Genomic DNA, 72089 nt, shown 5'->3' with positions numbered 1-72089 from the left:
TTACTTTACTTGATTATAATTAATGCGGTAAGTATTTGTAGAGGAAGACAATACACTTTAAAAGTTTAGATCCATTAAATCCGAAGGACATACATGCGGATTTCGATTAACTCCGACCATAAATACATGTTACCTTAGACATTGAAGGGTCTCTACGAATGCATTTACTATTACTTTAAATGTGTGCGTGCCCATATATATAGAATTTTTAAATTTGGGTATTGAGATATTCTCCATGACATAAAAAAAATTTCTATTTCAATTTACCAATTTGGATATTGAAAATGTTATAATGGTCAGAGTTTCACAAATTTCACTTTTACGATTTTTATGATACACAAAAGCACCAATTTGGTAAAAAAAAATCTCAACAAATGAAATATTATAAAGAGAGTGTTCTTATGGTTTCAAGGAGTCCCCGAGTTTCACTAACAATATTGATTTGAGTAAGGGAGATAAGTGCATTGTAATGCTTTGAAATGAGAGAAGGTATATTCATTCGTTAGTTTTGAGTGTGTAAGTACACTAAGTATGACATATCTTTTGAGTCTGTTTGTCACACTAAATATGGCATATGCATACTTTTAAATATGTTGAACTCACAAAATAATGTAATCTATTGTAGATGTGAGATTTAAACCATGAAAAATCCCACAAAAGCAAGTTAATGGCAATACTCATGTATATTTAACATGATCAGACAGATAGTGTAATGACTCTTAATTATCTAGAAAAGTCTAGAACATCCTAGCTTTAGTTGTGGAAAATCTGACAAATAATCGTTATAACAAACATGAATGTAGGAAGTGAACATATTTCACTTGGTTGGGGTTCAGGTGTATAATTTCACCCTTTCTTTATGGACACAAATTTAGGCATATAATATTTACTGTAAGTACTTCCTCTACAATTATTTCAGTTTTAAAAGATGAAGCAAGTATGTGTGCATGTTAATCTGACGAACTTCAGTGCTGCTAAGTCTGGTTGGTTCAAGAAATACTGTTACATCATTGCTGCTATTTACTAACTATCAAACTTAGCACGCATAGTGTGTGAAGAAAGCCTAACCTAGTTGATGCCAAGACCAGCCATAGTGACATGTTGGCCAATGCCATTGAACGGCTGTATCGCCACGCTGCCATGCTGCTCCCATACACACAAATGAGTGCAGCTGATCATGACGACTGCATGTCCATATACGTCAACTCCCATCTTGCTTCTTCAGAAGCCGGAAGTTCGCTATGAAGTAGCTACTACGTACTGAAATTCCAAGTTCTTTCTCTAACATATAAATATCTGTGTGCCCTTTCTTTCCACGAAAGTAAAAAAAAATAGATCACACGGATATCCCTGGTACTTACTTACCTCAAACAGAAATAGGGGATTACAAAAACATATGCCGACCTACAGCTGGAGTATGTTCAGATCATCTTCATTGCCTTCTAGCAATATACTGAAGTATACGGGCAAAGAACATATGCCAACTTGCAAATTATGATAATCGTCTTCAAGAAATATTCAGCATCTGGCACACCCATAATCATGATGCCAACGTCAGACCTATTTTGCTCTCGATGCTGCACCTGCTCTTTCGATGGAAAAGGATGCAACTGGAGCACACCTGGTGAATTACCAAGAGGAGCTTGAAAAGTAGATAGCTACTCGCCACCAAGTCTAACACTATATCCTAACAGGTTTGTTCCATCTGCGTATGGCTACATGAACCTCTCTCTAGTCTCTCCAGTCGAACGACTGAGGTAGGCCGCTGCCAGACTGCTTACTCGTGCACATAATGTACATCTCTTCTCTTATCCTCCTTGCAAGACCTGGCGATGTACATTACACCAAGAACTGGCAGCCGATCTTCATCCGCGTGGTCACCGTTACATGAATATGAGCGTTGCTTTTATTTTTCATCTCAGCATCAGTTTTGGAGGATTGAAGCGCTGGTGGACCCATCGCTACGGGCTCGCTGGTGAGTCTGGTGGCTGATCTTCATGAGTAAGTGCACCAGTGTGCGCCTCGAGCATCCGACCCAGACGCCGTAAACCTCCGCGACCTCGGCGCGTGATCTAACCTTTTCAAAAAAGAAATCACCAAACTTGAGCCTGAATAAATATTGGATCAATCGATTTACTCTATGGAAACCACGTCCAAATAGAAGCACCGCCTGAACTGGTATATACATTAAAAGAAAAAATAATCCCCCTAGCTACCAACAGATCTAACATCACTAATGAAGGGAGACTGGAGGTAGGGAGCTTACGTTATCGTATATTCGTATTTGCCGCTTACAGCGCTCCCATCCGCTGTGCTAGAATCGTGACAATAACGCAACATGCGAGTATAGCTCGCAGACTGCAATATGGATGATATTCTCCATAGCAATGGCCATTGTTAGCCTGAGCAAGCAGACCATGTGAGCGCGCGGAACGTGAAAACGATATGATCCAGAAATAGTACAGATTTGAAATATGCATGTACACGTACCTTTGCACGCGTTCATTAGCGGCAACACAATTCGGCAAAATTTTCTTGGCCAGTCTGGTGACTGAGCTTCGAGATCCGACTTGACCGCCGTCAGCCTCAATCTCCTAAACGCGTGAGTTGATCGATCTGCGTATCCTAGAATTTTCAAACTGGTCCAACTAAATTAGATTAGCTAGCAACCAACAGGAAGAAGTGTCCATGTCCCCAACCGAAGCCATCAAAAGCGACACGTACCTAGCGTTGAGTTATCTCTATGATGCAAGACTTTGCTCTGAGCTAGATCCTCTACGGAGAAGTTCAAGAACCTGCAGGTGTGAAGCCTAGCGTGAGGACACCATGTGGACGCAGGAGCCGATCAGATTATCCTAGAGCACCGGCTGGCCGGCATTGTGGCGGCGCGAGGGCCATGCTATCATCGGCTGATCTTAATAGATTTGTACCAAAATTAGAAGTAGACCTAATTTAATGACACGGGGAAGAGATGAAACGTTATTGCATAATAATGGCAGTGGTGGGTAATTTTTACTGTAATCAAATCTAATGGCTGTAAATTCCTAGTGTACAAAATAAACCGTCGGATGTTTCTGATTATTGTGGGATTTTCTAAGTATTTCTCTATTTTCTGGTGAGCCCTTAATTTACTTTTAATATATAATAGATATGTAATGAATGCAGCAATCAAAACAATGGTAATGACATGAGTAAACAAATGAATCATAAAGCAAAGACTTTTCATGAATAGTACTTTCAAGACAAGCATCAATAAGTCTTGCATAAGAGTTAACTCAATAAGCAATAAATCAAAGTAAAGGTATTGAAGCAACACAAAGGAAGATTAAGTTTCAGCGGTTGCTTTCAACTTATAACATGTGTATCTCATGGATATTGTCAATGTAAATTAATATAACAAGTGCAATATGCAAGTATGTAGGAATCAATGCACAGTTCACACAAGTGTTTGCTTCTTGATGTGGGGAGAGATATGTGAACTGACTCAACATAAAAGGTAAAAGAATGGCCCTTCGCAGAGGGAAGCATTGATTGCTATATTTGTGCTAGAGCTTTGGTTTTGAAAACAAGAAACAATTTTGTCAACGGTAGTAATAAAGCATATGTATCATGTAAATTATATCTTACAAGTTGCAAGCCTCATGCATAGTATACTAATAGTGCCCGCACCTTGTCCTAATTAGCTTGGATTACCGGGATTGTCATCACAATACACATGTTTTAACCAAGTGTCACAAAGGGGTACCTCTATGCCGCCTCGTACAAAGGTCTAAGGAGAAAGCTCGCATTTGGATTTCTCGCTTTTGATTATTCTCAACTTAGACATCCATACCGGGACAACATAGACAACAGATAATGGACTCCTCTTTAATGCATAAGCATTTAGCAACAATTAATTTTCTCATATGAGATTGAGGATATATGTCCAAAACTGAAACTTCCACCATGATTCATGGCTTTAGTTAGCGGCCCAATGTTCTTCTCTAACATTATGCATGCTCTAACCATTAAATGAGTGGTAAATCTCCCTTACTTCAGATAAGACGGACATGCATAGCAACTCACATGATATTCAACAAAGAGTAGTTGATGGCGTCCCCAGGAACATGGTTATCGCACAACAAACAACTTAATAAGAGATAAAGTGTATAAGTACATATTCAATACCACAATAGTTTTTAAGCTATTTGTCCCATGAGCTATATATTGCAAAGGCAAAGAATGGAAATTTTAAAGGTAGCACTCAAGCAATTTACTTTGGAATGGCGGAGAAATACCATGTAGTAGGTAGGTATGGTGGACACAAATGGCATAGTGGTTGGCTCAAGGATTTTGGATGCATGAGAAGTATTCCCTCTCGATACAAGGTTTATGCTAGCAAGGTTATTTGAAACAAACACAAGGATGAACCGGTGCAGCAAAACTCACATAAAAGACATATTGTAAACATTATAAGACTCTACACCGTCTTCCTTGTTGTTCAAACTCAATACTAGAAATTATCTAGACTTTAGAGAGACCAATTATGCAAACCAAATTTTAGCAAGCTCTATGTATTTCTTCATTAATAGGTGCAAAGTATAAGATGCAAGAGCTTAAACATGAGCACAAAAATTGCGAAGTATCAAATTATTCAAGACATTTTAAAATTACTGCATGTAGCATTTCCCGATTCCAACCATATAACAATTTAACGAAGAAGATTCAACCTTCGCCATGAATACTATGAGTAAAGCCTAAGGACATATTTTTCCATATGCAACAGCGGAGCGTGTCTCTCTCCCACACAATGAATGCTAGGATCCATTTTATTCAAACAAAAACAAAAACAAAAACAAAAACAAAAACAAACCGATGCTCCAAGCAAAGCACATAAGATGTGATGGAATAAAAATATAGTTTCAGGGGAGGAACCTGATAATGTTGTCGATGAAGAAGGGGATGCCTTGGGCATCCCCAAGCTTAGACGCTTGAGTCTTCTTAAAATATGCAGGGGTGAACCACCGGGGCATCCCCAAGCTTAGATCTTTCACTCTCCTTGATCATATTGTATCATCTCCCTCTCTTGATCCTTGAAAACTTCCTCCACACCAAACTCAAAACAACTCATTAGAGGGTTAGTGCACAATTAAATTTACATGTTCAGAGGTGACATAATCATTTTTAACACTTCTGGACATTGCACAAAGCTACTGAAAGTCAATGGAATAGAAAAATCCATCAAGCATAGCAAAACAGGCAATGCGAAATAAAAAGGCAGAATCTGTCAAAACAGAACAGTTCGTAAAGACGAATTTTATTGAGGCACCAGACTTGCTCAGATGAAAATTCTCAAATTGAATTAAAGTTGCGTACATATCTGAGGATCATGCACGTAAATTGGCATAATTTTCTGAGTTTCCTACAGAGAATTAGGCCCAGATTCGTGACAGCAAAGAAATCTGTTTCTGCGCAGTAATCCAAATCTAGTATGAACCTTACTATCAACGACTTTACTTGGCACAACTAGGCACAAAACTAAGATAAGGAGAGGTTGCTACAGTAGTCACAACTTCTAAGACACAAATATAAAATAGAGGTACTGTAGCAAAATAAACACATGGGTTATCTCCCAAGAAGTTCTTTCTTTATAGCCATTAAGATGGGCTCAGCAGTTTTAATGATGCACTCGCAAGAAATAGTATTTGAAGAAAAAGAGAGCATCAAGAGGCAAATTCAAAACACATTTAATCCTAACATACTTCCTATTCATAGGAATCTTGTAAATAAACAAATTCATGAAGCATAATGCAACAAGCATAGAAAGAGAAAACAAGTGCAGCTTCAAGATTTTCAGCAAAAAGAGAGGTGTTTTAGTAACATGAAAATTTCTACAACCATATTTTCCTCTCTCATAATAATATCCAGTAGCATCATGAGCAAACTCAACAATATAACTATCAAATGAAACATTCTTATCATGAGTCTCATGCATAAAATTATTACTCTCCACATAAGCATAGTCAATTTTATTAGTTGTAGTGGGAGAAAATTCAACAAAGTAGCTATCATTATTACTCTCATCATCAAATATAGGAGGCATATTGTAATCATCATTAAATTTACTCTCCATAGTAGGCGGCACCAAAATACCACTATCATTATAATCATCATAAATAGGAGGCAAAGTATTATCAAAGAAAATTTCTCCTCAATGCTTGGGGGACTAAAAAGATCATGCTCATCAAAACCAGCTTCCCCAAGCTTAGAACTTTCTATATCATTAGCAACAATGGTATTCAAAGTGTTCATACTAATATGTTCCATGGGTTTTTTAATTTTCGCATCAAACCATCCATGTCTTAAATCAGGAAATAGAATAAGAAGCTCATTGTTGTCCATTATGCCAAACTAGTGTAAACAAGAAACAAAAAGATGCAATTGCAGGATCTAAAGGAAATAGCTTCGAACACTCACACAATGGCGCCAGAAAAGTACTTTACCTGGGACCGGAGTATGAGTGCCTTTTACCTTTCCTCCCCGGCAATGGCGCCAGAAAAGTGCTTGATGTCAACGGGTGCTTCTATTCTTGTAGACAGTGTTGGGCCTCCAAGAGCAGAGGTTTGTAGAACAGCAGCAAGTTTCCCTTAAGTGGATCACCCAAGGTTTATCGAACTCAGGGAGGAAGAGGTCAAAGATATCCTTCTCATGCAACCCTGCAACCACAAAGCAAGAAGTCTCTTGTGTCCCCAACACACCTAATAGGTGCACTAGTTCGGCGAAGAGATAGTGAAATACAGGTGGTATGAATAAATGCGAGCAGTAGCAATGGCACCAGGAAAAGTGCTTTGCTGTCCGGAACTGGTGTGTGGTTGATGGTGGTAATATTGCAGGAAGTATAGATGCGAGTAAAACGAGTAAACAAACAGCGATAGCGATATTTAGGAACAAGGCCTAGGGATCATACTTTCACTAGTGCACACTCTCAACATTGATCACATAACAGAATAAATAGATAGATGCTAGACTCTACACCCTCTTGTTGGATGATGAACACCACTAACCGTGTAGGATTACACGAACCCTCAATGCCGGAGTTAACAAGCTCCACAATATTCAATGTTCATATTTAAATAACCTTAGAGTGCATAACGAGATCAACATAACCAAACCAAGTACTAACATAGCATGCACACTTGTCTCCTTCACACTACGAAAGGAGGAATAGATCACATCAATACTATCATAGCAATAGTTAACTTCATAATCTACAAGAGATCACAATCATAGCCTACGCCAAGTACTACACGATGCACACACTCGTCACCATTACACCGTGCGGGAGGAATAAACTACTTTAATAACATCACTAGAGTAGCACACAGATATATTGTGATACAAAACACATTGCAATCATAAAGAGATATATATAAGCACTTCACTATGCCATTCATAACGGTGAATAAGTATTCTGTGAAATATAGCCTAAGAGACCCACACGGTGCACACACTCGTCACCTTTACACACGTGGGACAAGGAGTCTCCGGAGATCACATAAGTAAAACCCACTTGACTAGCATAATGACACCTAGATTACAAGCATCATCATATGAATCTCAATCATGTAAGACAGCTCATGAGATTATTGTATTGAAGCACATAGGAGAGAGATTAACAACATAGCTACGCAGGTACAGCCCCGAGCCTCGATGGAGAACTACTCCCTCCTCATGGGAGACAACAGCCGTTGATGAAGATGGCGGTGGTGTCGATGGAGGAGCCTTACGGGGCACTTCCCCGTCCCGGCGGCGTGCCGAGACGGAGACTCCTGTCCCCGGATCTTGGCTTCACGATGGCGGCGGCTGCGGAAGGTTTTTCTCTCGGTTTCGTCGAACGTAATAGGGTTTTCGCGACGGAGACCTTAAGTAGGCGGAAGGGCAGCCTCGGAGGGTCCCGGTGGGACCACACACTAGGCCGGCGCGGCCGGGGCTTGGGCCGCGCCGCCCTACCGTGTCCCCACCTCGTGGCCCCACTTCGTTTCCCCTTCGAACTTCCGGAAGCTTCGTGGAAAAATAGGACCCTGGGCGTTGATTTCGTCCAATTCCGAGAATATTTCCTTACTAGGATTTCTGAAACCAAAAACAGCAGAAAACAACAACTGGCACTTCGGCATCTCGTTAATAGGTTAGTGCCGGAAAATGTATAAATATGACATAAAGTATGCATAAAACATGTAGATATCATCAATAATGTGGCATGGAACATAAGAAATTATCGATACGTCGGCGACGTATCAATAGTACTCGTGGTCAGGGTTCGTGCTCGTTGGTGCTCTCATGGTCTGCATGTGCTCCAGTATCAAACCCCCTGAAACGGATTTTACGGTAATGCCAATAACGCTCCTTGATATGTGTGTGGTCCACGATCGCGCTATGGCTATTACAATCAGATGTGTCGATGTGTGACAACATTTTGAATAGTCTAGCTATTGATGGCATGTGGGATTCAGTCCTCCACTCAATGCATGCGGTTGTTGTGCGCCGGTTTCACAATGCCTTTATCAAGTGCAATGTCATCCCCCATCTCCTTTTCTCTTCTTCCTCCTTGACGTAAATATCTCTATATATCCTTTCTTCGTAACCTCTCTATAAGAAAATTGCACAAACCACCAACTATTTATGTCGCCGTTGCACAAACTACTCACTTTATATTTGTTTTGCACATAGCCCTAACTGTTCGCCGTTGCACGTGTCATCGGTTAGTTATGATTTTTGAAAAGCTAAAAAAAATCACAAAGGTTTAGCCGATAACAAAAGGTGAAGAAAATTTTCAAACGCATGTCAAAATTGTTTCAAACATTCACATGCTAGTTAGTTTGTATTGTTTCAATTACTAAAAAAAATTAAAATTTTATTTTTATTTGAAAATTTCACCAAATTTTTGAAAAATCCCATACAAAGTGACAAAAGTATCAAACTGTTGAACCAAATTTTCCCAGATCATTTAGTGTTCAACTCTGATAACATGCTGATTGGCAATGATCCCGGCCACCAGATCTATCGTTAATTATTTTAATCTCAGATTTTGACGTATGCACAACCTGTTACACAAATAGTTGATGGTATGTGCGAAAGACGTGTAAATTAAGTAGTTTATGCAACAACGACACATCAGTTTGTGGTTTTTGCAATTTCTCTCGCTCTATGCTAGTACTCTCTTTGTAACTTCTATGTATCCTCTCTATGCATCCTGTCCAGCAAAAATGACTTCAAAGTTCAAAGGAACCACAACATTATTTTCCTGCCAATTTCCTTTCCAAAGATATCAGACCAAATTAAGAAGTGGGACATATGGGCATATGGTTGCATAAACGCCTGCTCCACGTGGTCCTGTGGTCCATGCATTTTCATTGCACCGACACGGTTCTTCCTACCATGGCATCAAGAAACCAGTACCCTTTCCATCCATGGCATAAGTATATATTTTTCTCCAAGCAAAGGAAAAGCTGTAGAATGCTGGGAGCAAACGGAGGGCCGGCAATCTCTCCCCCTAAAACCTGTGTGGTGCTTTGCCCTTCCACCATTTGACCAAATCCTGTCCACTCCATGCAGCCAAAAACCAGGGGGAGAGAGGGGCAAAACAAGAGCACCAGCCAGCAGCGTGTCGTGGGAGATAAATAAAGGAATAGGGTGAAAAAGAGAGCCTTTTGGTTTTACCCTGCTTCTACTGCAAACAACCATCATCATCATCATGGGCACGCAAAGCTGCGGCCTGGATCAATGATAGATCAGGCAACAGCCTGAAAGGCGACCAAAATTGCAGGGTGGCGAGCGGGGACATGATTTACGTTGGTGAATGGTGAAGGTAAAATCCCAGTTCTTGTGATATCCATCGATTTTGTGGTGTTCATCTTTTTCAATTTTGAAATTCTAGCTATGGTTTATCTGTTGCTGCTGTTTGTTGCCATCGTTGCATTCCGTTGCCATGGCAGTCTTACCCTGCACGCTGAATAAGCGATTAATTGTGATTTATTCCTTGTGTTTCCAAATTGGATTGGCATCAGGAAATAAAAATCTTCCAATTCCTCATGTGGTTCAGGATTTGGACAGAACCAAAGTAACACTAATGTTTTTGTCTAGAAATAGAGTGGGCATGAAAAGGAGAAGAAAGTGCGACAAGATTTGCTAAAGGAGCCACTTGGGCATTTCTATCTGGTAGGTCCAATTTTTCCTCTCAGAAAGATCAACTCTCACACATGACCTGAGACAGGGAGGGGAGCATTATCTTAGCACAAATAGCCAATAGGGAGCCTGATTGGTTGCGCGGAAGCATTATCATAACTCGAAAACAGGACCTGATTGGTTCTTGTTTCCCAAGACCTGTAACAGAAACGCATGAATCCAGATTAGATTCTCCAAATGTCCTAGAACCAATAAGAGCATCTCCACCGGCGCCCATAGCGGTCCCGATAGATTTTTGGGGGCAGCATCGAAAATGGGCTCGCACCGGCGCGCCTAAATAGTGTTGGCGCTTTTTCGAGCCCAATAGAAGTGCCGGCAACCCCGTGCCGGCCCTTTCGTGAAGGGTGTGAATCGGGCGCGCCGGCGGCTTGCGGCACGAAAAATGACGCCAGGGCGCCTCGCGGGAGATTTCCCGCCACGACGCCGGGCTAGAAACTCTCCCGCCACGATGCCGCGCGGGAACTCTCTCGCCACGACGCCACACGGAAGGTTTCCCGCCTCGCCGCCGGTCTATATTATCCCTCCTCCCCCGCCTCATTGGTGCAAAAATCTAAACCCTAAAAAATACCACAATGTTCGATGCGTGGGAGGAGGCGGCGCTAGAGGTGGCCATAGAAGTTGTGGAGGAGGTCCCGCAGCTTGCAAAGTAAGAGGCGTGGGAGGAGGCGGCGCTAGCAGCGACCGTAGATGCATACGAGCGGCCGCCGCTGGAGGCGGGGCGACGTCACCAGGAGGCGGAGCGGCAGCGTCGATGGGAGGTACGCCAGCACCAGGGGTGGGAGCAGCTTGCGCTGCGGCTGTTGATGTGGGAGGAGCAGCAGCATGAAGTCTACGAGCGGCGACGTTTGGCGGAGATGTAGCTGCGGCTACGGAGGCAGGAGGTGGAGCACCGTCGGCGACGGGAGGAGCGGGAGCAGCAGCTTCGTCAGGAGGCGGCGGCCGCAGATAGAGCCGTCTACTTGACGTTCATGGCGGAGAGAGCAGCGGGAGATCGATGACGGAGGAGCAGCAGAGAGAGCAGCGGGCAATCGTCCACCCCCACAGAGTCGGGTGGCCAGTAGGTAGTAGGCTAGAGATGAAGCAGGTTTCACATGTCATTCGGGATCGAGAAGTAAATAATATTTTACTCGGATTGGCCCCGAAACATTATTCATTCCTCGATCCTAAATAACATAAAAATAAAACTACAAGAAACAATTTAATTTGTCAAAAAAAACTCCTATCGAGCCTTTTGGTTTTACCCTGCAAACAACCATCATCATCATCATGGGCAGGCAAAGCTGCTGCCCAGATCAATGGTAGATCAGGCAACAGACTGAAAGGACAGCGCAGAATTGCTAGGTGGCCAGGGGGGGACATGTTTTACGTTGGTGAATGGTGAAGGTAAAATCCCAGTTCTTGTGATATCCAACAATTTCCTGGTGTTCATCTTTTTCAATCTTGAAATTTTAGCTATGGTTCATCTGTTGCTGCTGTTTGTTGGCATCGTTGCATTCTGTTGCCATGGCAGTTCCTGCACGCTGATTTTTTTTTCGAAATAAGCGATAAATTATGATTTATTCCTTGTGTTTTCACATTGGATTGGCATCAGGAAAATATAATTTCCAATTCCACATGTGGTTCAAGATTTGGACAAAACCAAAGTAACACTAACGTTTTTGTCTAGAAATAGAGTGGGCATGAAAAGGAGAAGAAAGTGCGACAGGATTTGCTCTTGGGCATTTCTATCTGGTAGGTCCAATTTTCCCTCTCAGAAAGATCAACTCTCACACATGACCTGAGACCGGGGCGGGAGCATTATCTTAGCACGAATGAATAGATTGGGGGTGAGGAAAACGTTTCGTCCTGCCCGCTCCCGCGAGCGGCAGGGCGGAACCCTAATCTCCGCCTCGTCCCCACCCCTCCCTCCGCCTCCTCCCTCCCTCGCCGCCGCCGGAGGGCGTCTCCGGGCAAAGCCCCGGGCGCCGGCGGCGGCGGGGCCCCTCTCCCCTCGGGCCGGCGTGGCGGCGCGGGCCGGCGCGGTCGGCAGGGGCGGCGTCTCTCGCGCCTGGAGGCGTCGGCGCCCGCCGGTGCGAGGTCCGCGTGGTTCCGGCGGGATGGCGGCGCGGCTGGCTCTCGGCTGGCGCGTCCCGGACGCCGGCGCGGCCGTGGCCGGGGTGGCGGCGGCGGGCCTAGATCCGGGCCGGCGGGCCTAGGTCGCGGGCCGGGCGTGGTCTCGGCTCGGGCTAGGGTGTCCCGAAGGGCCCGTCCAGGGGCAGCTGGGTGTTGCCCTGTGCCCCCGACGGCAGAGGAGGATGCGGGTCGAGGCCGTCGCTGGGGTTTTGGCCGGGTTGGCAGTGCTCATGCTTCCTCTGTTTTTCGATCTTGGTAGGGACCAAGATGCCATTTCTGGTTTGCTCCGGCCGGAGAATGGCGGGGTTTGGTGGTTGGGAGGGGGTGCTCCAATGGTGCGGTGGCGGTCGCCGTCACCGCCTTCCCGTTTCCCTCCGGCCACCCTTGACCACCGGGGGACGGTGTGTCTCGGTTTTGTGCTCGCAGTGTCCGGTGTGGCACCACCGGACGCCTTGTCCTACGGGGACGCTTGCGAGCTCGATGGGATGTTTGCGAATGCAATGCAAGGCGTTTGCCATTGCCGGCGACGACGACGTCCTTGGACGCCGTTAACCTTCTTGGAGGCGTGGCCATGACACTCATCTTGTCGCCGGTTGCCTCGCCCTCGGGTTTTGTCTGCTACCCTAGTTACTAGCGATCCTCCGAGCTCCTCCTCGAAGCCCCTTTCGTTGAGGCCATGCGTCATGCAGTACCCGGCTTCATATAGACGGTGTGTCTCCCCTTTGCCCGGCCATTCCCGAGCCTAGGGTGGCTGTCTGTGGGTGCGTCGTGGCAGGAGGCACCCCGGTGTTCCTCAGCAGCTGGTGGTTTGTCGTGATGGCATGCGCTGAGACTTAGGAGTTCTCTTGGGGTGGGTGCCGAAGCTCCGCGAAAGAACCGCACGGCCTGGTCCAGTGCCGACAACGATGACGCTCGCGAGCGCCATTTTCCTTCCCGGAGGCGCTCGTCATGAAGTTTCCCCCTTTGAGCTCTCGGAGGTTCGCCGGCTTCACTAGCGTAGTTAGCCGCCTCTCGGGGTGTTGGTGGTCCTCTCGTTCGAAATGCTGCTCGGTGTGCTAGTCCCGCATGGTTTCGGATCCGCGGAGTGGCGTCTCGGGGAGCCGCCGGTGTTTTGTCGAAGTCTTGGGCGTTCTCGGCGAACCCGTAGTTTAGGGCCTAGCCCCGGTCCGCCTGTTCCTTTGTTGTAGGCTTTAGCTCTTCACCACCCGGGCTTGTATCTCTAGTCGGTGTCCCCAGTTTTTTCTTTTTTCTTCTTTTTCTTTGCTGCGTGCTACCTTGTATTCCTGGCCGGTTGATGGCTTTGTTAATTCAAAGCTGGGCTCGTCGAGCCTTCTGTTTAAAATCTTAGCACGAATAGCCAATAGGGGACTCCTGGGTACGAACCGCTTTGCCCCTGCTCTCTCTCCCATCTCCCAGACGGCGGGCAGCCATATCCCATCTCCACCGGCGTGAGATCTGGGCCCCTCTTCTTCCGCTTGCCGCTCCGGCGGCAGGAGGGGGAGGGGACCTCGTTCCTCCTCCGTTTTGTAGTTAGGGCTTATCTGTTGTGGTGCGTCGTTGGGGTGGTGGGAGCGGCGTCTGGGCAAATAAATCTGCCTCAACTCCACTCCCACACCGGCGGCGACCTTCACGGCGGTGTCTCGGTGTTGTTGGCAAAGTGTACTTGTCGATCTTTTAGGTCGGCAGCTTGGTCTTCTCGCCGTTCTTCAGATCTGGCGAGATCTGTTTCTCGACGTGTCACTGTCGTTGTCCACGACGACGCTGGGGGTCGGGGCGAGGTGGTTCTTCTGGAGCGAAGATGTTGGTCCGGAGGTGGTGGATATGTCGTTCTTCTCCGACTTCGTCGATGGGAGGCGGCGTATCTTGGTCCAAGACAGCACGGGGACGTCCCCCGGTCGACGTGCCACAACGACATGTGCCTCGCTGCTTGCAGCAGGCCTGTTCATCGACTCACAAAGCCTCGTTGGCGATGGTGCTTTTTTGGATCTTGCAATGGTGGAGGCTCGGCGTCTCTTCTTGCGTTCGTTTTGGCGGTGGAATTAGACGGCGGCGGCTGGCTATGGTGGTTGCAGAAAACTCTAAGGATCGTTTTGTATTTCTCGATCTTTTAGGATTTTATCTGCAAATTCAAGATAATCATTTTATCCCGATTTGTCTTTTAGTTTTCATATATATTATTTCATGTAACTTGATTTTCGATTAATAAAATATGTGGTTGCTCTCAAAAAAAATTGCCAATAGGGAGGCCTGAGTGGTTGCGCGGAAGCATTAGGATAGCACGAAAACAGGACCTGATTGGTTCTTGTTTCCCAAGACCTGTAACAGAAACGCATATATCCAGATTAGATTCTCCAAATGTCCAAGATCGTTCAGAAACCAATAATAAACCAGCAATTTTCCAAGTCCACCGCGACACCTGAAGTGGCACGCCAAGATATGTGCAAGCGGCCTAACCGCAAGGACCAAAAAAGAATCCATTGATTCCACAGACCAAAATCCGCTGGGGCTCCATAGCCATTTGCCCAGTGCCATTAACGTGAGCAAGGACAAGGCAGAAATTATTTTCTTATTCCAGTGTCGGCATGATCTTTCTGCACTGTGGGAGTGGTGGTGGCCTCCATTCCACACCTCTTTATTTATGGGAGAGGGTGGTGGGGTAGCAGCAGCAGGGGGGGCTGCTTCTGACATGTGAGCGTGTTCGGCATCACGCCACTTCACTCCCTCCCATCTGCTCGAGTGCTCACCGCCTTCCCCCCCTCGCCATTGTTGCAGAGCTCGCATAAATAGCCCTTGGAGCTTCGACCGGAGACGGAGAGGGTGGTGGTCGCTGCTCCTTCTTCTTCTCGGCTCGGTGCGCTCCTCCTGAGGTGGCTTCTTTACAGGTCTGCTGCTACTAGCTTTGCTTTGCTTCTTGCTCTATGCTGTTTCTTGGAGTGGTGTCGGTGAGTGGATCCGTAGGTCTGGTAGCTCTGCTTTGCCATTTTGTGAGTAAGAATTTTGGATTTCTCCTGTCTGGTGCTTTGTTGTCCCTTATCATGTAGTAGCTCCCGCTGAGCCCTTCCGCGTCGAATCTTTACTGCGTACTTACCGTCTTTCCCCTCCATCCAGTTCTCTCTTCTCGCCATTAGCAAGAAGCGCACATCTGTGCCACTGTATAGGTTTCTCCCCTTCTGTGTGTGTAGCTTAATTGTAGTGATAATTTGTCCTCATCACCTGAGGTTCTTGTCGGCAAACTTTTCTTCCTACTGCTCTGTTGGATGCTATATGTGCGTTCTTATGTGAGGCGTGGGATCTGAACTACTGCACCGACAATTGGTCGGGTGTAAGCTTTGTGGTTTGTTTAGGATTCAGACTAAAGAAATCCGACCTGTTACCTTCCTTTTCGTGGAAAGATTTAACATGATCTAGTACTATTTTGACAGATTCACATACAACAATTTATAGTCAATATGCTATTATAGTAGAACATGCTGAATTTCAAATGCTCATAGCTCATGATTATTTTTTGCTGTTGATAGCAAAATTAATGTGTTTACTGGGCAACTCCAATTTCTCCATGTAACAATTTTGAAGCTTCCCACATGATTTCAACTTCCATTTTCAGCCGTAACCCAGTAACAGCTGCATATATTGCCTAAATTCGTCAATTTTATTCATCTAGTCTTTAATTCTGGGAACCCTTTGTAAATAGTTGAGCTGAATTTAGTTAAACCCATGTACCAACATCTCACCCACTGGTTCTTCAAACTTGCAGGAGCCATGGCTAAAGATTACCCCGCATCACCTAAGGCCCAGCACCTGCAAGAATCCAAGAAGCAGCGTCTCACCTATATTCTCGTGGTGAGCGGCCTCTGCGTTGCCTTCTACGTCCTCGGCGCATGGCAGAACACCACCATGCCAAAGCCCATGGGCGATTCAGCAATCAGCCGAGTTGATTGCGACCCCGTGGCGCAGAAAGATGGCTCGGTGCCATCTTTTGGGTCTGCGTCTGAAAATGCGCTCGATTTTGATGCGCACCACCAACTGAATCTCAGTGACACGGAGGCTGTGGTGCAGCAGTTCCCGGTGTGCTCACTCAATTTCAGTGAGTACACGCCGTGTGAGGACCGTCCACGAGGTCGGAGGTTTGATAGGAATATGCTGATATACCGAGAGAGGCACTGCCCAGAAAAGGATGAGCAGATCCGGTGCCTCATTCCAGCTCCACCAAAGTACAAGAACCCCTTCAAGTGGCCGCAGAGCAGGGACTTTGCTTGGTTTGACAATATCCCTCACAAGGAGCTCAGCATTGAGAAGGCTGTGCAGAACTGGATCCAAGTGGAGGGAAACAAGTTTCGGTTCCCAGGTGGTGGCACTATGTTTCCACATGGTGCTGATGCGTACATTGATGACATTGCTAAGTTCATCCCGTTGTCGGATGGGAAGATCAGGACGGCAATTGACACAGGCTGCGGGGTAAGGAAAGAATGACCTTCTGGCCTCAGGTTTCTTTATGTCGTTATGTTTGCTCATGACCTTGTATTGTTGAAGGTTGCTAGCTGGGGGGCTTACTTGCTGAAGAGGAATATAATTGCAATGTCATTTGCACCAAGGGACACGCACGAAGCTCAAGTACAATTCGCACTGGAGCGCGGTGTCCCTGCCATCCTTGGTGTGATGGGGACACAACGATTACCTTACCCGTCTAGGGCATTTGATATGGCTCATTGTTCGCGTTGTCTGATTCCATGGGGAGGACATGGTGAGCACTTCATGCATCTGAAATTTATCCAATATGTAGCTTATACTCAGCTTTTCAAGCTGTTCTTACGTAAAAGTGAACTGCCTAATTAACTGGTGTTATAAATTAATTTGTTAGATGGACTGTACCTAGCTGAAGTCGATAGAGTTCTAAGGCCAGGGGGCTACTGGATTCTCTCTGGCCCTCCAATCAACTGGAAGACGCACCACAATGGGTGGCAGAGGACCGAGGAAAACCTGAAGCAAGAGCAAGATAAGATTGAGGATGTTGCGAGGAGCCTTTGCTGGAATAAGGTGGCTGAGAAGGAGGATCTCTCCATCTGGCAGAAGCCTAAGAACCACCTAGAGTGTGCCAACATCAAAAAGAAGTTCAAGATACCCCATATCTGCAAGAGTGACAATCCTGATGCTGCCTGGTACTAAATTGTTGCAAGGATAGAATAGCCTGATACATATCTGTGTGCCTTTCTCTGAACTGTTATCTGCCTGTTCTGTATAGGTACAAGAAGATGGAATCCTGTCTTACTCCATTGCCTGAAGTAAGTAACCAGGGTTCAATCGCTGGTGGAGATGTTGAGAAATGGCCAGAGAGAGCCTTCACAGTCCCCCCAAGGGTTAAGAGGGGTACAATTCCAGGGATAGATGGAAAGAAGTTTGAGGAGGACAAGAAGTTGTGGGAGAAGAGGTTGGCGTACTATAAACGGACCACACCCATAGCAGAGGGGAGGTACAGAAATGTGATGGACATGAATGCGAACTTGGGTGGTTTTGCTGCTTCCTTAATCAAGTACCCTGTGTGGGTGATGAACGTTGTTCCAGTTAATTCAGATAAAGACACCCTTGGAGCAATTTATGAGCGGGGATTTATCGGGACGTACCAAGACTGGTGCGAAGCTTTCTCAACGTATCCGAGAACCTACGACCTTTTGCACGCTGACAATTTGTTTAGCATCTACCAGGACAGGTAAGAAACTTCTATGTTTCTGTATTTTTGAAGTTAGTGATTCTTTTATCATTTTTATTTACTTACATTTTGTTCTATTGTTCCATCATGGTTGGCTCTTCAAATTGTTTTAGTTCTTTTGCCTAGTTTGTTACTGATTATGAGATGATATTTTAGTCTGTATAATTTTCCAGATGAAACCCAGATAGAGTGAACTCAAAATAAGTTATGCGACAGACTTAAGCAGAACCATGTTCACGGTATATTAATTGATAGACTTGAAAAAGGGGAACAGGAGCACAGCCTAGTAATAAATGAAAGTAAATGGAGATCATTACTTTGCCCTTGAGGACTGTATGACCACGACAGTATAGTTTGCTGTTAATACTGTCTGCAAGTCTGTAATGTAAGATCATGGTTTGAATGCTTGACATATACTACTATATGCAATTTTGAAAGCACATTGTGATGCATTCAACCAATGCACAATCTTGCTGACACCTGGTCCTGCCTTATCGCATTAGTTCCTATGTCAGAACTGTGGACGCATTGGGTGGAGAACTGTGACTGTAACAAACACAATACTATACAGACTTTGAACAACACGCATTTCCTGAACTTTGCAGGTGTGATATAACCGACATCCTCCTGGAGATGGATAGGATACTGAGGCCGGAGGGCACCGCGATCATCCGTGACACGGTCGACGTCCTGACCAAGGTCCAGGCCATCAGCAAGCGGATGCGGTGGGAGAGCCGCATCCTGGATCATGAGGACGGGCCCTTCAACCCGGAGAAGGTCCTGGTGGCGGTCAAGACATACTGGACGGCCGACCCATCAGAGCACAGCTAGCTCTCTGAAACGGCTTCTGGGGTTACCAGCCCTGATGATGGTGTCAGAGGTTCGCCATCTCAGTGTAGTAGTATGTGACCGGTTGGTCACTCGTTTCTTTCACTTTTTTGCCCAATTCTTTGTAGTTCCGATGGAAATTGAAAAAATTAAAGGAGCTGGTTGCAGGCAGGGAAGAAGTGCAGATCTTATAGGTATCTAGGTCTTATGTGGGCAGTTTCATACATCGAGCAGAGCATAGATGTTTTAGCTTGTAATATATGATGGCATCGAGCAGACATTGTTACTATATATTAAGCTTAACTGGAATAGGTATTTACTGGGTTTGCGTATGTAGCGCTTACGGTTGTCGACTCAGTTCATGCAAGGAACTATTTCGTGTTTCTTGTTGCAGAATCCGCGTATCTTTCATTTCCATCCTATTGTATTATGTATTTTTTTTGAAATATGTAGCTGTTGTCATTTGCACATTCAGTGTTTTTTTTTTCTTAGTATAAGATTCTCATCAGGGTTTTGTGTGGTTTTTTTTAGGGGAGGTTTTGTGTGGTTAAAATTTCGGAACCTGGAACCAGAACATGAGAGAATGATGGCCCATTGCTCAGCCCATTGACAAAATGTTCAGTACCATTCATAGGATTTTGCCCATACAGCAAATGAATAGCCGTTTAGCGAACTGTGCCTTTTAGAAAATTTAAAAGAAAGGCAAACTATAAGGATCTAATTTGAGCAATTTATTCTTCCAACATCATCCTGAACCATCAGATTTTACAGCATAGTGTGGATGACAACTCCCATATTTTGGTGCCACGTGGCAGATTGCTAGGGCCCACCACCGATTCTCTCTGGGTTGCGCTGCCATGCCCTAGCGCCTACGCTTTTTATCCGCTCCTTTCCATAGTGTGCCCTCTACCTATTACAATTGACTAGATTTTGATGTGCGCCTTGGCGCACGATCCCGTGTGATTCGTGTATAGGTAGAAAAGTGGTTATACTTTTATTAGGACTTACAAAATGTAGTGAATCGAAGGAAATTCCAAATGCAGGTGATGGAGGAAATACTCAACGTGATTGTTCTCATTTTCAGCCCAAGATCATAGATAAGGCACAACCATCTATACCATACATTAATTCATCATCAAGCAGACACAACCATTTATAACATACATTAATTCATCATCGAGCACACTTCCCAAATATTTGAGGAATCAGCCAGATTCTAAAAAGTACATTCTTAACGGGTACATTGAACGGAAGAACATGATCGACAATAACTATTGTGACATGATAGGGAAGGTGGGCGACATCGGTCCTCGGTGTAGTGGAAGTGGCCAATGCAATGATAGTAGCTAAATTAGCACCGGCTTTATCGCTCGGCTACAGGTGCCATCCAACCTAGGTGCTTGTCGGTCTCGAATAGACATCGAAAACATGTATATGATAAATTAGCATATATCACCAATTGAATAATAATTTAAATAAAATTACAGTTTAGATAGACATCCAACACCTAAATTATCATAGCTAAGTTGGAGAATTAGAAAATATGGCAGTGTTAACATATGTAGTGCAATGAATAATTATACTTTACTTCATATAACTACATCTCCGTATAAAATAAAATGTCTATAAAATAACTAAAGTGGTAATTTGAATAACCTTTAGAGGCTCTAAATGATGAACATACCGAAATGTGCTGAACATGAGAACCCACTCTTGGGACATGTTGGAAGGAGATCAAACAACATCTATAGTAGAGATATTCAGAAAATTAATGATGAGGAGAAATTTCTAATATAGTGGTATGCAAAATCTTCAAACCATGTTTATAATAAAAAAAATCTACAAAAATTGGCAAATGAACTACAACCAAAAAGAAATCATTAAGCACCTAGAGAGAAATGGGCACAAAGAACCACTAAAAAGGAAAGTAGGTTGTTTAATCAGTAAGGGATGACTACTCAAACAGGAAAGAAGAAACAAAGATATTGTATTCATCTGCACTTCCCTAGTTTTGTTCTTAAGATAATGAAAGAATAAAGAGAACAACTTCTTTAGACGAGCTATGAATGTCCTCCAGTATAAAGCAACACTGGTGAGGAAACAAAGTGAGTGGAAAGAATGGAAATTTTGTGATACTCTCCATCTTACCCATTCATCCCACCCAAGACCTGGAAGAAATAGCAGCTAGAAAATTTTAAAAAATGAAATGTGAGTTAGGAATCTTAAGATAGTGTCTTATTAGCATTACGGCATGAAAAGCAATCTAAACTGATAATACCTTGACATCCACAACACGAGTAATGCAATTAACTGGACCTTGAAGACTTCATCACTATCCTCTTCCGGATGCTCGCCAAATCTGAAAACAACCCCAGGTTATTTGGATTCCTCGAAAACCACCGCCTAACATCTACAAAATAGAAATCCGTTGCACCAATTAGTTGATCCATGGACTGCATCCAATATAACAATTAGTGCCAATAAATAGGACTAAATAGCATGGTCTAGCATAGAAATATTAATCTCAAAGCAAACGAAGGAGATAATATTAAACATGTACTCGATAATCTAAACGGTTACCAACCGCGAAGAACTTCTCAGTGTATGCATATGACAAGGATAGAGAATTAAAACAAACAAAAGAAGGGCATTATACACCAGAAAAGGTTGGGAAAATAGTGCCCTAAACTAATACACCGAAAAAGCCTGAAACCATGTATGTATAGTCCCTTCAGGCGTGCATCCTAAGTCATATCAGGTTTTAGTAATATATATCACAAGACAAGGGTGTAACTTAATTCCCTACATCATATATATCTCTTCTCATAAGCAGAGTTAGACAAAGGGGTAATCATCGATCTGTTGGCAACATCAAACAAATATGTGTTATAGAACAGGGATGGAGAATGTTCATGGAGTCACGGGCTGCCATGAACAAAAGGAGGAGGAGCTCATACTGGACATGGATCTGCTAGTCGCCGCATATCAGGGAGCAGCCACGCCAACACCTTACCACGCGAGCCGAGGTACTTCCCATCTTGAAACATGTACAAGCAAGTGAAGGAAATATATAAAGAAGAAAGGTAAAATAATCCAGTGAATTATAACATACAAAATAATAGTAATAGTATATTTTTCTTAGTAGCAAATCGTATATTTTCACCCTTCGGTAGATCTTACAAATGGAGAATTATAGCATACAAAATAATAGGATTCTTCCTTTGTAAGATCTACCGATATGGGGACAGGTGGTGAAGTTGACCGTATGAAAGGAAAATTAGAAAATTCAAAACAAATCACGCCTAAAACAGCCCAGCTCCTAAGTATTTTCACTCCTCTCCTTTTTTACTTCCGTGTAGTTGCTAATGGGTTTTCTGGTTCACCGCCACTAATAGGGGAAGGCACGTGAAATGTTGAGTACTTAAACTAAAAATCCATCAAAGACAAAGCATCCAAAGGCCATCCATTCAGATAATGAGCAACATATTTTTTTAGTAATGTTTAATCAAAAAAGGGTTCATTGTCAAATATTTAGAAAAAGACAAAGAAAAAAAGAGGAAGTACTGACCTTAGTTTTTCTGAAATTGCTGAAACTTCCAGAGCTCATTCGTTGTATGTAGCTGAAGAAATTTATAAAAATGAAAAAGTTATCCACCATCCAACAATGGATTTGCAGATGAACATATTAGAAAAGGTGAAACCTAGTCCAAACTGAGAATGTTAAGTTTGCTTTCAAAGAAGTTTTTTATTCAGTCTATATGCTTATCACAATGTTAAGGAACACTCTCACTGTATGAATGTTCTAGCCCCTTCCTCAAATCGAGTTATTACCAGCATGCTCTGCAGGCTCAACTACATCCCAAGGAAACATTTCATAGGACCGAAGCATGTACTGCAAAAGAGAAATCATAGGTGAGAAGAGAAAATTCAAGGAAGGAGATAAAATAAAGCTTATTCTTGCAGACGTCCATCTTATTTATAGTTGTGTTTAACAAAACGAAACAGTAGAGGCAAATGTCTGTTCAGTAATACGAGCATCACAAGCTCAATAATGGGCCGATGTAAAGTAAATACCAAATTGACATGGATGTCCCAATATCACAATTCTGCAGTACACACACTGAGTTAGTGCTCAATGAAATGACATGGTATTTTCTACTTTGTGATTATTTCGTTTGGTGCTCATACCTGAAAATGCATCACATGATTTAGAGAAAAATCTTTTCACGCGAAAGATTTAGAGAAAGATCTACATGATGATGAAAACTGGTTTGCTAAAAGATGCTTAAGATGCAGAAGGTGGAAGAGAACTGTAGAAAATTAATAGTGGGTAAATACAAAGGACGTGAAAAATACTACTTACAGGTCAAATATTAGATACTTTATAACATATATTGGAGCAGAAACAAAGAACAACAGATTTTCCATTGAAATAGAAGGATATTATGCCATTGGCATACAACATGCGGTTTGCAGTATCAATTTTCAGGTATGCGCACTCCCACCTAATATGCCATATTAAAACAACAAAATGGAAGTTGAAAAACTGATCTTATTGTATATTCCGAAGTGCAAAAAAAGAAGGAAATTTTAGAAAGAACCAGCCAACCATCATATTTGTTAGATCCGGCTATGCCAGCAACAGTAGAGTGGTTAAGCAGACATGAAAAAACAAAAATAAACTAATGTAAATAGGATTTTCTCTAGACATATATAGGTAACAAAGTACCAATGCCAGCTCACTAATGATAACATATCATGTAAATAAGAAATATTTAGCAAATAATGCCTTTGTAAGGTATAATGAGACATTTGTTAAATGAACGGTACAGATTCCTTGGAAGAAAAGAAAGAAAAGATCAACCGGTCTAAGGTGGAACCAAACCCTTCACTGTTTCCTGATCGCCACTAACCAACAATTAACCATGTAAATAAATATGGGTTGTTTCTAGAGGATGCTAGGTACATGAAGCAGGACCATGGCATTATTGTTCTGCTAAAGACAAAATAATTGGTAACATTGCGCATGTTTTGTTGAAGAAATAAGTGCACACTGCACACTGAGACTCCTGGTTACTTGTGTCTCACCAGTGGTTTACGCTCTGCAAAATTGCTACTTATGGCATAACCCTATCAGGAAAAGGATGCTACTATGTATACAAGCAAACATTGGAAACCCAATCAGCCGGTACTGATCTTTCTACCATTCAAAACATCATGTCAGATTAGAATCACTCCTCTCATATATTTACACATGAGAAGGAATAGGGGGTAACTTTTCCAGATTAAGCATACTGCATTAGACAGAGTCAATAACTGAAAACCTCATACGTGTTATGTGTTGCTCAAAGTATATGACCTGAAGACATGGATTAACTGATAAGAAACTTTTAGCATTACTCAAACAAAGATAAAATGGGAACAATAGGAGCCATCTTACTTGACCCCTCTTAACTACATCAGGCTTCTTCAGCCATTTCATTGCATATATGTTGCCAGAAATCTTCTCCCAGCACACTCGAACCTGTTATACCAATGCAAGTAGTAATTTCTATAAATCACAACACCTTTTCCCTTAAAAACTTCATTTCAGATCCTTAATTTCTGGGTGAAGTTGGAAAAATATCTACCTCAATAGGTAATAAAGCTACATCGTGATTACAGCAGGGTATGGCACATATAATTTCTACTTATAATACTGCATGATCAATTGCCTATGAAGTTTTTTTTTTTGACAATCAATACCACATATATTCATAATAATAAATAGTACATGGTAGAGATACACGAGCTGTCTCCAGCGATTACAAAATAAAGTCTAAAAGATACTAGCAAATCTTCGAGGTCTTCAAACTCTTTCTTCTTCCAAGACATAATCTTGTACTTTTCTGAAGGCAGCCAAAGATAGATAACAAACCATAGACCTGTAAATACCAACGAAGGTTCTCCCATAATTTTAATTTGAGCCGCAATGCCAAGGCTGCGTGCACGCGCGCAACCATTAAAGTAGTCAATCAACATCGGCAAGAGTACCAACACCAGTATGTCAGGGAATAAAAACCGATCTGCCTTGTCGACGTTGATGGAGAGCCGAGAATATGAATCACCATTGTCGAGGACGTAGCAACCGGGACAAGAACTGCGAGGATAATCCTCCTCGCGGCAACCATGAGAAAAGATCCAAGATCGATCTGGCGAAGTAAGATCTGAACACCCATACCTAGATAATTGTAATCTTTCAGCACCACCATTGACGTCGGGAAGGAGATCTCGTCGTCGAACGAAAGGCCGAAGATCACTTATTGCAGACGATGCCATCTCCATTGCGGGGAAACCAACAAGAAAACGGCGACCAAAAATCTAACATAGACTACCGAAAAGACTATGAAGTTGTGCATGTAGCCAAGAACAAAATGATACTTACCATCAGATATCATAAGGGAATATTCAGATACGAAAAGAGAGAAATCTTATGCTCAAGCACAAACAACCTTCACGTGGCACAATATTAAGTAGGAATACTGTAACCCACCTGGACACCAAAAAGAACGAAATAAGAGAGCTTACTGCTGAAACAAATGGTCGTTGATTCTTTATTTATGGTCAATCAAAACACCAAAATGTGATAACATGCATCTGCAAGATAAAATTTTAAGCATTCATGTATTATGTCTAATGTCAGGATCCCATGACAAGCATAGCTAGTTTAGTTCATGTCTAGTTCAAATATATACATCACAGCAGAAGCCATATTTCTGAACCAATAAATGCAAGATCAAACGAAGGAAAACAAATCGAATCTGTACTGACCTGGAGGCTAATAAATCAAATGGAGAAGATGTTCATGTAGGTTTAGGTCTTTCAATCTTGTCCAGCATCCCATTAGCTGGCCCCTTGCCGCCGCCATGGAGAACAGTTGTGCCCGCTTCGTAGCTCAGTACTCTTATACATGGCGCCAAGCATTCTGATCAGGGATAAATTACATGCATTAGAAAGAGAACAATCAAGTAGATTCAAGATAAACATTTCTTCTTCCATAAGCCTGCTAAACTATCCTGCATTTATCCAGCAATGCAAACCCTATTTGTGGTATAGATTGTCATTTGGCACTAAATAAATAGATGTATTTCCTATTTTAGATGATATACATGAATGTACAAAACCAATAGTTGAGGAATTGGGTACATCCCACTAATGCATTAATGATTGTACTCATGCGAAGTTGTATCAAATTGTGTACACCACACTCACCAATGCATTTCCTTCTATTTCTCTTTGCGAAACTTGGGATTATCTGCCTATAGTGGTAGAACTGAGTTCTGTAGCTTGTTTCTACAGTACATTTTGTAAGGAACAAATTGCAGATGTGCAGCTCTAGTGGCCTTTTCCAAGGTATTTGAACGCTAATACAATTTCAGAATCCACGCAAAAGAATATCAAGATAAACCAAAACGTAAGAGCGCGGATGTCAGGCTACAAAATGCCATCTAAACTTATTACCACAAATATCGATAGAGTTCCACGTCTGTAGATTTCATCATCTTGGCGGTGCTTAAGACCACACTTCTTCTGCAGGAGTAAAAAAATGCCATTTTGAAGAATCAGGGGTACAAATATGAAGACTTCACTAAGAAATGGTGAGGGAAACTTTCAACTGAATCATAAGTTTCATAACCCACTGAATATTATGGTCCACAAATACGGAGACTTCCCATCTCCTGCTCTAGCAGCAACGTGTCACCCGAACTATAACTTGATGCACCAGGAAATAAAGGATGAAAAAATAACGTGATGAGAGAGAAGTACCTAGCCATTGTTGGGTGGAGCTGTGGATGAGATGAACAACAGCTCGAAGAGCGGTAGCGTCGCCTTGCGAGAACCATCAAGCTGCAGCGCCTGCAGCGGACACACTTCTACCCGCTCCGATCCCCTCATCAATCTACCGCTTCCATGTGCTTCCTCCCAGCGACGGAGGCACGGCAACCTCGGCTGGATGAGGATATTGAGCGGCGGCGGCGATTCAATCATGAGATGGAGTGGAGAGGGAGAGGAATGGGTGGAGACCCATCAGGGGATTGGAGAGGCTAGGGTTCTAACCCAAGATGGGAGGGGATTGGATGAGGAACCGCCATGTCCAGCCCGCCTCTGAGAACGGCCGTGGCCGACGCCCACGTCCCTGCCTCGTCGGAGCGGACGAACACCGAGGTGAGCGAGCACACCACCTCGAGGAGGAGATTGGCAGCGAGGAACAATAAGAAACCCAACAGGGAGGAGGAGGGGAGGGGGTGGAGGACAAGGACGGTGGCGGCTGTGTGAGGATGAAGAGGGATTGGGGAAGGAGCACCACGAGGGGCCTTCCGCTCCTCTGTGGCGGCCTTCCGCTCCTCCTGGCCCAGACGCGCGCTTGCCGCCTCCGCCGACGCCCACACGCTCGGTCACCTCCACCGACGCCCAGGCACACGCTTGTAGCCGCCGCCGATGCCCAGGCGCGCGCTCGCCGCCACCGACGCTCAGGCACGCGGTCGCTCCTCCCATAGCGCGGCGGCGTGCTGCGACGGGGACGAGGGCGGGCAGGCGCGCCGTTTGGGAAAATCAACAGAGGCGGTGCAGGACCGGAGAGGAGACCGACGGCTGCGGGGTGGCGGCGGGAGCCATCGCGCGGAGAGGAGGACGAGGCTCGAGGGTTTGCCTGGGCCGGGCGGGCTTATGTGACCCATGGATATAATGCGGATCCGCGGCGAGGGCCTCGCTCCCTGGATGACACAGTGAAAATTTTGCACGGCCAAGATTTGCTGGTAAAAATGAATCAACGGTTCACATGCGCTGATCTCTGTGAGGCCCCCTATGGGGGGCATCATATACAACGTTAGATACCCATAAAGTTGTTTCCTTGGTAGAAGAAGCAATTCACAAAACCAGTACTGAATAAATAAAAATGTGTTAATTTCAAAGTGAAAATTCAAGTATATCCCCGCCTAACAACCAACTACGAAACCATTGTTTCTTGAAAAGCATTGGTACGCGATTGAAGTCCAAAAGAAAATATATTGCCCAACAGGAAAAAAACAAAGACCGAATATAACAAAGATGAAAAAGAAAACAACATAAGCAACAATTTGTGACTTCCTTTTCCAACCAGAGCTTAAAATATGGACGTGGCCACTTCTTGGTCAGATGACATCATCAAGGTTCATGTATTACAACCGATTCCTTTTTCTGCCCATGTAATTCTTATGTGCACAACTGTGGTAGCAAAAAGGCGAGCCTGGACGCTTTCCTCCTACCGTCACTGCAGCAGGGGCGATTTTCTGGATCCCGCCAGCCAATCCACTAAGCCACCGTCGATTCGCCGGATCCCCGCCTCCGTCGGCCGCTCCGGCGGCGGGAGGTTGGGGATCCCGTCTCGCAGTTGAAAGAATATTTCATGATCCTTGAGGTTTTGTGTGTTTGTTAACAACACCGGTGATAATTTAACTATGTGCTAAGTGGATTACAGATATAGAAAAGATACCACGGGTAAATCTCGACCCACTCAAAAAGGAAGAAAAGAAGAAGAAGAAGCTGAAGTCTGTCTCAGGCCGGCACTGCCGGCGATACTGGGCCGGCACTGCCGGTGGGTGCACCCCGGCACTACCGGTGGTTGCAGGCCGGCACTGCCGGTGGCTGCACCCCGGCACTGCCGGTGATTCTGGCCAGGCACTGCCGGCCTGCCTGTCGACCTGCTGATTCAGAAAGTTGGCCGTCACTGCCGGCGTCTCAAGGCCGGCACTGCCGACGTTTCTCCTCCAACGGGCAGAAAAGTTGGTGGGGTATAAATAGCCCCCTTCCCCTACTCAAACCCTAAGATCTTCTTCCACCATTGCTGAGCCACCAAGAACACCAAAATAGCCGGATCTCCTCCCTCAACCACCCAAATCCCTTGTACTTTGGAGAATCGAAGGAGAAGACCCCGATCTACATCCTCACCGAAGCGTTTTTCATTTCCCCCTCATATGATTGAGGGCCCCCCTTGCTAGTGTTCCTCTTTGGATCCCTAGTTGTTGTTGTGATGTATTCTTGTTGATTTGTTGTGTTGTTACAGATTTGGGAGCCTCCAATTTGGTTGTGGATGTGTGCCCCAAGAACCTTGTAAAGGCCCGGTTTTCGCCTCGAGGAAATCCCTTAGTGGAAGTGGGCTAGGCCTTCGTGGCGTTGCTCACAGGAGATCTGAGTGAAGCCTTCGTGGTTGTTGGTTTGGCTTTCGTAGCAACCACACTGCTCCAAACGTAGACGTACCTTCTTGCAAAGGAAGGGAACTACGGGAATCATCTCCGTGTCTCCGCGTGCTCCACTCTCGGTTACCTCTATCCTATTCTATCTCCTATATATTGCATAGCTATATCTTGCTTAGTTGTTAACCTTGTCATATAGGTAAATTCACTTAGTTGCATATCTAGAGAATTTACCTTTGTATCAAGCCTAAATTGAAAAAGAACTAAAAATTGGTTAGCACCTATTCACCCCCCCCCCTCTAGGTGCGGCATACGATCCTTTCAATTGGTATCAGAGCCTCGGCTCTTATTTCGGGCTTAACCGCCTAAGAGTATGCTAGACGATAATGTTACGGAAGGAGCCCAAAGCCGGTTTCTATGGATGATCTCAAGTCGTTGGAAACATCCTTGAGGTCCTCCATGGAAGCTCAAATGGAAAGCATGAGAAAAATGATTTCCGAGCTTTTGCCGCGGGCTCCCGCCGTCATCCCCGTCATAGAGGAAAGGGACAAGAGTGGGTTAGAGAAGGGAGGTGCTTCGGGCTCACCCCCCTCTACCTCACCCTTGGAGAGTGATAACTTAGAAAATAATAAATTTCCCACTACTTCTCCTAGAGCAACAAGTGAGGGTGGAAGCTACCATAATGTGCCTCCATCCTTCCTCTCCCCCGACATTCCGGTTCCCCATCCTCATATAAACACTCGGGGTGACCCACCTAAGTTCAATGAGAAAGATATCGATACATGGCAATTTGAGTTTCGCTCTCATGTTCGCAGTGCCTCCAATGAACTTTGGAGAATCATCGTGGAAGGCTTCAAGCCTTTCAACCCCGACAAGTTTACTAGAAGAGAAGCGGTTGATAATCAACTCAATGACATTGCCTTGCATATGATTCAAACTAGTGTGGGGAAAAGGAATTGTCTCGTGTTCGGAATTTCTCCACCGCCAAAGAAGCTTGGGATGGTTTCGCCGCTAGTTGCATTGGAAGTGAAAGCATGAGAAGGAACAAGTATAATGCCCTTCGGAATCAAGCCGAAGGATTCATGAGGCTTCCGGATGAAGATCATGAAGTCATGTATAGAAGACTTATCACCGTTGCCGATTCTTTCCGGAATGTGGGTGCCAAACACATTGATGACGCTTGGATCAAAGATAAGTATATTGACTGCATGATGCCGTTTGAACCCATTGATGTCAAGACTATAGTTGGGAGAGAATGCTTTGCCTCTCTCACTTCTCAACAAGCGGTGCACGAGTTGCAATCTCTCAAGGTGCTCGAGAAAAACTCTCATGATTCTCGCAATCGAGCTATTGGAATGTCAAGAGGGACCAACCTTGCCTTGGTGGTCAATTCCGTGGAAGAAGTGAACCCTCAAGAACCATATAGGACATCTTGGAGTATGTCCTATCCGGATGATTTGGAATACCACTACAATGACCACATGGCATTCCATGCAAAAACCTTTTGGGTTGATCCATCCAAGGCCAAGGAAGAAAACATCAAGAGAAACAACTCAAGTGGATTCAAGAGCTCGGGGCCAAAAACAAGGTCGTGCTACAATTGTGGTGACAAGCGCCATTTCATAGCCGATTGTCCCTATGAGCATAGAGAAACTCATGGTGGAAGGCTCATTCCCAAGGACAAGGGCAAAGTCTCAAAGGCACCCAACAAGAAATTCTACAACAAGGGTAAGAAGGACAAGAGGCCTTCAAGGATTGTGCTCATGACCAAGGAAGAGTATTCTTCCGATGAAGTTGAGAGTAGTTGTGATGAAGAAGAAATCTCAAAGGAAGTGGCCGCCATTGCCACCACCAATATTCCCTCTTCATCTCTCTTTGAATCCCCCAATGAGAACCCTCACATCAAGAATGCACATTGCTTCATGGCTAGGTCCTCCTTGGACACATCTATTGTGCTATCACCTCAAGAAGAATATACCTCCGGTGATGATGATGAAGAAGAAGATGAAACTTCAAATGGATTGGTTGCTCTTGCTTCTCTCTCCACCAACTCTTCATCACTAAATGAATCCCCCAATGAAGACATTCACTTGAAGGAAGAAAGTTGCCTCATGGCTAAATCTTCCGAGGTATCTTCCCCTAACCCCACTATGCCTATCATATCAAATGACCTAGGGGTTGATCATGCTAGTCTAAAAGTGAAACAAGAAATGCTTGACTTTGATGAGTTCATTCTTAACTTGAAAGGTGACACTAAAAAGCATGTTTCAAATCTCATGATTCGTCTAGCACAACTAAATGACACCCTTGAGAAAAAATGTCAAATAGAGAGAGAAGACTCTCTTGAAATTTATGCTCTTAAAAATGCCCTTGAGGAAGGACAAGAAACTATAGCTTCTCTTGAAGAGAAGCTAGAAAATCTTGAAGAGCCTCAAGATGAAATTAATGAGCTTACTAAAGAAAGAGATCTTGCTAGGGCTAAAGCAAAAGTGCTTAAAAAGGAAAAAGCCAAATTTGGTGTTGATCATGAGAAACTTGTGAAGGACCTAGATGATCTAGACAAGGCTCACAAAGCCTTGAAGAGTGAATACTCACTTCTCTCCAAGTCGAATGAGCAACTTCAAATTAGGCTTGCTAAATATGATGTGCCTAGCTCCTCCACTCCTACTTGTGATCATGCAAACATTATTGAGGAAAATGCTAGGTTAAAGGATGAACTTGCTAAGGCCTCCTCTCCCCAAAGTAAATTGTCTTTGGATGATCTTTTGAGTAATAAAAGATCAAACAATGGGAAGGAGGGCCTTGGTTATGTTGCCAAGGCAAAGAAGTCTAACAAGAAGAAAACCAAGCCCGCACAAAAGAAGGTTATCACTAATGATGTAGCCCCTAAGGCCAACATCATTAATGATGATGATGCGGGAATTGATAACCCTCACTATGTTTTATTTAAAGATTATTATTATGGTGATGTCTATGCAAAATATGTTGGTCCTTATGATGGTTATGTTGCTTGGTCTATTTGGGTCCCAAAGACCCTTGTTGCTAACAAAAGAGGACCCATTGAAAAATGGGTACCTAAATCCAAGAATTGATCTCATGTAGGACTATGCCGCCGGAGGGTCAAAATGGGTACTTGATAGTGGATGTACAAGTCATATGACCGGCGGCAAGCACCTCGTCAAGGAGTTGAGGCCCAACATAGATCATATCACCGTCTCCTTTGGCGATAATTCTACATCCGAGGTATTGGGTTTTGGCAAGGTTGTGGTTGCACACAACATTACTCTTGTGGATGTCATGCTTGTCAAAACCCTTGGTTACAATTTGCTTTCCGTTTCCGCCCTTGGCAAGATGGGTTTCACCGTATTTATTGATAATGATATTGTGGTCCTCTTGTGGAGCAAGACTCTAAAAGTCGCTTTCGTTGGGTATCGCGAACATAACTTGTATGTGGTGGACTTTTCGGGGACCACCACGACAAGTGCGATGTGCCTATTCGGAAAGGCGGATGTGGGTTGGTTGTGGCATCGCCGCTTGGCCCATGTCAACATGAGAACTTTGCAAAGTCTTCACAAGGGGAACCATGTTGTGGGACTAATGGAAAATGTGTCTTTTGCCAAAGATCGTGTTTGTAGGGCTTGTGTTGAAGGAAAAATGCATGACTCTCCGCATCCAAGCAAGACTATTATCTCTTCCAAGAGGATCTTGGAGCTCCTTCATGTGGATCTCTTTGGTCCTACCACTCATGCAAGTCTTGGTGCGAAGAAACATTGCTTGGTGATTGTTGATGACTACTCAAGATACACTTGGGTCTACTTTCTCAAGAGGAAACATGAGACTCAACAAATCTTCATTGACTTTGCCACCGAGGTGCAACGCCAACATAACCTCCTTATAATGGCAATAAGAAGTGACAACGGCTCCGAGTTCAAAAACTACACACTCAATGATTTTCTTAGTGATGAGGGGATTCGACATCAATATTCCGCTGCATACACCCCTCAACAAAATGGTGTTGCGGAGAGGAAGAACCGGACTCTTATGGATATGGCAAGTTCTATGATGGTGGAGTATAAATCCCGCTATAACTTTTGGGCCGAAGCCATCTCCACGGCTTGCCACTCCTCTAACCGGCTCTATCTCCGCAAGGGCTTGAACAAGACTCCATATGAAATACTCACCGGGAACAAGCCTAATATATCATACTTCAAGGTGTTCGGGTGTAAGTGTTTCTACAAAATCAAAGGAGTTCGTTTATCTAAATTTGCTCCTAAAGCTTTGGAGGGTATATTTGTTGGTTACGGTGCCGAATCTCACACTTATATAGAGTCTTTGATATATCCTCCGGGATTATCATCGAATCCTGTAGTGTGAAGTTCGAAGAAAATGATGGATCCCAAGTGGGACAAGTTGATGTATGTGCAGGTGATGAAATACCTCAAGATGCCATAGTAAGAATGGGTGTGGGATTTTTCCGCTCCATTGAGGGACACGGTGTGGTGTCTCGGGAAGGACTATGCTCTACCACGGTGGAGCTCTCATCTTCTCAGCATCAACAAACCCCATCTATTGAAGCTAATGATGCACCAACCCAAGAACAAGAACAAGACCCTCCCTCTTGTGTGCAAGATCAAGGACAAGATCAACCAAGAATTCATGATGGCTCTGATGAGTATCCATTTGATATTTGTTCCTCACCAAATGATGTCCAAGATCAAGCACATGATGTTGAGCACTCTCAAGAAATTGAGGAAGCTCAAGTTGAAGGTCAAGACGGGGACCCAAATGATCAAGTTGATCAAGTGATACCCCCAAGGCCAAAAAGAACAAAGGAGGAGATCGAGGCCCGTCATCTAGCAAGAAGAGAAAGGAACCTAGAAATTCGTGAACACACACATGACAAGGTCCTTGGTGATTTAAGGGCAAGTGTTACCACAAGAAGGCAATTGGCTAACTTTAGAAATCATCATGCTTATATCTCCTTAGTGGAACCTAAGAAAGTATTTGAAGCCCTTGAAGATTCGGATTGGTTGGAAGCTATGCACGATGAACTCAACAACTTCAAGCGCAACAAAGTATGGACCTTAGTAGAGAAGCCAAAGGGGTGCCGCAATGTTATAGGCACTAAATGGATTTTCAAGAACAAGCAAGATGAGTTTGGAAATGTTGTGAGGAACAAGGCAAGATTGGTAGCTCAAGGTTTCTCTCAAGTTGAAGGAATTGACTTTGGAAAAACTTATGCTCCCGTGGCTTGCCTTGAGTCCATCCGTATCCTTCTTGCTTATGCATCGCATCATAACTTTAAGTTACAACAAATGGATGTGAAAAGTGCATTTCTTAATGGTCCTTTGCATGAAGAGCTTTATGTTAAGCAACCCCCAGGGTTTGAGGATCTTAGCTTTCCTAACCATGTCTATAAGCTTGATAAAGCACTTTATGGTCTCAAACAAGCTCCTAGAGCTTGGTACGAGCACCTTAAAGAATCGTTGATAGACCGTGGGTTTGATGTTGGGCTAATCGATCCCACTCTTTTTACTAAGAGGGTAAATGGGGAGCTTTTCGTTTGCCAACTATATGTTGATGATATTATCTTTGGCTCTACTAACAAAGCTTTCAATGATGAATTTTCAAAGCTTATGACCGATAGGTTTGAGATGTCTATGATGGGAGAGATGAATTTCTTCCTTGGTTTTGAGATCAAGCAATTGAGAGAAGGAACCTTCATCAATCAAGCAAAATATCTTCAAGACATGCTCAAGAGGTTCAAGATGACCGAGATGAAGGGTGTAGCCACTCCTATGGTTACGAAATGTCATCTTGCACTTGATCCCAATGGTAAAGAGGTGGATCAAAAGGTATATCGCTCCATGATTGGATCCTTGATTTACCTTTGTGCATCTAGACCGGACATAGTGTTGAGTGTCGGTGTGTGTGCAAGGTATCAAGCTTCTCCTAAGGAGAGTCACATGATGTGTCGTTGCCTATTCGATGGTACCTCGGAGGAGGGATCCTCACGAGGGGGAGAAGAAGTAGGGGCCATAGGGCGGAGTGCACACGGGACGGTGGTACGAGATTTACCCAGCTTCGGAACACCTGCACGATGACAGGGCCTACCGCTGCTTGTCCGGAATTATCCGGGCGCTTTCGCGTTGTTACAATGAGTTGTGGTTGTGCCTCTAGGGCTCCCGGGATCCGGCTTATAAAGGCGCACGGATCTAGAGTTTACATGGAGAGTCCTAGCCGGATTACAGGTTGCCTAACTACGGTACAATATCTTGCCGTGTACGTCAAGGATCCGCCTTCCTATCTACGTCGTACTGGATCCGGGTTCCATATGGGCCTCCACGGATCTTGCTTCCTCCGAAGGTCGGTTGGGATCCGGCTTCCCTATCCTGGGTTGGACTTCATCCTTCAGGATCAACAGCAACTGGGCCGCCCGATGGGCCACATGCCACATCACCATCTATGGGCCACCCGGGCTTGCCGGATCTAGGCACTGTCGATGGTACACCCATGAAGTATACCCACAACAGTAGCCCCTAGAGTTCTCCGAGTTTCACCTCCTGTTTCCGCCTTGCTAACGCTTCATGATTTCCGGCAATTTCGGTAACGCGGAGAAACTTGAAGAACTCCCACTTCACATTTTCTTCTTTCCCAACCCTTGGTCGGAAAATTCCCCCATCCTGCGGGACTTCATCCATTGACAGCATACGGCATGTCTCCGGGTTACTCCCCTGCTGCGGACAAGAGTTTACTTATCTTCACGCTGCAACCCGGAACCTTAAAAGGTTCAAACGGTTCCGCCAATCCTGGCGCCATTTTCGCACGATTTGAGCGGTAACTTATCCTTAGCCGTTTTTACCGCTTAGGGTTTTCGACACGTGTCGCTCATCCAACGGTGCGACGCTTGCGTTCCGACCACAGGATGCGGAGCACGAATCTCCTCCTTCAGCCTATAAATATCTGCCGTTCAACCCTAATCACTCCATTCGCCCCCTTTTCACCTCCCAGCGCAGTGCTGATACGTCCCCGACGTATCCATAATTTCTGTCGTTCCATGCTTGTTTTATGACAATACTTACATGTTTTGCTTGCACTTTATGATGATTTCATGCGTTTTCCGGAACTAACCTATTAACAAGATGCCACGAGTGCCGGATCCTGTTTTCTGCTGTTTTTGGTTCCGTAAAGGCTGTTCGGGCAATATTCTCGGAATTCGACGAAACGAAGACCAAACCTCCTATTTTTCCCGGAAGCGTCCGTAACACCGAAGAAGAGTCGGAGAGGGGCCGGAGGGACACCACACCATAGGGCGGCGCGGCCCGGCCCGGGCCCGCGCCGGCTCGTGGTGTGGCGCCCCGAGTGCCCCCTGCGCCGCCTCTTCGCCTATAAAATCCCTTTCGACCTAAAAACACCGTAACTCTTGACGAAACTCCGTAAAGACTCCGGGGCGCCGCCACCATCGCGAAACTCCAATTCGGGGGACAGAAGTCTCTGTCCCGGCACCTCGCCGGGACGGGGAAGTGCCCCGGAAGCCATCTCCATCAACGCCATCGCCTCCATCATGCTCCGTGAGTAGTTCCCCCATGGACTACGGGTTCTAGCTGTAGCTAGTTGGTATTCTCTCCCCCATGTACTTCAATACAATGATCTCATGAGCTGCCTTACATGATTGAGATTCATCCGATGTAATCGGTGTTGTGTTTGTCGGGATCCGATGGATTATTACATTATGATTGTCTATCTACAAAGTTTATGAAGTTATTGTTGCTGCAATCTTGTTATGCTTAATGCTTGTCACTAGGGCCCGAGTGGCATGATCTTAGATTTGAGCTCTATACTTATTGCTTAGATTGTATCTACAAGTTGTATGCACATGTCACTCGTCCGGAACCAAAGGCCCCGAAGTGACGAAATCGGGACAACCGGAGGGGATGGCGGTGATGTGAGGGACACATGTTTTCACGGAGTGTTAATGCTTTGCTCCGGTGCTCTATTAAAAGGAGTACCTTAATATCCGAGTAGTTTCCCTTGAGGCCCGGCTGCCACCGGCTGGTAGGACAAAAGATGTTGTGCAAGTTTCTCATTGCGAGCACGTACGACTATAATTGGAAAACATGCCTACATGATTAATGATCTTGATATTCTGTCTTAATGCTATTTCAATCCTATCAATTGCCCGACTGTAATTTGTTCACCCAACACTTGTTATTGGAGAGTTACCACTAGTGTAGATAGCCGGGAACCCCGGTCCATCTTTCATCATTATATACTCGTTCTACATGTCATTGGAAGTAGTATCAACTATCTTCCGGTGCCATTACTCCCGTGTTACTATTACTCGTCTGTTGTGTTATCGTTACCACTTGCTCTCATATCACTGCTACTTTCACATCACCCCTGTTGCTAGTGCTTTTCCAGGTGCAGCTGAATTGACAACTCAGTTGTTAAGGCTTATAAGTATTCTTTACCTCCCCTTGTGTCGAATCAATAAATTTGGGTTTTACTTCCCTCGAAGACTTGTTGCGATCCCCTATACTTGTGGGTCATCAAGACTATTTTCTGGCGCCGTTGCCGGGGAGGCATAGCTCTACTCATAAGTTCACCTGGGGAGTACACTCTACATCTCTCTCTGTTTTATTTTGTTTTATTTTTCTTAGTTTACTTTTGTCTAGTTTCTTTTTGTCTTGTTTTATTTGTCTCATATACCCAAAAATCCATAAAAATTTGAAAAACCAAAAAATTAAAAACTGCTGTTATGGGAGAACCAACAACCTACTTGGAGCTTATAGAATGTTATAATTGTTATAGAGAATCAAGAACTGGTAGAATAATGAGTGCTATGATAGAAAAATTGAATACAATTGCTAAAATCTTGCTTAAATGCCATGATATAAACTGTTGCTCTCAACAGGATACTAAACATTTTAAATTTCAATGTGGCTTTAGTGAGGAATTTTTAATTAAGAACTATAATCGGAATTGCTATATTCATTATGGGTTCGAAGAGGTAGAACAATTTGTCTTATTTATGGGAGCCTCCGAGATAGAATCCTTCATGGTTGAGAATTATGAAACTTGTGTTGTTTGTAAGGGCCTTAAAGATTATGTCTCTACTATCCTTAATTCTTGCATAGAATGCTACAGTAGGAATCCTTATATCCTTGATTATAAAGAGAGACACATTAATGCACAAGAATGCACTCACAATTTGCAGGAACCGATGGAAGAAGAAATTGATGAACTTGAAAGCTCATTGGATGAAAAAGAGGAGGAAATTGATGAACCTGAATGCTCATTGGATGAAAAAGAAGAGGAGAGTGATGAACAAAAGGAAGAAGAATGGATTAGCTACCCATGCCAACCTTCTAATGAGAGTAACTCTTTATCTCTTACATTATTTGATTGTCCTCCATGCTTACCGAAAGAGGGTGAATGTTATGTTCCTGTGGATTCTCTTGAAATACTACCTATGAGTAAAACTTGTGAGAATGATTATGCTACTGTTATATATGATAATCCATGCTACTTTGATAAATCTTATGATAATGCTTTGTTTGTGCCTGATGTCGAAATGCATGGTACTAAAGAATTTTGCTTAGCAAATGTCTATGATAAAGCTCTAGATGATGGTCCTATGTTACTTGATAATATTAATTGTACTACTAATGAAAATGGGATTGGAGATTTCTTGACTTATTCTATGAGTCCCATATCTATTGAGATTGATCAACTACCTTGTTATATTATTAATAAAAGTAAGTTTGAAAGTTTTAATTCCACTATTCTTGAACTTGATAAAAATTATGTGTTTGGAAATCATGAAAAGTATGCTGCATGTGATAGTTATATTGTTGAGTTTGTTCATGAAGCTACTGAAAATTATTATGAGAGAGGAAAATATGGTGGTAGAAATTTTCATGGTACTAATACACCTCTCTATATGCTTAAATTTTTGAAGCTATTCTTGTTTTATCCTCTTATGCTTGTCACTTTGTTCTTCATGAATTTATTTGTGTACAAGATTCCTTTCCATAGGAAGCATGTGAGACTTAAATGTGTTTTGAATTTTCTTTTCGATGCTCTCTTTTGCTTCAAACATTATTTCTTGCGAGCGCATCATTAAAACTGCTGAGCCCATCTTAATGGCTATAAAGAAATCAACTTCTTGGGAGATAACCCATGTGTTATTTTGCTACAGTACTTTGTTTTATATTTGTGTCTTGGAAGTTGTTTACTACTGTAGCAACCTCTCCTTATCTTAGTTTTGTGTTTTGTTGTGCCAAGTGAAGCCTCTAATCGAAGGTTGATACTAAATTTGGATTTCTGCGCAGAAACAGATTTCTATCTGTCACGAATCTGGGCTGTTTTCCCTGTAGGTAACTCAGAAAAATAAGCCAATTTACGTGCGTGTTCCTCAGATATGTACGCAACTTTCGTTAGTTTTGAGTTTTCTGATTTGAGCAACGGAAGTATTTTATTAAAATTCGTCTTTACTGGCTGTTCTGTTTTGGCAGATTCTGTCTCTGTTTTTTGCATTGTCTCTTGTGGACTTTAAGCGAGGTTTTCTAGACGTGGAGAGCTGTAGCTAATGTTTTATTGAGTTCTTGCAATGTGCCACTACAGGACCAAGGTGGATTCAAATTTTTTTGAGTACTAACCCCTCTAATGAAGTTTATGAAAAGTTTGGTGTGAAGGAAGTTTTCAAGGGTCAAGAGAGGAGGATGATATATGATCAAGAAGAGTGAAAAGTCTAAGCTTGGGGATGCCCCCGTGGTTCATCCCTGCATATTTCAAGAAGACTCAAGCATCTAAGCTTGGGGATGCCCAAGGCATCCCCTTCTTCATCAACTTATCGGGTTCCTCCCCGAAACTATATTTTTATTCGGTCACATCTTATGTGCTTTACTTGGAGCGTCCGTGTGCTTTTATTTTTGTTTATGTTTGAATAAATTCGGATCCTAGCAATCCTTGTGTGGGAGAGATACACGCTCCGCTTTTTCATATGAACACTCGTGTTCTTCGTTTTACTTTTAATGTTCAATGATAAAAGTTGGAAGCTACAATACTTATTTGGTTGGAAAAGGAAAATGCCTCATATGTCTTGGATAATTTGACACCTGGCAATTGTTTTGAGCTCTCAAGTAGATCATGATTAAGTTTTTTTTTCATGTAGTCTAAGCCTATTAGTGGAGAACTACTGTAGAGCTTGTTGAAATTGGTTTGCATAATTGATCTCTCTTAAGGTCTAGATATTTTCTGGTAAAAGTGTTTGAGCAACAAGGAAGACAATGTAGAGTATTATAATGCTTGCAATATGTTCTTATGTAAGTTTTGTTGTACCAGTTCATACTTGTGTTTGCTTCAAATAGCCTTGCTAGCCTAAGCCTTGTATCGAGGGGGAATACTTCTCATGCATCCAAAATACTTGAGCCAACCATTATGCCATTTGTGTCCACCATACCTACCTACTATGTGGTATTTCCTGCCATTCCAAAGTAAATTGCTTGAGTGCTACCTTTAAACAATTCAAAATTTATTACCTCTGATTTGTGTCAATGTTTTATAGCTCATGAGGAAGTATGTGGTGTTTATCTTTCAATCTTGTTGGGCAACTTTCACCAATGGACTAGTGGCTTCATCCGCTTATCCAATAATTTTGCAAAAAGAGCTGGCAATGGGATTCCCAGTCCCAAATTAATTAACAAAAATAGACACTCCTCCATGGTATGTGATTGTTGGACGGCACCCGAGGATTCGGTTAGCCATGGCTTGTGTAAGCAAAGGTGGGGAGGAGTGTCATCATAATAAAACTAAAATAAAAGGGCACTCCTTCATGGTATGAGATTGTTGGCAGGCACCCGAGGATTCGGTTAGCCATGGTTTGTGAAAGAAAGGTTGGAAGGAGTGCCACCCAAAAATAAAAATAATTCATGGGAGCCGCTCTTGAAGGTTTGTCTAGCGAGGGGGTTAGAGTGCCCACTACCATTCGTTGACAACAACAAACACCTCTCAAAACTTTACTTTTATGCTCTCTTTATGTTTTCAAAACCAAAGCTCTAGCACAAATATAGCAATCGATGCTTTCCTCTTTGAAGGGCCATTCTTTTACTTTATGTTGAGTCGGTTTACCTACTTCCTTCCATCTTAGAAGCAAACACTTGTGTCAACTGTGCATTGATTCTTACATACTTGCATATTTGCATTCATCATATTACTTTGTGTTGACAATTACCCATGAGATATGCATGTTACAAGTTGAAAGCAACCGCTGAAACTTATATCTTCCTTTGTGTTGCTTCGATGCCTTTACTTTGAACTTATTACTTTATGAGTTAACTCTTGTGCAAGACTTTTGATACTAGTCTTGAAGGTATTATTCATGAAAAGTTTTGCTATATGTTATCTATTAGTTAGCAACTATAGATCATTGCCTTGAGTCACTTCATTCATTTCATATGCTTTGTAATAGTATGATCAAGGTTATGTAAGTAGCATGTCACTACAGAAATTATTCTTTTTTATCGTTTACCTGCTCGGGACGAGCAGGAACTAAGCTTGGGGATGCTGATACGTCCCCGACGTATCCATAATTTCTATCGTTCCATGCTTGTTTTATGACAATACTTACATGTTTTGCTTGCACTTTATGATGATTTCATGCGTTTTCCGGAACTAACCTATTAACAAGATGCCACAGTGCCAGTTCCTGTTTTCTCGCTGTTTTTGGTTCCGTAAAGGCTGTTCGGGCAATATTCTCGGAATTCGACGAAACGAAGACCAAACCTCCTATTTTTCCCGGAAGCATCCAGAACACCGAAGAAGAGTCGGAGAGGGGCCGGAGGGCCACCACACCATAGGGCGGCGCGGCCTGGCCCGGGCCCGCGCCGGCCCGTGGTGTGGCGCCCCAGTGCCCCCCGCGCCGCCTCTTCGCCTATAAAATCCCTTTCGACCTAAAAACACCGTAACTCTTGACGAAACTCCGAGAAAGACTCCAGGGGCGCCGCCACCATCGCGAAACTCCAATTCGGGGGACAGAAGTCTCTGTCCCGGCACCTTGCCGGGACGGGGAAGTGCCCCCGGAAGCCATCTCCATCAACGCCATCGCCTCAATCATGCTCCGTGAGTAGTTCCCCCATGGACTACGGGTTCTAGCTGTAGCTAGTTGGTATTCTCTCCCCCATGTACTTCAATACATTGATCTCATGAGCTGCCTTACATGATTGAGATTCATCTGATGTAATCGGTGTTGTGTTTGTCGGGATCCGATGGATTGTTACATTATGATTGTCTATCTACAAAGTTTATGAAGTTATTGTTGCTGCAATCTTGTTATGCTTAATGCTTGTCACTAGGGCCCGAGTGGCATGATCTTAGATTTGAGCTCTATACTTATTGCTTATATTGTATCTACAAGTTGTATGCACATGTCACTGTCCGGAACCAAAGGCCCCGAAGTGACGAAATCGGGACAACCGGAGGGGATGGCGGTGATGTGAGGGACACATGTTTTCACGGAGTGTTAATGCTTTGCTCCGGTGCTCTATTAAAAGGAGTACCTTAATATCCAGATAGTTTCCCTTGAGGCCCGGCTGCCACCGGCTGGTAGGACAAAAGATGTTGTGCAAGTTTCTCATTGCGAGCACGTACGACTATAATTGGAAAACATGCCTACATGATTAATGATCTTGATATTCTGTCTTAATGCTATTTCAATCCTATCAATTGCCCGACTCGTAATTTGTTCACCCAACACTTGTTATTGGAGAGTTACCACTAGTGTAGATAGCTGGGAACCCCGGTCCATCTTTCATCATCATATACTCGTTCTACATGTCAACTGTTTTCCGGTGCCATTGCTCTCATATTACTACTACTCGCCGCTGTGTTACTCGTTACTATCGCTCTCATATCACTGCTACTTTCACATCACCCCCGTTGCTAGTGCTTTTCCAGTGTGCAGCTGAATTGACAACTCAGTTGTTAAGGCTTACAAGTATTCTTTACCTCCCCTTGTGTCGAATCAATAAATTTGGGTTTTACTTCCCTCGAAGACTGTTGCGATCCCCTATACTTGTGGGTCATCAAGCGCCGCCTCTGAGCTCCTCCTCCGCCGCATCGGAGTTCGCTGGAGTCGTTCGCCGCCGCGCAGTGTTCATCGTGTTCTTAACTTCAGCGAGCCACCGCAGCGAAACCTCACCGCCGGCGACTCCGACCACCGTGGCAGCCATTCCGGTAAGCTCTCAAGCTTCGTCTTCGCACCGTAGTTGGTAGGGATGAACTAGGATTTCAACATTGGATCCGACTAAGTTAGTTTTTCCGCCACTGTTTCCTCTTCAGATGTCTTCTTCGACTCCGCCTCCAACCTCCGAGCCGATCATGGCAACCCCCATCTCCTCCGCCCCTTCCCCCTTTGTCCCAGTTCAGCTGGAACCCTCCAAGGATTCCGGCAAGAACATCGAAGGAACGTCTGCTATCCCGGAGAAAACCTCCGGAGCAGAGCAGGCAGAAAAGAAGGCGGAAGAAGTAGCCGCCAAAAAATCTAAGGCTCGCCAGCGAGACAGCGAAGCCAAGGGGAAGTGGTGGCCCTGCACCACCTCAGAAACTGAGCTCAACAACCTCGAGGCGGAGGGTTTCCTAAGACCCGGGTCCTGGCGGACACTTCCGGGTGCTCTAGCTCCAGCTCCCGAAGCCGGAGAGATGGTGGTGACCAAGGCGCTTGTGGAGCGCGGCTTCTCATTTCCGCCAAGCGATTTCTTCTCGGAAATCTTGAAGGCGTATGGGCTACAGCCCCACAACATATCCCCAAACAGCGTCCTGGCCATTAGTAATCATGTCACTCTATGTGAAGGCCACCTCCGGGTACCCCCAGAATTTTCTTTTTTTCAGTACTACTTCTCCGTCAAAAAGGAGAAGATTCCTCAAACCTCCGAGTTGGCCACTTGCGGGTCAATTACATTCATGCTCCGCCCCGGCCGCGTCTATCCTCCCACCGATCGCCACGAATCCGCGCGATATTGGTCCGGTGGCTTCTTCTACTTGAAGGATGTTTCCGACCCGGCGAGCGAGAGGATGCTGCCGCCCTTCAAGAATAGCCCCGCCAGCGAGACTCCGGCCTGGACACAATGTCCTCACCTCTCCGAGTCACCTCTGCTAACTCACGCAGTTAGGCGGATCTGCAAACTGACGGAAGAAGGTCTGTCAGGGAAGGACCTAACAATGTCCTGGTTCACCAAGCAGATCCAACCACTTCAACATCGGGACCGCCTGATGTTCCAGTACACGGGGCGCGACGATCCTATGCGCGCCTCTAAGGACAACCTTTCCGCTGATGCCATCGATAAGCGGATCCGACTTCTTATCAAGATTCCGCGTGATCTTCGGATTCACGTGTGTAACAAGGACATCCACACCAACGGCTCCGGGACCGCGGTACGTTGCCTTGACCCAACTATCGATTCCTTTCTAATCTGAATTTTGTCTAAGTGTTGGCTGGGTAACGCAGCTCGAAGCCCTTGAGGAGGGCGATCTCGGAACTCTCCTCCGGGTCCCTCACGCGGGCAACACCGACCCGGAAGTCGCATCGGACGCGGAACCTCCCGAGGCTCCGCGCCCCTCCAAAAGAAAGAGGGCTGCTCCCTCCAGCCCTGCAGCCAAACGTGCCCGCGAAGTGCTTAGCACCGCGGCTACCCGCAAGGCGGAGGCGGAGAAGAAGCGCCTCAAGCTCATCGACACCAGCAACCGAGCCCAACCTGACATGCACCATTTTTTCAAACCATCCGGGTAAGTGCTTGGTTTCCGCCTTAAAATTCCTCTGTCACCATAAATCAGCATGTGCTTAACTATTATGCCTTTCTTATTACGCAACAGAAGCTCTAGAAGCCAGCCTTCCAAGATCCCCAAGAAGAGAACGAAGCCATCTCCGGCTTCCATGCCAGTAACACCGGAAGTTGAGGTTCCGCCCAAAGCCTCTTCTACTGCCAAGCCGGATCCTAAGGACGTTGACGTGGGCATTACCCTTCGGGTAACCAATGTTGCTCTACCCTACATGGTCCAACATGAGACCCATGAAGGAACCCGACGGCAAGATGGGCCACTAGGGCGGTGCGACGGAAGATTACTTGGAGTACAAGACGCGGAGGAAGCCGAACAAGGAAAGATGAGAGATAGATCTACTGTAAACCTACTCGTACTCGATTAGACCTCTCGAGACCTGGCCACCTATATAAAGGCCAGGAGAGGGGCTATCGAGGGACACACAATCAACCTTAGCAGTATTAGCCAGCAGAAGCTTAGAACTAGGTTACCCTAGCAACTAGCATCTCGACGAGTTTACAGCCGAACTATTCGGCATCTCATTGTAACCTGTTTTCATCATAATCAAGAACAGACAGGCAGGACGTAAGGGTTTTACCTCATCGAGGGCCCCGAACCTGGGTAAATCGCTCTCCCCGCTTGTCTGCGTACCGATGTCTCGTGTCAGCCTGCAGGATTCCATCAACCCTAAGCCCCTATCGGAGGGCATTGCCGAGGAGCACCCTCGACAATTGGCGCCGTCTGTGGGAACCCTGTCGGCACAAGGCAGGGCATCGGCAGATCCGATCATGACGCCGGCGGCTTCGCCGGCAGCTTCGTCGACACCATCGTCACCAATCCTGGGAAGCCCGATTCGATTCGGCTCCTACGAGTTTACTCCACACAGTGATTCCTCCCGCTCGAACTTCTCAGATCTACAAGGGAACATGGAGATGACCTTCGGCAGCGTCCACTACAACGTCAACGCGAGAGGAATCCTTCGATTGCTGGAATCCCCCACTTCCGGATCGACGGGTTCAAGCGCGTCACTCGATCCGTCGGCTGGGCCGACGGGATCGACGTGCTCACCCGTGCCCTCGACTCCCCGCTCGGTGTCCTCCATGTCGGTAGGGTCGGATGACTCCTCATCCTCGAAACTAACTTCGTACTACCGCCCGAACTGCGACACCGGGCACGGGCTGGGATCAAGCGACACGCCGTTCATCCGCAACGCCCGGTATTCATCGGGAGAGGACAAGTATCGACAACATCATCCAGGGAACCACCCGAAGAACGGCACACCATCAGGTTTATGTCGCCAATAACACGGGAAACGCAAGGCGCGGAGGAGACGAGGACCATACCCCCCGTTCCAGTAGAAGGGCAAGTTTTGAAAACAGCGCCAGCAACCGCGACAGCGATTACACCGTCGCGGATGAGGAGTGGGCGGCAGCAAGGGCAGCAGTACTCAACAACACGCCGCTCCCCGCAGGAACTTTGGTTGGAACCCTCAATGCTTACCGCTCCATACTAGAGAAAAACCGGGAGCACCTGTCGAAAGAGCAAGCCACCCTTGAGAGACGCCTATCTGCAGCGGATCGATCCAGCGAACGGCGAAGGGGCTCGCAAGGGAGTGCCTCCCGAAACACTCACGGAACGAGGCAAGAACCGGTCAAGACTATCCAGGCTTTCGGAAGATGACGCCGGAGAAATAACGTCGAATCCGACCAAATCCTTTATGACTATGGATACCGCCGGCATGCCACGGCCGAAAACCGTTGCAGGGAGCAACGGCCAACCTCGCCGCATACCTCATCAACCGGCGCCCCGAAGGATCCATGGCTCAAGCTCATCGAGGTGCCCCGGAGAGTCTCGCAATATTGGGGAACAACCTAGCCCCGCCAAAAGAAAGGACCACCGTCCAAGGCAGTGGGTCGAAACATCATGCGAGAGATGCTCGAGACGAAATCACCCAGAGCAGGATCGACAAAGCAAGGCGGCGACGCGCCGCTAGAAAGGACGACGACAGCGATTCTTCAGATGAAGACCAGGAGTACGACGGCGAGCTCAGGGGAGCCGACTGTCTAAGTTACAAGATCCGCGAAACGATGCCGCCCAAAAAGTTCAAGCCTACCCCTACCGATGCCGCCAAGTATGATGGGCAGCAAGAACCAAGATCCCGGATAGACGACTACTCGCGGACCGTGATCCCGCACAAAGGAAACCGGATAGAAGCAATGCAATGTTTACAGCTTTACTTGAAGGATTCAGCACGGGCCTGGCTAAGGGGGCTGCCGAAAGGTTCTGTTAAATCATGGGATGACCTAGTAGATGCCTTCGTCGCCAACTTCCAAGCAACATACAAGAGGCCCGTCGGGATCGAAGAGCTGCGGAATTGCCGCCAGAAGCAGAAGGAGTCGATGCGTTCATATATCGGGAGATTCACAAAACTCCTGAACGCCGCCGAAGACGTATCTGTCGACAGAGCAATCGACGCTTTCAGCGACGGCGTTCAGCGGGAAAGCTACATAGAGGAACTTGGGCGCAAAATGCCGAAAACCATAACCAAGTTAATGGAAATCGCCAACAGCTGGGCCGATGGCGAAGATAACGTTCGAAAGCCACGACAACGCAGCGACGACGAAGAAGATGACCAGCCGAAACATGACTCGGGTGGCCGAAGGGATCGCAACAAGAGAAGGAAGAACCGCAGTTACGATGACAACAACTTGGTGGCCGCGAGCTACTCGATCGGCGAGGTGATCGGTATGATGACAGGCGAGACGATCGACAGGACGGTAATCGGAGCAACTCTGGGAACCGTGGCAACTATAAACCACGACAACAGAGAACACCCGAACTACCCTACGCTGAGCAGATCAACGCCCCATGATACGTCTCCGACGTATCGATAATTTCTTATGTTCCATGCCACATTATTGATGATATCTACATGTTTTATGCACACTTTATGTCATATTCGTGCATTTTCTGGAACTAACCTATTAACAAGATGCCGAAGAGCCAGTTGCTATTTTCTGCTGTTTTTGGTTTCAGAAATCCTAGTAACGAAATATTCTCGGAATTGGACGAAATCAACTCCCAGGGTCCTATTTTTCCACGAAGCTTCCGGAAGACCGAAGAGGAGTCGAATTGGGGCCACGAGGCGCCGCCACCATAGGGCGGCGCGGCCCTGGCCCTGGCCGCGCCGACCTGTGGTGTGGGGCCCTCGTGTGGCCCCCCACGTTGCCCTTCCGCCTACTTAAAGCCTCCGTCGCGAAAACCCTAGAACGAAGAACCACGATACGGAAAACCTTCCAGAGACGCCACCGCCGCCAATCCCATCTCGGGGGATTCTGGAGATCTCCTCCGGCACCCTGCCGGAGAGGGGATTCATCTCCCGGAGGACTCTTCACCGCCATGGTCGCCTCCGGAGTGATGAGTGAGTAGTTCACCCCTGGACTATGGGTCCATAGCAGTAGCTAGATGGTTGTCTTCTCCTCATTGTGCTTCATTGTTGGATCTTGTGAGCTGCCTAACATGATCAAGATCATCTATCCGTAATGCTATATGTTGTGTTTGTCGGGATCCGATGGATAGAGAATACCATGTTATGTTAATTATCAAGTTATTACCTATGTGTTGTTTATGATCTTGCATGCTCTCCGTTATTAGTAGAGGCTCGGCCAAGTTGATGCTAGTAACTCCAAGAGGGAGTATTTATGCTCGATAGTGGGTTCATGTCTCCGTGAAACCGGGGAGTGACAGAAACCCCTAAGGTTATGGATGTCTTGTTGCCACTAGGGATAAAACATTGATGCTATGTCCGAGGATGTAGTTATTGATTACATTACGCGCAATACTTAATGCAATTGTCTCGTTGTTTTACAACTTAATACCGGAGGGGGTTCGGATGATAACCTGAAGGTGGACTTTTTAGGCATAGATGCGGTTGGATGGCGGTCTATGTACTTTGTCGTAATGCCCAATTAAATCTCACCGTACTTATCATGACATGTATGTGCATTGTTATGCCCTCTCTATTTGTCAATTGCCCGACTGTAATTTGTTCACCCAACATGCTTTTATCTTATGGGAGAGACACCTCTAGTGAACTGTGGACCCCGGTCCATTCTTTTATACTCGAAATACAAATCTGCTGCAATACTTGTTCTTTACTCGTTTTCTTGCAAACAATCATCTTCCACACAATACGGTTAACCCTTTGTTACAGCAAGCCGGTGAGATTGACAACCTCACTCGTTTCGTTGGGGCAAAGTACTTTGGTTGTGTTGTGCAGGTTCCACGTTGGCGCCGGAATCTCCGGTGTTGCGCCGCACTACATCCCGCCGCCATCAACCTTCAACGTGCTTCTTGACTCCTACCGGTTCGATTAAACCTTGGTTTCTAACCGAGGGAAACTTGCCGCTGTGCGCATCACACCTTCCTCTTGGGGTTCCCAACGGACGTGTCAATTACACGCATCAAGCAAATTTCTCGGCGCCGTTGCCGGGGAGATCAAGACACGCTGCAAGGGGAGTCTCCACTTCCCAATCTCTTTACTTTGTTTTTGTCTTGCTTTATTTTATTTACTACTTTGTTTGCTGCATTATATCAAAACACAAAAAAAATTAGTTGCTAGCTCTACTTTATTTACTATCTTGTTTGCTATATCAAAAACACAAAAAAATTAGTTACTTGCATTTACTTTATCTAGTTTGTTTTATTTACTACTGCTAAAATGAGTAATCCTGAAGTTGAAGTTCGTTCGTTTAAGCAACAAGGGGAGAATGTTTAAAAGATGCTTGGTATAGAATTAGTGATGCCCATAATAGGTGCACTAAGAAACACTCCACCACTATCCTACTCAGGAATTTTTATGTTGGTATCTCTAGCTGGAATAGGTATGTTCTCGATTGTCTCGCAGGAGGTAACTTCCTAGGCGCTCCCGCTTTAGAAGCTAGTTGCATTATTGAGAGTTTATTTGGAATACCACCTGTTAATGAAGTTAAAATTGAAACCTCTCTTGAAGATGTTATGAAAAAATTGGAAACCATAGAGAAAAATTTCCCAAGTGTTGAAACTAAATTGGAAATGTTACTTGATAAAACTGATGAACTTGATAAATCCTTGGGAGGAATTGATGAAAGAATTAGTGTCCTAGGAACTTGTGTTGACCATGATAATCAAATTAATAGGATTGGCGAACTTGAAAAAGCTATGGGAACCTTGGGTTCAACCTTTTCATCTTTAAAGTTTAGAGAGAAAGCTTATGTGGGAAAGGAGCAAAAGTTTATGTATGTCTCTAAAGTGCCTAAACCAAAGAAATATTATTATAGGCCTAAAATTGAAAAAGCCCTTAGTACCACCAAAGATGGGGGAACTTATAATGCCGATGCTCCATCTCTCGATAATACTTGATATACACTTTCTGCGCCTAGCTGAAAGGCGTTAAAGAAAAGCGCTTATGGGAGACAACCCATGTTTTTACTACAGTATTTTTGTTTTATATTTGAGTCTTGGAAGTTGTTTACTACTGTAGCAACCTCTCCTTATCTTAGTTTTATGTTTTGTTGTGCCAAGTAACATCTTTGATAGTAAAGTGAATACTAGATTTGGATTACTGCGCAGAAACAGATTTCTTTGCTGTCACGAATCTGGGTCTAATTCTCTGTAGGTAACTCAGAAAATTAAGCCAATTTACGTGAGTGATCCTCAGATATGTACGGAACTTTCATTCAATTTGGGCATTTTCATTTGAGCAAGTCTGGTGCCTCGATAAAATCCATCTTTACGGACTGTTCTGTTTTGACAGATTCTGCATTTTATTTCGCATTGCCTCTTTTGCTATGTTGGATGAATTTCTTTGATCCATTAATGTCCAGTAGCTTTATGCAATGTCCAGAAGTGTTAAGAATGATTGTGTCACCTCTGAACATGTTAATTTTTATTATGCACTAACCCTCTAATGAATTGTTTCGAGTTTGGTGTGGAGGAAGTTTTCAAGGATCAAGAGAGGAGTATGATACAATATGATCAAGGAGAGTGAAAGCTCTAAGCTTGGGGATGCCCCGGTGGTTCACCCCTGCATATTTTAACAAGACTCAAGCGTCTAAGCTTGGGGATGCCCAAGGCATCCCCTTCTTCATCGACAACATTATCAGGTTCCTCCCCTGAAACTATATTTTTATTCCGTCACATCTTATGCACTTTGCTTGGAGCGTCGGTTTGTTTTTGTTTTTGTTTTGTTTGAATAAAATGGATCCTAGCATTCACTTTGTGGGAGAGAGACACGCTCCGCTGTAGCATATGGACAAGTATGTCCTTAGGCTCTACTCATAGTATTCATGGCGAAGTTTCTTCTTCGTTAAATTGTTATATGGTTGGAATTGGAAAATGCTACATGTAGTAACTCTAAAATGTCTTGATACTTGGCAATTGTTGTGCTCATGTTTAAGCTCTTGCATCATATACTTTGCACCCATTAATGAAGAAACACTTAGAGCTTGCTAATTTGGTTTGCATATTTGGTTTCTCTAGAGTCTAGATAATATCTAGTATTGAGTTTTGAACAACAAGGAAGACGGTGTAGAGTCTTATAATGTTTACAATATGTCTTTTATGTGAGTTTTGCTGCACCGTTCATCCTTGTGTTTGTTTCAAATAACCTTGCTAGCCTAAACCTTGTATCGAGAGGGAATACTTCTCATGCATCCAAAATACTTGAGCCAACCACTATGCCATTTGTGTCCACCATACCTACCTACTACATGGCATTTATCCGCCATTCCAAAGTAAATTGCTTGAGTGCTACCTTTAAAATTCCATCATTCACCTTTGCAATATATAGCTCATGGGACAAATAGCTTTAAAAACTATTGTGGTATTGAATATGTACTTATGCACTTTATCTCTTATTAAGTTGCTTGTTGTGCGATAACCATGCTTCGGGGACGCCATCAACTATTCTTTGTTGAATATCATGTGAGTTGCTATGCATGTCCGTATTGTCCGAAGTAAGAGAGATCTACCACCTTTATGGTTGGAGCATGCATATTGTTAGAGAAGAACATTGGGCCGCTAACTAAAGCCATGATTCATGGTGGAAGTTTCAGTTTTGGACATATATCCTCAATCTCATATGAGAATAATAATTGTTGCCACATGCTTATGCATTAAAGAGGAGTCCATTATCTGTTGTCCATGTTGTCCCGGTATGGATGTCTAAGTTGAGAATAATCAAAAGCGAGAAATCCAAAATGCGAGCTTTCTCCTTAGACCTTTGTACGGGCGGCATGGAGGTACCCCATTGTGACACTTGGTTAAAACATGTGTATTGCGATGATCCGGTAGTCCAAGCTAATTAGGACAAGGTGCGGGCACTATTAGTATACTATGCATGAGACTTGCAACTTGTAAGATATAATTTACATAACTCATATGCTTTATTACTACCGTTGACAAAATTGTTTCATGTTTTCAAAATAAAAGCTCTAGCACAAATATAGCAATCGATGCTTTCCTCTTTGAAGGACCATTCTTTTTACTTTTATGTTGAGTCAGTTCACCTATCTCTCTCCACCTCAAGAAGCAAACACTTGTGTGAACTGTGCATTGATTCCTACATACTTGCATATTGCACTTGTTATATTACTCTATGTTGACAATTATCCATGAGATATACATGTTACAAGTTGAAAGCAACCGCTGAAACTTAATCTTCCTTTGTGTTGCTTCAATACCTTTACTTTGATTTATTGCTTTATGAGTTAACTCTTATGCAAGACTTATTGATGCTTGTCTTGAAGTACTATTCATGAAAAGTCTTTGCTTTATGATTCACTTGTTTACTCATGTCATTACCATTGTTTTGATCGCTGCATTCATTACATATGTTTACAAATAGTATGATCAAGATTATGATGGCATGTCACTTCAGAAATTATCTTTGTTATCGTTTTACCTCGCTCGGGACGAGCGTAACTAAGCTTGGGGATGCTGATACGTCTCCGACGTATCGATAATTTCTTATGTTCCATGCCACATTATTGATGATATCTACATGTTTTATGCACACTTTATGTCATATTCGTGCATTTTCCGGAACTAACCTATTAACAAGATGCCGAAGAGCCGGCTTGCTATTTTCTCGCTGTTTTTGGTTTCAGAAATCCTAGTAACGAAATATTCTCGGAATTGGACGAAATCAACGCCCGGGGTCCTATTTTGCCACGAAGCTTCCGGAAGACCGAAGAGGAGTCGAAGTGGGGCCACGAGGCGCCGCCACCATAGGGCGGCGTGGCCCAGTGCCCCGGCCGCGCCGACCTGTGGTGTGGGGCCCTCGTGTGGCCCCCCACGTTGCCCTTCCGCCTACTTAAAGCCTCCGTCGCGAAAACCCCGTAACGAAGAACCACGATACGGAAAACCTTCCGCAGACGCCGCCGCCGCCAATCCCATCTCGGGGGATTACGGAGATCTCCTCCGGCACCTCGCCGGAGAGGGGACTCATCTCCCGGAGGACTCTTCACCGCCATGGTCGCCTCCGGAGTGATGAGTGAGTAGTTCACCCCTGGACTATGGGTCCATAGCAGTAGCTAGATGGTTGTCTTCTCCTCATTGTGCTTCATTGTTGGATCTTGTGAGCTGCCTAACATGATCAAGATCATCTATCCGTAATGCTATATGTTGTGTTTGTCGGGATCCGATGGATAGAGAATACCATGTTATGTTAATTATCAAGTTATTACCTATGTGTTGTTTATGATCTTGCATGCTCTCCGTTATTAGTAGAGGCTCGGCCAAGTTGATGCTAGTAACTCCAAGAGGGAGTATTTATGCTCGATAGTGGGTTCATGTCTCCGTGAACTGCGGGAGTGACAGAAACCCCTAAGGTTATGGATGTGCTGTTGCCACTAGGGATAAAACATTGATGCTATGTCCGAGGATGTAGTTATTGATTACATTACGCGCAATAATTAATGCAATTGTCTGTTGTTTTACAACTTAATACTGGAGGGGGTTCGGATGATAACCTGAAGGTGGACTTTTTAGGCATAAATGCAGTTGGATGGCGGTCTATGTACTTTGTCGTAATGCCCAATTAAATCTCACTGTACTTATCATGACATGTATGTGCATTGTTATGCCCTCTCTATTTGTCAATTGCCCGACTGTAATTTGTTCACCCAACATGCTTTTATCTTATGGGAGAGACACCTCTAGTGAACTGTGGACCCCGGTCCATTCTTTTATACTGAAATACAAATCTCGCTGCAATACTTGTTCTTTACTCGTTTTCTTACAAACAATCATCTTCCACACAATACGGTTAACCCTTTGTTACAGCAAGCCGGTGAGATTGACAACCTCACCTGTTTCGTTGGGGCAAAGTACTTTGGTTGTGTTGTGCAGGTTCCACGTTGGCGCCGGAATCTCCGGTGTTGCGCCGCACTACATCCCGCCGCCATCAACCTTCAACGTGCTTCTTGACTCCTACTGGTTCGATTAAACCTTGGTTTCTAACTGAGGGAAACTTGCCGCTGTGCGCATCACACCTTCCTCTTGGGGTTCCCAACGGACGTGTCAATTACACGCATCACCCCATGCTACCTGCATTCATATACCGATTCCAAGGATGGTAAAATAAAGTCTAGCCACCTGCTCAGGGACTGTCGGCAGTTCATCGATATGCATAAACTCATCCAGCAGGCAGGCCAGCAACAGCTACCGCCACCACCACCACCCCCACCGCAACATCAGGTCCAGCAAGCTCAACCTCATCAACCCAACGAGGCATTTCCACCACCACGTGGGCAGATGAGCATGATCCATAGGACAGGTGTCTCGAAAAGAGAGATGAAGAAGCTCACCCGAGAGATCAACTTGGCAGAAAGCATCATGGCTAACATCCCTGAGTACGTCGAATGGTCCTCTCAGAACATTACGTTCAGTCGAGCAGATCACCCGATGACCATACCAAAACCAGGTCACGCTGCCTTGGTAGTCGAAGCACAAATTGGGGGGTTCAAGATGAGCAAAGTCTTCATGGATGGTGGAAGCGGGCTAAACCTGATATTTGTTGACACAATTAGAAGTATGGGGATCACCATGAACATGTTGGAAGAAACAGACACCTGCTTCCACGGGATCATTCCAACCGCACCGGGCTACTCTCTTGGCAAAGTCTACCTGAATGTCATCTTCGGCAGGGCCGACAATTTCAGGAAGGAGAAGATCGAGTTTGAAGTGGTGAACCGGGAGTCACGAGTATCACGCTATACTCGGGAGACCAGCGTATGCCAAGTTCATGGCTGTGCCGCATTATGCATACCTCAAGCTGAAAATGCACGGGAACAACGGGACAAACATCACAGTCTATGGAAGTTTCTCACGCTCGGACAATTGTGATCGTGACTTTCAGAGGATTGCTGCAAAGTTCGGGTCACAGCAAGAAATCGTCGACCCTCCGCCCAAACTGTCTATACGAGAAATCAAGGAAGAAAAAGATGGCAGGGACACCAAGAAGAAGCCAGCCGCTCTCACCCTTAAAGCTTCGGCAGCAGAAGCTTCGGTAGCAGAAGCTTCGGCAGCAGAAGCCTCGGCAGCAAAGGGTTCGGCAGCTGATGGCACAGAAGGCTTAGAAGATAGCAAGACGATGGCAACCACCGCTCAAACCCCTGACGAAACGAGCAACGCTGCAGCAATCACTAACGCGGTGAAGAAGCCAGAAGAAGAGAAGAACCCCTTCCTCGACTAAGCAGTTTACTAGCCTTTATTCTCCTTTTTCCTTTATTATAAACAGGGCTTCCCCTTTTCCGCCCTCTAGCATCATGCTTACCTTATTAATAAGAGCTTAAGCCTTAATTCCTTGTTAAGCATTGCAGTAACGACAAACTTCTAAGCCCCATCACTATGCAAACATAGTACAAGGCAGAAGATCGCGCTCCAAAAAAGCCTCTACGAGTGCTAAAGGACGTTCATCTTTCCCTCCGCTATAGATGCCTCTACGAGTGCCGTAAATAGCAAGAGTTTGGAAATACATATAAACAACAACCCACGTTCGATATTTTACTTATGGAAATATCAAAGGAACAACGGGCTCATCGGCGAGAACCACTACACCCGAAATATTCGGGAGTGCTCGTCAAAATTTAAGACGGTTGAAAGCAAAGTTGCGCATACAACAGGTTTAGCAAAACCTGCAACACGAGCTGATCACTCAAATGATTTGCTAACCAACCAATATACATACATCTAAACGAGCAACTAAGATTCGCTCAAGACAAAACTTGCCAACGGCAATAACATGGTAAAAGTACATATGCATGTACCTACCGAATAAAAAGGCGTCATAAATCCAAACACTTGGATAAAATAGCCAAATTGTCTATTTACAAAACGGACATTTAAACCTTGAAATCACCCTTGCGGAGTTTCTCCTTCTTCAGGTACCCTTGAGTTCTCCTCGAGTCTATCGAGAATTATGTTGGCAGGCAACAATACCTTCGGATACAGTGCCTCCAAATCTCCAGTCGTGTTGGCAATCGACAACAAACCTGCCGAAGGATAACGGGCAAGCACAAGGGCAAGTGTAAACCTGACCCCTGCAAAAACCTGCGAACGTACCAAGTCTCGAATCTTCTTGGCATTACCAAATTCAGACATCAAAGTAAGGAGCGTCGGGGGAACTGCGTTCAAAGGGAACATCGTCTTCCAAACAACCCTCATAGCTTTGTAACACTTGTCAAAGAAGTTGTGGACCTGCTGAACCCGATCCTGAAATTGCGCGACAGCCGAAGCCTTCGAGTGCTCCCGCCAGAAGATCTCTTCGGCTGAGGACAGCTGAGTTAATGCATTCACACGCTCGTGAATCCGTTTGTTCTCTTCTGCGCGGTTCAAAGCTATGACTGCCACGGAAATAAACAAAGGATTAGACAAGACATTTTCGACAAAAAGGCGCAGAGATCAAGGAACTCACAGTTCAAGCTCTCGGTAGCTTTATGTAGCTCAGTAAGAGCGTACCGCTCCACGACGGCTGCAATCTCGCTCTTTTTGTTGACAATCGCAGCCAAAGCATAAGTGCTACGCAAGTCCTTTTCCATCTGGGTGATCCGATCCTTCATCCGTTGGATCCGATCACCTTCAGGAAGAACGCCCGAAGAGTCATCAGCAAACGAGGGCACCGGGAAAACCTGCAAGCAAACAACGGTAAAAAGATGATGGATATGGACAAATTAAGCATCCAACGTAACTCCCATCGGGAGAAGTACAAGAAATTCCTATCAGGAGAAGTACAAATGAAGATATTATGGCAAAAGCATGCTGGCAACAATGCCAGCACAATGTTCATTACAAAACTTAAGTTCTCGCGACAGAATAATGTTTTGTACTAGCCCAAGGATAAAATCGTTACAACAGTCAAGGAGCCTGAGTTTGAGTCGACAAGCTGGGGCCAGCCGATGTCTTTCCTGATGAAACTAGTTCAAGGAGCTGGCGAGCACACGTACGGGCAGACACTGTAAAGGTGCTCAAGTCAACAAATCGCCCATCTTTTTCTTTCGGCAGCTCCTTAGTCATTTCTTCGATGTCAGCCTTAAAGCCGTAACCCATCATAAGTTGGAAGGCAAGGAGGGCACCATAGGTACGCGAGGTACGCTTGAATACCTCAATAACTTCCTTGGTGTCGATGGCAAAGGCATCAATCAGCTGCCCCAGAGTCTTCTCCTGCTTGATCTTTGGGAATATCATTGAATGCCTCCGCGCCAGAGCACCCTTTCCTTTGTCAAGAAGCTCCCGGGTAAGCTGGTGGGTGGCAAGAACCATCGACACACCATTTGCCGGGGAATTACTCGGAACTTTGTCCAAAGCAGTAGCAGGGATGCTGGCGGCTTCTGCAAGAAATACAATTGGAGGAAATCATTGATGAAGAAACGGATCCATAAAAAGTAATAATCTACAAAAGATGTGTGAAAAAGCGTACCAAGTAGAGCCAAGGCAGATTGACGAAGGAGCTCATCCTTTTCTGCTGCTCGAGCTTCCTCCTCTTTCAGCCTCTCTTTCAGCTTGTTCAGCTCATCTTTTAGGGATTCGACCTCTTGGCGAGCTATGGCAGCCTTTTTGATGGCACCATCCAGCTTTGAAGAAGAAGACTTAGCCTCTTCTTGCAATCGAGCCCTGTCTGCCTCCAGAGAGGTAAATTGAGAGGCGAAGGCCTCTAAAGAGGATATCACACCTCGTAGATCCTTGGAGAAAGGGAATGTTTTACAAAGATCATTAGGCAAAGACACATTCCAGAAGATTCTTGTTAAATTTGACAAAGACTTACAGAAGAAGGAGCTGTGGCAGCAGCAGGAGCATCTTTCCCTCTGGAAAGGGAGGAGGCAGTCGATGCTTGCGCCGCGGGAGCCGCCTTAGGAGCCGAAGCTTCGGAAGCTGCGGCGGCCGGTGAAACAGCATCAGATCTGACCCTCTTAGGTGGAGGCTCAATAAGATCATCGTCACTACAAGGAAGGTTTGATCGACTAAGTTATGAGAAAAATATGAAAAGACCAAGGAGCTGAAAATAGTAAGAAGAAGAAAAACACTTACATATCAAGGAGATCATCTTCATCGGCAAAGCCGCCGATTGATCTCTTCGTAGGTGGAGCCCTGGTCTCCTCCGCAGCTGCATTAACAAAGGCATCGTGATCAGCGTCATCATCACACACTGATCCCTCTGTGTCGCAAGTATCATCGGCTGATGGGGGGAGATTGGTGTGAGCAGTTTCAGAATCTATCAGGTCATCATGATCGCTTGTTGGGTTTTTATGCTCAACAGTACAAGAGTCAACGGGTTCTGAAGAGCCTCTTCCTTCGGAAGTATCATTTGGCAAGTTGTGAAAATCCCCGGAAGCTGCGAGGGTCTGTAGAAGAAAAGACGAATGAGAATAACAGCAGCATAAGAAGAATCTGAAGAGGGAAATTACCTCTGGTGGTGGATGATCGACATCAAAAGGAGTATATGGGGACAACAATGGGATTGAGTCTTCTTGACTGAAGGAAGTGAGGCGACGGACTTCATCAAGCAGTTCTTTTTCCGACAGCTCGGCAGCGTTAATTCTGGTCTCATCCTTTGGACCCGAATACAACCACATTGGACGAATTCTAGCCATAACTGGTTGGACTCGACGTTTCAAGAACACTGCCGCTACCTCAGTGCCAACCATGGTTTGGCCATCAGCCTCTTTAATCCGAAGAAATCTAGCGAATAGTTCGTCGGCAGCTACTTTTTCGTCGGGAGAGAGAACATTCTTCCAGGAATTCTTAGGCTTGGCTTCAAGGGCATCGACAAAACAGGGAAGCTGAGATTCGGGTGATAAAGAATCTTTGATATAGAACCACTTCAATCTCCACCCTTGCACGGACTCTCTCATTGGGAAATTGAAGTAATTGACATCCGAACGAGCTACAAATCCCACTCCTCCGGTGACAAAAGATCCGTTACTACTGCTGTATCTTTTCACATAGAAGATCTTTTTCCACAACCCAAAATGAGGCTCAACGCCCAGACATGCTTCGCAGAGGGTGATAAACATAGCAACGTGGAGGATTGAGTTGGGAGTGAGTTGCCATAACTGGATTTCGTAAGTTCGCAAGAGATGGAGGAGGAATTCGTGGACGGGAAGCGAAAGACCTCGGTATAAGAACGATAAGAACATCACGGTAAAACCGGCAGGGGGATTAGGTCGAGAAATCGCACCTGGAAAGATCACATTCCCCTCATCGGAGGAGATCAATCCCGGGCTTCGGGATCTTTTTTCGTCACGCTTGGTGACGGTAGAGGCTGTCCAATCTCCGGGCACTGGCTGCTGAACTTGGTGGCGCCATCGGCGCCGGAGCTGGGGGAGGAGCGCCAGGCGCGCCTTCCTTCGAAAGAATCGAGGAAGATTTGGCGGCGGCACCGCCGCTCGTGGAACTGGCGGCGGCGCTAGGGTTCTTCTTCTTCACCATTGTGAGATCTAGGAGAAATCGGAAGACAGGTGGTGGCGGCGCGAGCGGTTGTGAACGAGGAGAAGAAGAGGAACAACGAAGGATTGAATGAAGGAGAATGCTAGGGATTTCTATCTCTTGGGGAACTTAAGGAAGGCTTCGTATTGTTAATGGGCCTTTTCTCCAGTTAATGGTTGCGGAAATCGAGGAGGTGCCTCGCTAACCGTGTAAAGAGGAGCAGGAATTGCTCGAAAACAGGGCTGGCAGGTTGTGTCTTATCAGTCAAAATCAAGGGGACAGAAAAACGACATCAATGACGTCATGAGGAATGATTGCATACGAAGAGATAAGAAAGTATCGGGTGAACAACTTGAGCCTACGCACGGATTGCGAGCATCCGCACCTAGGCTCGGGGGCTACTCCCATCGGGAGCGCTGACGCGCACCCGATAGAATAAAGGTTCGAAGGAAAAAACTTGACTTGAGTCTGTACCCGGATGTAAGCACCCGTGCCCAGACTCGGGGGCTACTCCCATCGGGAGCACTGAACGCGCACCCGATAAAACTTTTTTGCACTCCAGGATCATGCCCGGGGACTTGATTCTGTGTAGGATAACGTTGTTTTGCCATCGGCAGTTAACCAACAGAAGTTGGGCACGTTATTCGTTATCCCTTGCATAAAGAAAATGTATCGGATGGACTACAAAGACCCGCAGGAAAAAGCTTCGGCAGAAGAAAATGTTCGAGTGGTACAACTTGAGTCTACGCACGGATTGCAAGCATCCGTACCTAGACTCGGGGGCTACTCCCATCGGGAGCGCTGGCGCGCACCCGATAGAAGATAAAAGAAACGCAAGAATGATCGAGGAGAAGGACTTCGGAAGAAGACATGCTCTAGTCTCTACCCGAATTATGTTCGGCTAGACACTCGGGGGCTGCGACGTGGGCATTACCCTTCGGGTAACCAATGTTGCTCTACCCTACATGGTCCAACAGGAGGCCCATGAAGGAACCCGACGGCAAGATGGGCCACTAGGGCGGTGCGACGGAAGATTACTTGGAGTACAAGACGCGGAGGAAGCCGAACAAGGAAAGATGAGAGATAGATCTACTGTAAACCTACTCGTACTCGATTAGACCTCTCGAGACCTGACCACCTATATAAAGGCCAGGAGAGGGGCTATCGAGGGACACACAATCAACCTTAGCGGTATTAGCCGGCGAAGCTTAGAACTAGGTTACCCTAGCAACTAGCATCTCGACGAGTTTACAGCCGAACTATTCGGCATCTCATTGTAACCTGTTTTCATCATAATCAAGAACGAGACGAGGCAGGACGTAAGGGTTTTACCTCATCGAGGGCCCCAAACCTGGGTAAATCGCTCTCCCCGCTTGTCTGCGTACCGATGTCTCGTGTCAGCCTGCAGGATTCCATCAACCCTAAGCCCCTATCGGAGGGCATTGCCGAGGAGCACCCTCGACAGACATCATCAATCTCGATGACCTCCCTGAAGAACCAACCGCTGAGACCGGCCACGGCGAATCCGGCAAGGGTGCATCCTCATCCGCACCTCCGCCTGAGCAACCAAACGTCACCTCCGCTGAAACTCCGACTGAGGAGGTTGAGAAAAAGTTATTGCTAAGTCATGCCACCGGCACGCCCCAGACTCATCCCCACCTCTTTCCGACTTTGCAAAAGGTCCCCCTCTCACAGCGCCATGCGGAGGTCTTCGCCATGATGGAAAAAGTGTGGGGGCCTGCGAACACGGAAATGCAGGAGCTGTCTAACCTCGAGGACTCCCTCAAGATTTTCTTCGCGCAGCACAAGAACGTGCGCCAGGTAACTCTAGCCCCCAAGCATTGGGTTGGACATTTTTCCGAGTAACATGTGTGAGCCGATGCTTTTTAGATGTGCATCTTAGCGGAAATTTAAAATTTTCTCAATCTAAGAATTAAAACTCCTCGCCAGCCCCCAGAATTTTGAATTTCCGGCTAACTCCTGCCTGCTTCTCAGAACACACGGAAGCTGCACGAAGACCTGCGCATCCATGTGCTGGAGCAGATGACAGAAATTGAAGGGCTGCGCCAGAATGCTGAAAATAGCCAAAAGGCTATAACGCTCTTGGAGACCCGCCTGAATGGTAAGAATTCCGGGTTGGATTCGAATCTTTCCATGAACAATCATGATGCATAACTTGTGTGATTTTCCGCCTACATAAGAGATTGCCAAGCGCCTCGCCATCGATGCCCTGTCCGCCAAAGTCCAAGTGCTCGAGGCGGAGAATGAATCCCTCAAGAACTTCCTAAAGGAATCCTCCGAGAAGGAGACTTTGGAGAAAAAGGAGCTCTTGGAGAAGCATGCGCGCGACATGGCGCAACTTGCGGACAAACTCAAGAAGAGCCAGCAAAGGTTGTCAACCTTAGCGGCTAAAAATAAGAGTCAAGAGGCGGAGGCTATCGACAAAATGATCTTCCGTAAGAACCTTTCCTTTTTAATTCCGACTTCCTCATATTTTTCTATGTCCGCGGAAGAACTGATCTTCATTTTCGCAGCGAGTCTTGGCTTTGAATGGACCAAGGATTCAACCCTCAAGAGGACAGAAGCATATGATGAAGCGTGGAGTTCGATCGACAACCTCTTCGAAGCATGTCGCGTAGTCGCCAAGTCACTGTCCTTGAAGAGGGCCAAGACCACGGTGATCGACACCATGTCCAAGCTCATGAGACAGGTGCCGGAGCTCATAAAGGATTGGCAAGAATCTTCTGCTCGCGGAGTCACGTCCCTCGTCTTGGCCACCTGCAAAGCGCACTTCCCAACCATGAGGTTTGCGGATGTTGCGCGCGATACTCCCAAGGGCACCAACATGAGAGCCATTCTCGCGGAGACCCAAGGGTTCGATCGACTCTTTGTTGGACGAGTTAACCACTCATTCTGGTACAACAAATACGATCTCCCCAAGGGCTTCTCTGACGCGGAAGACGAAGAGGAAGGTGCTGATGAGGGCAACGCGGAGGGCTCCGGATCGAGCGCTGATCAAATAGAGGAAGGCTCCGATGACAACTCCGGCATTGGCTCAGGCATTGGCTCTGGCGACGGCTCCGCCTACGTAGCTTCTGAGGAGGAGCAATCTTCCGAGTGAAAACCTGTGAAACAATCAAACTGATGTATCATTTTGGCCCCGGAGTGGGTTTGTAAGATAACTTAAATTCTTAAGTAGCTAGGAACGAAACACTTATGCATGGGCGAAAAATACTTATCCTGCTATCCGTTTGAATGTTATTTGCATGTTTCGTTTTGTTTGAAAGCAAGTGATGGTTTCATATTTTTCGGCTAGCTCATTTGACCTTCCACGAGCCGGAAGACCGTTAGCCGGAAACGCTAGCCAGCGGCTCCGAAGCCCAATGGCATCCGTCAATAACCGCGGAAACAAGCCCCCAGGTAGGTGCCGGAAATCGCTACCAGGAATCCATGAGTTTACAACAGAAAATATTTCCGCTAGAAAACTTAAGCTTACGTCCAAAAGAGGACGATTTTGAAAATCACAACTGTCATACACGCCTAGGCGGAAATATCCAGCTCTGCGGTTTTAGTCGGAAAACGTACATGATCTAAAAATGAACAAGTAAAGGAGGTAAAAGACTCAAAAGAGTGAACCAGAAGCTTTATTTCATTGATCATGCATAACTATTACAAGGTATGTAATTCTAAAATTTTGCTAAGTGTGGAAAGGACGTAGCTGTGCAATGTTCCAAGGACGTTCTGTTTCGTCGTATATGTCATCCGGATCCTCTCGCTTGCGTTTCCGGTACCAGTTAGCAGGTCTGTCCTTTAGCTCTCGGAAATCGACAAGGTAGTACGATCCATTGTGGAGCACTTTGCTAACGACAAAGGGTCCTTCCCATGGAGATTGCAGCTTATGGTCTTTCACCTGACGAAGGCGGAGGACCAAGTCTCCGGCCATGAATGAGCGATTCCGAACTCGACGGCTATGATAGCGTCGGAGTTTCTGCTGGTATATGGTGGAGCGTTGGTCAGCTAAATTCCGAGCTTCTTCTATCAGGTCCACAGATAGCTGTCTGGCCTCGTCAGCAGTTTCTTCATTGTAGGCGGAGATTCGCGGTGAATCATGGATGATGTCGGAGGGGAGCACGGCTTCGGATCCGTATACCAGGAAGAACGGAGTAAATCCGGTTGACCTGTTTGGGGTAGTTCGTAAACTCCACAATACAGAATCTAACTCATCAGCCCAAGCCCCAGCTGCGTGCCACAGCGGTTCTTCAAGGCGTGGCTTAATCCCTGATAATATGAGACCGTTAGCCCTTTCGACCTGACCATTGGATTGTGGATGAGCCACAGAAGCGAGGTCAAGCCGTATCCCTACGTCCTCACAATAATCCTTTAGTTCTCCTTGCGCGAAGTTTGTGCCATTATCTGTGATTATGCTGTGTGGGATGCCGTATCTCATAACGAGGCTGAAGACAAAATTTAGTGCCGTAGCACCGTCGGCTTTTATCACTGGCTTTGCCTCGATCCACTTACTGAACTTGTCAACAACGACCAGGAGGTACTCAAAACAGCCAGGAGATGATTTCTTTAGTTTACCAACCATATCGAGCCTCCAGACCGCAAATGGCCAGGTGATAGGGATGGTCTTCAGCTCTTGGGCTGGAGCGTTTGGTTGAGTAGTGATACGTCTCCAACGTATCTATAATTTCTGATGTTCCATGCTTGTTTTATGACAATACCAACATGTTTTGTTCACACTTTATATCATTTTTATGTGTTTTCCGGAACTAACCTATTGACGAGATGCCGAAAGGCCGGTTGCTGTTTTCTCGCTGTTTTTGGTTTCAGAAATCCTAGTAAAGAAATATTTTCGGAATCGGACGAAATCAAGACCCGGATTCCTATTTTTCCCGGAACCATCCGTAACACACGAGAACGCGCCGAGAAGGGGACGGGGCCACCGCACCACACCCCGGCGCGGCCGGGGGGGCGCGCCCCTATGGTCCGGGCAGCCCGTGGCCCCTCCGACTCCGATTCTTCGCCTATATAAGCCGTCGTGACCTAAAAACATCGACGGAAGGAACGACGAGACGAAAACCCATCCGCAGCCGCCGCCATCGCGAAAGTCAATTTCGGGGGACAGAACTCTCTGTTCCGGCACCCTGCCGGGACGGGGAATTGCCCCGGAGCCGTCTCCACCGCCGTCTTCACCGCCATCTTCACCGCCATCGCTGCCTCCATGATGAGGAGGGAGTAATCCACCCCGAGGCTGAGGGCTTCGCTGTAGCTATGTGGTTCATCTCTCTCCCATGTACCTCAATACAATAATCTCATGAGCTGCTTTACATGATTGAGATTCATATGAGTTTTGTATCACAATTCATCTATGTGCTACTCTAGTGATGTTATTAAAGTAGTTCTATTCCTCCTGCACGTGTGTAAAGCAAGGAAAAAAATAGCGCGCTATAACAAAATAGCGTGGGTCTAAAAATACGCTATTAGCATGTTATAGCGTGCTATTAACGCGAATAGCGCGCTATAGCGCCGAAATAGCGTAGCGTCGGCTCTCCGAATATGCTATAGCGTGCTATTAGCGTTGGAATAGCGCGCTATTTTTTTCCATGGTGTAAAGACGACAGTGTGTGCACCGTGTTAGTACTTGGTTTATGCTATGATCATGATCTCTTGTAGATTGCGAAGTTAACTATTGCTATGATAATATTGATGTGATCTATTCCTCCTACATATGCATGAAGGTGACAGTGTGCATGCTATGCTAGTACTTGGTTTAGTCTGTTGATCTATCTTACACTAAAGGTTACTAAAACATGAGCATTATTGTGGAGCTTGTTAACTCCGGCATTGAGGGTTCGTGTAATCCTACGCAATGTGTTCATCATCCAACAAAAGTGTAGAGTATGCATTTATCTATTCTCGTTATGTGATCAATGTTGAGAGTGTCCACTAGTGAAAGTGTAATCCCTAGGCCTTGTTCCTAAATACTCGCCATCGCTGCTTGTTTACTCGTTTTACTTACTGCGTTACTACTGCTACCATATTACCACCATCAACTACACGCCAGCAAGCTATTTTCTGGCGCTATTACTACTGCTCATACTCATTCATACCACCTGTATTTCACTATCTCTTCGCCGAACTAGTGCACCTATTTGGTGTGTTGGGGACACAAGAGACTTCTTGCTTTGTGGTTGCGGGGTTGCATGAGAGGGATATCTTTGACCTCTTCCTCCCTGAGTTCGATAAACCTTGGGTGATCCACTTAAGGGAAAACTTGCTGCTGTTCTACAAACCTCTGCTCTTGGAGGCCCAACACTGTCTACAGGAAAGGAGGGGGAACGTAGACATCAAGCTATTTTCTGGCGCCGTTGCCGGGGAGGAAAGGTAAAAAGGCACTCATACTCCGGTTCCAGGTAACAATACTTTTCTGGCGCCATTGTGTTTGTGCTCGAAGCTATTTCCTTTAGATCCTGCAATTGCATCTTTTTGTTTCTTGTTTACACTAGTTAGGCATAATGGAAAACAACAAAAAATTTAGTGAGGTTTTTAATCTTTTTCCTGATTTAGAATTGTTTGGTGCAAACATTAAAAAACCAATGGAACCTCATTTGCATGCTAGTAGCGATGTTATTAGTATGAATGCAATTACTGCTAATGCTATGGAGAAGTCTAAGCTTGGGGAAGCTAGTTTTTGTGAACTTTTTAGCTTCCCATCTTTAGGTGAGAAAATTTGCTCTGATAACACTTTATCTCCCATATGCGATAACTCTAATGATGCTTGTGATATTTTAAATGCACCTACTGAAAGTATTCCATATAAAATACCTATGAAGATTATTGAACGTGTTATGGATAACCGCTATGAAGGGGATGGAACTGTGCATCCTGGAGATCATTTACTCGTTTTTGCATGAATTATGCGGGTTATTCAAGTGTGCAGGTATCTCTATGGATGAAGTGAAGAAGAAATTATTCTCTATGTCGTTGACCGGTAAAGCGGCGCATTGGCATAAACTGCTAAAAGATGAGCATTCTCTTGATTGGAAGGATATTGTGCCTCTATTTTATTCTAAATTCTATCCTCCAAGTGAAATTCACAAAGACCGAAACCGAATATATAATTTCGGCCTCATGATGGAGAGAGTATTGCCCAAGCATGGGAGAGATTGAAGTCTTTAATGCTCAAATGCCCCAATCATGAGCTTCCGGGTAATATCATCATTGATAATTTCTATGCAAGACTTTCTTTTCAAGATAAGACCTTGTCTGGATGCTACTTGTTCCGGATCATTCACGCGCAACAAAGAAGAGTTTAAAAGGGACCTTCTTGATCGGATTAAGGAGAACGCTCGAAGATTGGGAGAACGACAAAGGTAAAGAGTCAGGTATAAATTATGATTATGAATGCATTGAAACTTTTATGGATACCGATAAATTTCGAAATATTAGTGCTACTTATGGTCTTGACTCTCAAGTTGCTGCAAATCTTTATAAAGCCTTTGCTTCTCATTTTGAATTGCCTAAAAAGAATTTTGATAAGTATCATGAACCTTTTAAAGAGGCTTGCATGAAGAATGAAATTGTTGTTAATTATTGTAATGAGCATGCTCAAACTCCTAAGAATGTTATTTCCTATAAGCATGTTAATTTTTGTGGAATACATAGACCTTGTGGAATTAATCAAATCAAAGATGAATATTGTATCCATCATGCTAATGAAAAAACTAGAAAGTGGTTTAGGGCTCTAGATGATCTCGGTAAAGAAGTTTGTTCCCTCTATCCTTTTATTTGTGAAGTTTGCCATGAAGTGGCTCATTTTAATTTTCAATGCTCCTCCAATGATAATTTGAACCCAATGAGGGCTGCAAATTTGTATTGTGATGATGAAATTACTCCTAATCAGCATGATGAACTTACTTTATTTTTGGGGTGTGAAGAATTGTCGAGAAAAATCTCTTTGTTACATATGAGTGATCTTGATATTGATGATGTCCTGCATGGGTGTTTTTCTTATTGCATTGATAATAGTCATACAAATACTTACATACAAAATATTTTAGAAGATGACACCTTACCAAAATATGATAGGACCGCTGTGTGTTTTCAACTAATTAATGAAAAGGAGGGATCCTCCAAAGTTTCTTCCATTGTTTCGAAAGTAAATCAGGTTATGCGGACAAGCCACCCAAGCCTCTTCCTCCTAAAGGAGGGAACGAGGAAAAGGAGGAGGAGAAGAAGAAGAAGAAGGGAACGAAGAAGAAGAAGAAGAATAAGGGGAATAAAAAGAAAGAGGTAACAACATATCCCCGCGTATATGAGATAACGATAGGTAACCGTAAGTATGTTGCTCCCGATGATTATTGTGATAATGAATCCGAGTACGATGATCTTCCTATACCCTTTATCCATATTAATGATCATGATTTGGAAGAGCACACTAACTTTGATGTTGGAAATCTCTTTGGTACTGATTATGAAAGTAATGATGATAGCATTATTCATGTCCCCTCAAACGATGATATTGAAAGCTCTAAGCTTGGGGATGTTGTGCTCAAAGATCCTATACTTGAGACCTCTACTTTTAGTAAAAATGATGATATCACATATTCTGGTCTAGATAATCGCTATAGAGATGGATATGACACATGTTACAATTATCCTTATGAAACTTGTCATAGTTATGATAGGCTTACCAAAAACAATTTCCTTAATATGCAACTTGTTTACCATGTTCAAATTCTTGATAATAATCCTGCTCCAATTACTATTAATGAGAATAATTCTTCTTATGCCAAATTTAATGATACTTCTATGCATATGAACCATGATAAGAATGTTTTAAGTGATGGGTATATTGTGGATTTCATCAATGATGCTACTGAAAGTTATTATGAGAGAGGGAAATATGGTTATATGCATCTTAATAATATTAAGTTTCCCTCTTTATGTTGAGAATCTTGAAGTTACTCGTGGTTTATCCTCTTATGCTTGTCACTTTGTTCTTCATGAATTCATTTGTGTACAAGATTCCTCTTCATAGGAAGCATGTTAGACTTAAATGTGTTTTGAATTTGCCTCTTGAAGCTCTCTTTTGCTTCAAATACTATCTCTTGCAAATGCATCATTAAAACTGCTGAGCCCATCTTAATGGCTATAAAGAAAGAACTTCTTGGGAGATAACCCATGTGTTTATTTTGCTACAGTACTTTGTTTTATATTTGTGTCTTGGAAGTTGTTTACTACTGTAGCAACCTCTCCTTATCATGTTTTTGTGCCAAGTAAAGTCTCTATGGTAAAGTTGATGCTAGATTTGGATTGCTGCGCAGAAACAGCATTGCTGTCTGTCACGAATCTGGGTCTAATTCTCTGTAGGTAACTCAGAAAATTATGCCAATTTACGTGAGTGATCCTCAGATATGTACGCAACTTTAATTAGTTTTGAGTTTTTCCATTTGAGCAAGTCTGGTGCCATTTTAAAATTCGTCTTTACGGACTGTTCTGTTTTTGACAGATTCTGCCTTTTATTTCGCATTGCTTCTTTCGCTGTGTTGGGTGGATTTCTTTGTTCCATTACCTTCCATTAGCTTTGAGCAATGACCAGAAGTGTTAAGAATGATTGTGTCACCTCTGAACATGTGAGTTTTTGATTATGCACTAACCCTCTAATGAGTTTGCTTAAAGTTTGGTGTGGAGGAAGTTTTCAAGGGTCAAGAGAGGAGGATGATATACTATGATCAAGAAGAGTGAAAACTCTAAGCTTGGGGATGCCCCGGTGGTTCACCCCTGCATATTTCAGGAAGACTCAAGCGTCTAAGCTTGGGGATGCCCAAGGCATCCCCTTCTTCATCGACAAATTATCAGGTTCCTTCTCTTGAAACTATATTTTTATTCGGCCACATCTTATGTACTTTACTTGGAGCGTCTGTGTGCTTTTGTTTTTGTTTTTGTTTTTGTTTGAATAAATGCTTGTGTGGGAGAGAGACACGCTCCGCTGGTTCATATGAACACATGTGTTCTTAGCTTTATCTTTTAGTGTTCATGGCGAAGGTTAAAACTCGCTTCGTTCATTTTTTATATGGTTGGAATTGGAAAATGCTACATGTAGTAATTGGTATGATGTCTTGAATAACTTGATACTTGGCAATTGTTGTGCTCTTATTTAAGCTCTTGCATCATATACCTTGCACCTATTAGTGAAGAAATACATAGAGCTTGTTAAAATTTGGTTTGCATGAGTGGTTTCTCTAGAGTCTAGATATTTTCTAGTAAGATGTTTGAACAACAAGGAAGACGATGTACAGTTTTATGATGCTTGTAATATGTCTTTTATGTGAGTTTTGCTGTACTAGTTCGTGCTTGTGTTTGCTTCAAACAACCTTGCTGGCCTAAACCTTGTATCGAGAGGGAATACTTCTCATGCATCCAAATCTTGAGCCAATCACTATGCCATTTGTGTCCACCATACCTACCTACTACATGGTATTTATCCGCCATTCCAAAGTAAATTGCTTGAGTGCTACCTTTAAAATTCCATCATTCACCTTTGCAATATATAGCTCATGGGACAAATAGCTTAAAAACTATTGTGGTATTGAATATGTACTTATGCACTTTATCTCTTATTAAGTTGCTTGTTGTGCGATAACCATGTTTCTGGGGACGCCACCAACTATTCCTTGTTGAATATCATGTGAGTTGCTATGCATGTCCGTCTTGTCCGAAGTAAGAGAGATCTACCACCTTTATGGTTGGAGCATGCATATTGTTAGAGAAGAACTTTGGGTCGCTAACTAAAGCCATGATTCATGGTGGAAGTTTCAGTTTTGGACACATATCCTCAATCTCATATGAGAATAATAATTGTTGCCACATGCTTATGCATTAAAGAGGAGTCCATTATCTGTTGTCCATGTTGTCCCGGTATGGATGTCTAAGTTGAGAATAATCAAAAGCGAGAAATCCAAAATGCGAGCTTTCTCCTTAGACCTTTGTACGAGCGGCATGGAGGTACCCAATTGTGACACTTGGTTAAAACATGTGCATTGCAAAGATCCGGTAGTCCAAGCTAATTAGGACAAGGTGCGGACACTATTAGTATACTATGCATGAGGCTTGCAACTTGTAAGATATAATTTACATGATGCATATGCTTTATTACTACCGTTGACAAAATTGTTTCATGTTTTCAAAATAAAAGCTCTAGCACAAATATAGCAATCGATGCTTTCCCCTTTCAAGGACCATTTTTTTACTTTTATTGTTGAGTCAGTTCACCTATTTCTCTTTACCTCAAGAAGCAAACGCTTGTGTTAACTATGCATTGATTCTTACGTACTTGCTTATTGCATTTGTTATATTGCTTTGCATTGACAACTATCCATGAGATATACATGTTACAAGTTGAAAGCAACCGCTGAAACTTAATCTTCCATAGTGTTGCTTTAATGTCTCTACTAAGAATTTATTGCTTTATGAGTAACTCTTATGCAAGACTTATTGATGCTTGTCTTGAAAGTACTATTCATGAAGAGTCTTTGCTATATGATTCAATTGTTTACTCATTGCATTTACATTGTTTCGAATCGCTGCATTCATCTCATAAGCTTTACAATGGTATGATTAAGATTATGTTGGTAGCATGTCACCTCGAAATTATCTTTTATCGTTTACCTACTCGAGGACGAGTAGGAACTAAGCTTGGGGATGCTGATACGTCTCCAACGTATCTATAATTTCCGATGTTCCATGCTTGTTTTATGACAATACCAACATGTTTTGTTCACACTTTATATCATTTTTATGTGTTTTCCGGAACTAACCTATTGACGAGATGCCGAAAGGCCAGTTTGTCTGTTTTCTGCTGTTTTTGGTTTCGGAAATCCTAGTAAAGAAATATTTTCGGAATCGGACGAAATCAAGACCCGGATTCCTATTTTTCCCGGAACCATCCAGAACACACGAGAACTGCCAGAGAAGGGGGACAGGGCCACCAGACCACACCCCGGCGCGGCCAGGGGGGGGGCGCCCCCCTATGGTCTGGGCAGCCCGTGGCCCCTCCGACTCCGATTCTTCGCCTATATAAGCCGTCGTGACCTAAAAACATCGACAGAAGGAACGACGAGACGAAAACCCATCCAGAGCCGCCGCCATCGCGAAAGTCAATTTCGGGGGACAGAACTCTCTGTTCCGGCACCCTGCCGGGACGGGGAATTGCCCCCGGAGCCGTC

General features: G+C 44.7%; 1 protein-coding gene and 2 long non-coding RNA genes across 3 annotated transcripts; 1 reads left to right on the top strand and 2 right to left on the bottom strand.

Annotated features, from left to right (window-relative positions):
* Positions 1 to 14999: 14999 nt before the first annotated feature.
* On the top strand, positions 15000 to 19180 carry LOC124705938 (probable methyltransferase PMT17). The gene is made up of 6 exons (XM_047237619.1): positions 15000 to 15215; positions 16088 to 16788; positions 16864 to 17074; positions 17192 to 17489; positions 17573 to 18037; positions 18643 to 19180. The coding sequence occupies exons 2-6, from the start codon at positions 16093 to 16095 to the stop codon at positions 18866 to 18868; spliced, it is 1896 nt and encodes a 631-aa protein (XP_047093575.1). The 5' UTR covers positions 15000 to 15215; positions 16088 to 16092; the 3' UTR covers positions 18869 to 19180.
* A 3532-nt stretch (positions 19181 to 22712) lies between these two features.
* LOC124650028 lies at positions 22713 to 25394 on the bottom strand. The gene is made up of 3 exons (XR_006986854.1): positions 25290 to 25394; positions 24306 to 24389; positions 22713 to 22757 (listed from the first exon to the last, which is right to left on the bottom strand). It is a non-coding gene; the product is annotated as an uncharacterized LOC124650028 (long non-coding RNA).
* A 352-nt stretch (positions 25395 to 25746) lies between these two features.
* Positions 25747 to 26708, bottom strand: LOC124707541. Its single transcript, XR_007004906.1, has 3 exons — positions 26672 to 26708; positions 26366 to 26434; positions 25747 to 25829 (listed from the first exon to the last, which is right to left on the bottom strand). It is a non-coding gene; the product is annotated as an uncharacterized LOC124707541 (long non-coding RNA).
* Positions 26709 to 72089: the final 45381 nt, after the last annotated feature.

The sequence above is a fragment of the Lolium rigidum genome, chromosome 4, assembly GCF_022539505.1.
Source record: "Lolium rigidum isolate FL_2022 chromosome 4, APGP_CSIRO_Lrig_0.1, whole genome shotgun sequence".
Classification (NCBI taxonomy): domain Eukaryota; kingdom Viridiplantae; phylum Streptophyta; class Magnoliopsida; order Poales; family Poaceae; genus Lolium; species Lolium rigidum.
Note: the sequence above shows the minus strand (reverse complement) of the source record. Positions and strands in the feature narration are given on the sequence as shown.

What these genes read in the sequence shown, in the direction of transcription:
- LOC124705938 (XM_047237619.1), top strand. Translation starts at nt 16,093, where the DNA reads ATGGCTAAAGATTACCCCGCATCACCTAAGGCCCAGCACCTGCAAGAA. An exon ending in CAATTGACACAGGCTGCGGG is followed by an intron (nt 16,789 to 16,863) that starts GTAAGGAAAGAA and finishes GTATTGTTGAAG; the next exon opens with GTTGCTAGCTGGGGGGCTTA. An exon ending in TTTAGCATCTACCAGGACAG is followed by an intron (nt 18,038 to 18,642) that starts GTAAGAAACTTC and finishes TGAACTTTGCAG; the next exon opens with GTGTGATATAACCGACATCC.